The sequence below is a fragment of the Oreochromis niloticus genome, linkage group LG16 (assembly GCF_001858045.2).
Source record: "Oreochromis niloticus isolate F11D_XX linkage group LG16, O_niloticus_UMD_NMBU, whole genome shotgun sequence".
NCBI classification, from domain to species: Eukaryota; Metazoa; Chordata; class Actinopteri; order Cichliformes; family Cichlidae; genus Oreochromis; species Oreochromis niloticus.
The window spans coordinates 2,440,562-2,501,098 of NC_031987.2; the positions used below are offsets into that span (position 1 = coordinate 2,440,562).

The 60,537-nt window shown below is 41.6% G+C and overlaps 1 protein-coding gene and 1 long non-coding RNA gene across 3 annotated transcripts; both read right to left on the minus strand.

The window, feature by feature from the left end:
- Positions 1 to 13,499: 13,499 nt before the first annotated feature.
- LOC102083304 (melanoregulin) lies at positions 13,500 to 48,292 on the minus strand. 2 transcript variants are annotated; one of them, XM_025904141.1, is made up of 6 exons: positions 48,274 to 48,292; positions 18,646 to 19,304; positions 18,298 to 18,541; positions 15,826 to 15,916; positions 15,574 to 15,740; positions 13,500 to 14,092 (listed from the first exon to the last, which is right to left on the minus strand). In XM_025904141.1, the coding sequence occupies exons 2-6, from the start codon at positions 18,717 to 18,719 to the stop codon at positions 14,015 to 14,017; spliced, it is 654 nt and encodes a 217-aa protein (XP_025759926.1). In that variant the 5' UTR covers positions 18,720 to 19,304; positions 48,274 to 48,292; the 3' UTR covers positions 13,500 to 14,014. The 2 variants fall into 2 exon arrangements, with proteins under 2 accessions (XP_025759926.1, XP_025759927.1); XM_025904142.1 differs by lacking the exon at positions 48,274 to 48,292 and having other exon boundaries at positions 18,646 to 18,908; positions 19,207 to 19,330.
- An 8,429-nt stretch (positions 48,293 to 56,721) lies between these two features.
- LOC112844240 (uncharacterized) lies at positions 56,722 to 57,400 on the minus strand. The gene is made up of 3 exons (XR_003216987.1): positions 57,114 to 57,400; positions 56,929 to 56,992; positions 56,722 to 56,854 (listed from the first exon to the last, which is right to left on the minus strand). It is a non-coding gene; the product is annotated as an uncharacterized LOC112844240 (long non-coding RNA).
- Positions 57,401 to 60,537: the final 3,137 nt, after the last annotated feature.

The following is a 60,537-nucleotide window of genomic DNA, read 5'->3' on the forward strand; positions in this document are numbered from 1 at the left end:
TGTTTCCGCACCCCAGACTTTATGCTATTTGAGTCTGAATCTGTAAATCATATCCACTGTAATCCGTTCTGTAAATACGCCAGAGTAACTGCATTAAATTCAAGGATTTGCTGAACATTTGACAGAGTGACACAGTGACATCTCCTCAGGGCTCCAACTGAACTGAAAATGTTACCTCTTAGCAGAAAAGACTCATTTAATACAGTCGTCTGAAAACTTTCTTCTTTACATGACTGCATATAGATTTATTATATTTCCCAATGGCCATTTATGGCTGGATTTATGTATCCTCACAGTCCCAGGGGGCCTGTGACCATGTTTTGTGTTTGGGAGCCAGAAGTTACCTTATTTGGACAAAAGGCTGGAGCACCAAATTATCAGCTAGCTACCGAGCTAGCTGCCCAGGCTATGGGTGCAAAGTGCACCCATAGCCTGGGCATTACTCCAGCACACACAAAATGAGTGAAAATTGACATAAAACATCAGTTTTTCATCAAAAACCTGAAGTGAAAACTTTTGGACAATCGCTAAAATAAACTGCAGAGCAAGCCATATAATTTCCCGTATAATATCATCGAAAAATATTAATTACCAAACAATGAAAGCACGGTTAAGAGGTCAAGTTAAGTTTCTCAGTTAGCTGGAGAAACAGGTAGAAGCATAATCATTGCAACAGTTGCCACCAACAACACTGTTAAGAACTGCAATCGTTTTTTGTCCCGTGCTGTAAACATGTTTCTTTCTTCTGGAACACTTGAACCTTTTGCCATGGGAGCCAACAAGAGCTGACTCACTTCTGAAGCCGGCCTCGGCCATTTAAGGAACTGTTGTCTTTGGCACAATCTTTCACCATGGAGGTTGCTGTTTGGGTGCAATTTAAGAATCAACAACATAAATTACTGAACTCTCACTAAGGCAGTTTGATTTTACTTACTGATACAGAAGTATTAAAGCTACTTTCAGCCGCTCACTTATTCGCCAGGGGCTGCTCCACATGTTTGATTTGGCACGTTTTTAATGCCAGATGCTTTTCCTGAGAGAACCCAAAGGGATTAGTGCTTCATCCTGGGATCAAACCAGGACTCTTCCACATGTTATGTACACGAGGGAGTGTAATCCACAACACTTGGTGTAAGAATACAGACCTTTCACATTTCCAAAAAGGATGCATGAAATACATTTTGATTTTGCAGCACATCGCCGAAATCCACAAAAACCTCCCGAAAGCAATTTTTTCTCATTTTCTGTACTGAGCCACATTGTAAAGAAAGACTAAACTAGGCTTTTACCCAGGAGCATACATATGTACGCCCATGCACAAAGGGGGATGTTAATTGCACTGACCTAAAAACAAAGCCCCCCTCCCCACAGGACTTGTTTTCTGATGATGCCTGTACAAAAGATAATAAGGAGGCCCAGTGTGAGTAAAGACTCAAAGGTGTAGCATGGCTCAGTTTGGCAGCGTCTCTGAGCAAACAGAGGCTTTACGAAAAGAGAAGAAAATGACCCCAAGCCTGGTTTTCCCCCTTTGTCACAGGGTTGGAAGTTTTCCAGACTAAACTTGAGTCCACAATCAGTATATCAGACTCCCTCCTCCTCCTCCTCCACTCTGTTTCTCTTTTTCAGACATCTCTCTTATCCACACTCACTTCCTCTAGTCTCACCTCCTCCCCCTCCTCCAGCCCTTCCCTAATCTCTGTCTTTTGCCTGCCCCCATCTCATCGTGTTTCTCCTTCACATCAGCGATTTAGACAAAGATGAGTCAGTAAAGTGAGGCCTGTAAGTGTTCCTTAAATTCAGGAATATTCCATTTCACATTCAAGGCTGTGTGTACAAAGGGTAACACCGACATCACTGATGAGCAGTATTATTTTCTTCATAAACCAGCATCCTGCTTTCCAAATCTGTTGGTAAATGGAGGGTTCAAACTGTAGGAGAAGCTTTTATCAGCCTCTCCCGGCACGTCGTCATGATAATCACGGTCAAACAAGGTGCAGGCAACAGACAAAAACACACAAAGTAGCATCACCTGCCAAACTGGCAGTAAAGCTTAAATGATTTGTTGAGGATCAAACTGATTCAGCGCAGAGCTGTGATATCTCAGTGATGCCATGAATGTGACAGAGTTATAACTTCCAGTTACACATGTAAACTTAATCTCACCGAACTCTCAGCCCAACATGATGTCAGTGAGAATGTGAGATCCTTTCGAGGGACCTGGAGTCAGTCACGGTTCATTTATGCTAAAGGGTTTATGAATCATAGCCAGAAATAACAAACCAAAGATCCTCGCTGTGTTGTCTTAAACACTGCGATCCCCACTGTGGGTCATTAGAGGAGGGGGGGTTCATATATGTAGGTCTTGTATCAACACTAGGCAGAGTTCAAACATAGAGGAGAGAAGGAGGTGAGTATAGGGAGGGGAGGATGAGGAGGAACAGAGTGTGCTCACACAGAAAATATCATATAAAGAAGAAAGAAAAGCAGCTATTTATGAACATTTCGTCAGTGGTGTCAAAATCTTTCTACTTCCTGTCAATAGCATAACACACACATGCAAGCACTTCCTCTGCTGGATGAAAACTTTAGCGGTAATCATGCAAATGGCCTCAAAACGTCAGTCTACACAAAATCCACAATATGAGCTTTCAGCTGTGGATTTGGAGCTCTTGAACTGAAGTCTAACCCTCAGTCATGAGGTTGTGGCATGATAGAAACACGTGTGCGGATAAAATAAACTAAAATCTGAACTGCATGGCAGTGCCTTCTTTCTTCTCTGCATCTATCCATCCCTTGTGCTCCTCATGGCTTTCTCTGTGTAGATTTATCACTCCCTGTTTGCCTTCATATCCAAGCAGCTGACTGTTTTTCCTCTGTGCCCTCCAGTCCTCTGCCTAACCGCCGCTGAGCTCATGCTCTATCATTTAACCATACCACACTGGGAAAAGCCTGCCTTTTGATGGGCCCACCTCTGCTTGTGTGTGTGTGTGTGTGTGTGTGTGTGTGATGTGTTTCTCCCAGAGGGAAGGGAGGAGCAAAGTTTTGGAGTTAGATAGGATGCTGAGCCAAATGAAATGCATGCAAAGAAACATGCAGAAACACACACATTAACAGGAGCCCGTGCAAACATGCACATGTTTTTTTTGTGATTAAATTCATTTACATAATGCATTCCCAACCTCTTAAGGCCAATTTAAAGTCCCCTGTTGATAGATTATAGGTTTTTGCATCAAGTGTGTGCACGCCAACATTACTGTAGAGCTGACAGAAAGAGTTAAATAACCGCACAGGTTTTAAACACCATGCAGCCTCTGCCTTACCAACATCCAAACCAGCTTACAAACTAGAGTCCTGGTTCAGTTTTCATCCACCATGTGCTCACAAGTTTCCAAATTCAGTGAGTAAATATTATCAACATTTCAAAACTGCTTGGTTTGATTACAGTTAGCTTGCTGCTCCACTGGTTTTGTCGTTAACACACAGCTACTAAACGAAGATGTAGGTTCAGCTAAACCAGACTCGTTCTTTGACTTACAGAAAGAAAGAGGGAATGCAGCTGGGAGGACAAAGCAGAATACTGATGCACATTTAGGAATAGATTCCGATAAGGAGACAGACAGGCAGTACGGTTTTCTCCCTAATTTGACCTCAGTGAGCAAATGGCAGCTGTTTTTCAGTGAGCTCATGACGGTGGAAGCCCAGGATTTGTCATGTCTGTATATGTGTGCGAATGTGTGCGCGAAGACCTACCAGAGTGGATTTCTGGGCGGTGAGTCACAGAAAGCGGAGAATGCAGAGTCAGGCAGATGCATATCCCCAATGTCCCAGAGCAAGAATACACCTCCTACCTACAGACACACTGAGGGACACGGGGAGCAAATCTCCCCAGAGGTAGAAATCTGACATGATGTGTAAACGAGAGCGTTGGTCTGTGTGGAAATGTGCCGACTCTGTTAGAGCCAGAAATGAGTCTTTCAGCCCCCTGGAAGCACCTCTCAGCCACAGAAGGTTTGACACTTTTTTCAGTCACTGATGAAACTTTTATGTTACTTCCTGCAAAAATATACATTCTTAAGATGCTGAAATGCACTTTAATTGTCTAGAGAAACTATAAACCTTTTATTTAATTTCTTCTGTCCCATTCACTAAAGCTGAGTCTCAGCATTTTGAGAAATGATCATGACATAATCATAGCGACCAATGACAAAGAAGCCTGAAGGGGTTTTCTAGCTGTAGCATGCTGAGTGGAGCTGAGTGAAAGACAGTAGAAAGGTTGAAGTTTGATCAGCTATCACAATAGATGAATCGTTCTGATGCTTGGCAGCTCTGAGCAGACATTAATGAGCATCATGGTTCACCAAAGATGACATACCGTGATTGAGCGTCGACAGTCTAACAGTCTAATCTAACACCAGCAGCCAGGTATGAACATGACGAACGTTACATGATTTTATTCTTACTACACTGCGTCTACTACAGTTTCAGTTAAAGATGGCAATGTTTGTCATGAGAATCGGTGTCTTAGCAAAAACAAAAGAACAGTGACAGAACAGTAACTGTACAGAGACGCTAACAGCGACTCTTCATTTGACACGAGCAAATCTGTTGCCTGGCGTTGTAATTTTGACATTAACACTCTGCATCTGAATTTCTGAGCTAACAAGCCTTCAAGCTCATGCTAGGTAAGCTAGCTGTTTCTTGCTAGGTTTTTTTCAGACACCACCACAATCCCACCTGTTTAAGTAAAGATGCTGCAAAGCTTCCTTCATGTGAGTATATCCTTTTGCTTCTTTAGCTCGCTTGTTTTACTCAGTTTAAAACAGTGGGGAAAAAAGTTTCTTCGGGGGACTGATGGTGGCTACTTGGAAATGTAAATATTGCCCATCACTAGCAGATAGTCGCAAAGGCTAAAATGCTAAGAGACTTGAACCACCCTTTAGTTCTGCGTTGAAGCCTGGAGTTGAGCAACTTGGCTCTTGTCAGTGTTGCCAACTTAGCAACTTTGTCGCTATATTTAGCGAGTTTTCAGACCCCATTAGTGACTTTTTTTCTAAAAAGCGACTAGCGATAAATCTGGCGACTTTTGCTGGTGTTGTTAGGGAGACATATGACCACTTTTTGACCTGAAAGCACGGATTGCTCTTACTCTCAACAAGCAGCGGGAGCTGCCGTGGGCACCTCGCCCGTGCCAAAGCGCTGACAGGCGGCGGACCATCCTCACGCAGCAGTCGCCCCCAGCTGCTGTCAGAGCAGGAGATGCTGACCCCTACGCATCCAAACTGCAAATGAGCGAAGCTGCTGCTCCCGCCCTCACTGTTACACCGTCAGTTCTTCTTTTACTCTTACTTTTTGTGAATCACAAGGTTTAAAACTACTTAAACACGCACAGACACAAAAAGTAACTCCACCAGAGTGCCAATTTCAGGTCACTTTTGCTGGTACCAAGCCCGGATAAAGGAGGTGGGTTGGAATTGTGACATAAAAAAAACGATAATTGCTAAAAGAAATTAAATTTTTTAGTTCTAAATATATTCTTTATATTCTTAAATATATTCTGCATTTAGGGTGTTTTTTTTCTCACTTTATGTCTCTTCTACGATGTTATTTCTCTCTCCTACAACTTAGGTTACAATTACATAAACATGACCAATTATGCAAATTAGGTGATGACGCCATTTAGCAACTTCTAATGACTTTTAGGACAGCCGATAGTGATTTTCCTTACTGAGGAGTTGGCAACACTGGCTCTTGTTAAGAAACTGCTGACTAATAAGAAGGATGGAGGTTTAAAACACATCTGCATTAGCTTCAACTTTTAGGCCCAAAAACTGCCTCCGCACCTTTCACAGTCTATGGTAGTGTAATCATTAGCTGAAGCTGATTTTGCACATTTGTGTGTACTAATTCCATCCATCCATTTTCTGCCGCTTATCCAGGTTCAGGTCACAGGGGCAGCAGTTTAAGCAGATAAGCCCAGACTTCCCCTCCCTGCCCAGCTCTTCCAGCTCATCCGAAGGGACACTGATTGATTCCCAAATCAGCCAAGACGTAATCTCTCTAGCAAGTCCTGGGTTTAACCCTGGGCCTCCTTCCTGTAGGACATGGGGGAAACACCTTGCCTAGGAGATATCCAGGAGGCATCCTAATCAGATGCCTTAACTTCCTCATCTGCCTCCTTATGATGTGGAGGAGCAGGGGCTCTAATCCGAGTCCCTCTTCAATGACCAAGCTCCTCACCCTTGGAAAAGCCCAGCCACCCTTAGAAGGAGACACATTTCTACCTCATTGTTTCTGTTACTACCCAGATCTCGCGACTGTAGGTGAGGGTGGGAAGACAGGTTGAATGGTAAATCAGCACCTTTACGTTTGTGCTCAGCTCTCTCTTTACCTCAAGAGATCAGTACAGCATCTGCATCACTGTGGATGTTGTACTGGTCCATCTCTCACACGTATGCTCTGCTCTCCCCTCACTCGTTAACAAGACTTTAACTTGGGGTAGTCCAACACCCTCCAAATAACAAAAACACAAACCAAGGTCTCTCTGCAGTTGTACAAGGACTAAATGGTCAGTAACAACAGGCCAGAGATTCCTGACAATTTCCAGAATGGAAAAAAATAGTGAAGCTTTCTGCAGCATGCCATTATGGGGAAGTTTGTTTTGAATCCATGTGCTGTCAATACACACTGGAGGAGTAAATCTGTACGTCTGCTGAGAGCTGGCCCAAAGAAAAGCACATTTTACAGGCGAACGCAGAACTTTTTGTTTATACTCTGCTGTACTTTACTCCTTCTTTCAGCTTCACTCAACTATTCTAAGTCACTGCATCATAATTATGAAACAGTGCTTGGGTGGAAACTCAGCTAAAGGTACAGACATAGAATATGAAGTCACTGCGGTAGACAGGACCATGGAAGCTGAATTAGTACTCTATTAGTATTCCAGAAATGTTCCTGTAACCTCCCAGCTGTGGTGCATGCATGAAACACACACACATACGAACTTGACGTCTTAAACGCTTGGCTGTACGGTTTATTTTAAGACATGAAAACCTTTTTTATGCTTTTCAGTAAGTATACCTTTAGTGTATTCTCTGTGTTCTGCCTCTTGTATTTAAGTATTTCTGAAGGCAGAGCTTCTCTTCCATCCACACAGTGATTACATGACATCATTCACAGTCAAGATGTCTTTTATGTCATACAGAGGCTCTTCTCTGTTAGCCAGTCTGGATGCAGTCGATATACCATCAGTACAACCTCTGATCCAGCCTCTGATTCATGTCAGAGAAATGGTGAACGTGAGTGTGTGCTTTTTGGTTGCGTCTGCAGGTCAGGTAGTTTGGGTGAACATCAAATGAGTGATGACAGAAAACCCAGCCAGGTGATCATGAAGGGGAATGAATCACTGTCTGACTTTACACTGGAAAGATGACAAAGGGGGAGATGAAGACGACGACAAGAATCTGCGTAAGAGCTTCTTAGACACTGTTATCTTTCTGTGTGTGTGTCTGTGTGTGTGCGTGTGTGTGTGTGTCTGTGTGTGTGTGTATGTGTGTATCATTAACAGCCTGACTCTGACATTGTACCGAGCCCATATATAAGCTTCAGTGTTTGCCATACGCAATTGGTTTTGTGTAGGATAGATCTAAGGGAGTGATATCATTTAATAAAAGCACTCGCCTGAGCAAGGGAAAACATATCAAAAGGATGAACATGACTCCACATGTTGAAGACAGCGGTCGGCAGGTTTGGGAGGGAATTGCTTGCCAGCTGTGTGAGATTATCTAAAACACCAAAGCCACTTCAGTGCATGCTCTAATACACATATACACTCCATATACACAGCTGTATTTGGCTGTATCCTTTCCTTTTTAATGGTGCCCACCGAGCACCAGTTATTCATGGATGTTAGTTTTGGTCTAAATCTGGACGTCCAGTCATGATGGCCTTTAAAAAGATGCCCCCTGTACAAATATGGTTAAAAGTAAAATGTGGAAAAATTGTCTTTTTTTGTTCAACCTAATTTTAACTGCTCTCAAACATGAAACTGAACAAATGCTGTTGATTAGAGATCTGAAAGCTGTGAAGGCTCATGTTAAGTCGAAGTGATTCCACACATTTATTTATATTTTGCTTTCAAGGAGTTTCTTGTCATATTTAAAGTATTTTTGAGCAATACTTCCCAAGAACTATTGCTCAATAATAGCCAGCTAGTTTATATCTGACCATTTTCAGAGGGATGTTGTATTTTCTTTCTTTTATTAAACTACTTAACACTGACCTAGTGGGGATGGGCCACTCTTGTGTCTAGAACAAACAACTTAGCAAAGAATAGTGTATTTAGACAGCTTTTCACAAAATAACTTTACTTGTTCCCATTTCTTTGGCAAAATGAATAAAAATTCATTGCACCAAAAAGGAGATTTCCAGAGAGCTATTAGCTGGAAACTCAGTAAGTGGAGGACAAAAGAAGAAGTGTCAGGCTTAAAAAAAATATCTGTCCTGCTCTCGAGAAATAGGAAAAAATACAACACGGACCTGATCAGAAGTGGTCTCAGTGGAAATGTGGCTGCTAAGGATCCAGGAGAGGTCAGGAGAGAGGTACAACACAGCTGTACAGGGGCTGCAGTACAGTCAGTGTGATGGTGACATTTAAAAATCGATTCAATTATGAACACAGAAAGGTGCCTTTAGATCTCGATCCACCATGCAACGGCATCTGTAAAGCCTCTAATTGATAATGGCTTCACTTTTCAGCATGACAATGGTCCCAGACACAGTGTGAGTGCAGTAAAAGCATAGCTGGATAGAAAAACACACAGTGGAGCACAATCAGCGTCGCCAGAGGCCGAACCTCAGCATTACAGAGACACTTTGGGCTTTGAAGAAGCCGGGAGAGAGTTCCTCCTTCACTTTTTAATCAAATTTGGATTTAAAGGAACATTTTTTCTGAACAATTTTGCAATGAGATGAAGGGTTTTCACCTTTCTCCCCTTCAGGCAGGAGAGATGAAATTCTTTTCAGTGCCTTTTCAACATGTTTCTGCAGGGTTATTGGTCCGAACAAGGACACGCCGAGCACATGAATATGATTGGTCCTGGAAAGCAAGCGTTTAACAACGAGTTGATGTAGTCTTAGATTCAGGAGACACCATTTATCTTCTTTAATCATGTTCAATTTAAGGAACACAAATCAGGATATTTCAAGAGCACCAGCGGACTTGTGTAATTACCGATCCACCAGTGATGACCACAGACATGCTGTACACACCCTGCCCTGCCCAAAGACTTGCTCAACTCGTGCGGCATGTCTGTGTTTTGCATTATTTTCTGCCTGAACTAAGAAACTAAGAATGAGAGTAATATCCATAACATCAGGCTGCGATTGCACAAACACTGCTAACTCTGTTTTATGATTTATTTGGCCTCCTGGTAATGCCAGAACGCAAAATAATTAACGTTGTCTTACAGACGATATTAAAATTGGAGTTGATGGATGAGACTTTAAAGCGGCGTAATAACGCTGCCTTTCCTGCAAAGACTCGACTTCTGACCTTCTGCCTGGAGTCAGCGAGGTCAGCGCGTATTGGTCTGGTTAGTTTACGCTCTTCTTCAAACATCCGTTACAAATTACTGCGAGTGTGTGCGCGTGTATGTGTATGTCTGTTGATGCTTGCATGAATGGGTGTAACGCTGCTGTCAGCACTGTCTTATCATAAATTACTGTCAGAAATAAACAATGGAAGTTTGGAGAAGGTTTCAAATGGGGCATCAGGAAATGCACGCTGCCTGGTCCCGTAAATACGAGTCTAAACAAACTGAGCCCGTTTTATCTATTTAATAAATCAATAATATGTAGTTTGATGCGTTGAAATCAATGTGTCATGATGCTTAAAAAGAAGAAATGAAAGACAAGTTTTGACATTCAAAGCTTAGTCATACTGACAGTCGTGAATATTCTTATCTGAAGCCAAACGTTCTGTCCCCGAAGCTGAGAATTTACAGCTTCTGTCCAAACACCGTAAAACATCATATTTAGGCTTGTAAGCATTTTTTCAACAGCACTAAAATCTAAGTGCAGCTGAGTAAAACCTTTGACCACAACAGCAACAGAGGCCTAAGAAATGTTTGCATTACTTCAGTTAGCTGTGGTTCAGTGAATCAGATGATGATGTGAACATGAGCGCATCACCCGTAAAACGTTTGTATGCCCTTCTGTACAGCTGTAAACATCACTGATCTTAAACGTGTTTAGTCTCCAGTAACACACATGTAAATAAATACGTAATAATTATTCACTCTAATGATCCGTGTATATTTGGTTTTAGTAAACGCTTGGTGGAGTCGTGCTTTTGCGTCAGCTGCATAACCTCCAAACAGATATCACAGTTTATTACTACACCCTTAGTCAGCGCAGCACACTGCTCTTTATCTGCACATCAACATGAAGGTCCTGACCCTGTGAGGGTCAGCAAAGCAAGCTTTGTTCAATGTCACATCTTAATGAAGCAAAGCGTGCACTCAGAAAAGCAGGATTAGGGGTTTAGTGAGATAACATCAGGTTTAACCTCGGGTTTTGAGGGTTATGAAGGGTTACTCCTCGCTCAGCTCACCGTGATAACTTGTGCTCTAATCTTCTGAAGACCAGGCATGCAAAACTATATACTAATACTGACCAGAAAATCTCTGGAAAATAGCGTAACTAGTCCCAGAAAATCTCGAGGACCTGGAAGGATGAATAGCGAAAGGCCTTTAGGAGACCATATGAAGTTTCTCTTGTTCCCTGACAAACATCAGTAGCACTTCGTTTTAAAAAAGCTACAAAGGTTAATATATGAATGTAATCCTTAAACAGGGAACCTAAAAATGTATCCTGCGTTATGTGTTTAACCTCTTTGGACTATCTTCATACTGTAGGTTGTAAAATATGTAATTTTTCAGATTCCCTCTCACTGTTAGCTTGATCGGAAACATATCGAGCTGATTAGCAAGACTGTCAACATTTGCATAAGTGAAGTCATCGACGACAAAGACATCCTGTTAAAGTTGAGCTTATTTCATCGTGCAGACTCTAGGTCTGTGTTTATTGGTCCTCTGCTTTGAGGCAAAAACAGGAGAGTCATCAGATAACGTAGCTAACTGTAACCCTTCCAGCCTTTAAAGGCTGGCACATGGGCAGTGTGCTATGTGCACTACATATTTCATGCAAAGTGCATGAATTTTGAACAGGTACATGACAGAATTCATGCAAAATGCTGCATTTTGTAAATATGACTTACAGAGCCTCTCATCACAGCTTAAACCAAAGACTTTTAGCCTGAAGACAAGACGTATGACCACAAAACTAAAATCCAGCGTCTGATAAAAGTCTGCTTCTGTTAGCTGGGTCTGCTTACCTCACATGCTGACAGTGGCTCTCCTTTTAAACTACCGCGAGCAGTTGTCGTGTCTCTTTGTGTTTATTCTTGTGCACATCTCTCCTACGTGTTGGTTTGTTCATATGAACTTTCTGTTGTAACTTTGTTTTACATTTTTTGTTGTCTTTTGTAATTGTCTGTTCCGCCCTCATTGGTTTCACCTGCACCCAATCAGCTTGTCTGTCGTCCTGTTTACCCTCCAGTTCTCTGTGTGTCCCTCATATTTACCTTCCTGGATTCCCGTTTCATTTGTACCAGATTTTTGTTCTTTCCGGGACTTTTTGTAAGTTTTGTTTTTTTTAAACAGCCTAGTATTAAAGCTTACTGTGTCTGCATGTGGGTCCTCATTTTATTATCTCATAACAAATGCAGCTACTGAAAGACATGAAACACACCATCTGTCGCTCTGCTTCACCTAACAGGTACCGACCTTTGTGTTGGTTTATCTTTAATAAACAGGAACAGTTTGAGCGATTAAGGGGAAAATGCAAAGACAGAAGACAAAAAGAGAAACACAATGGTGTTTTTCTCTTATTTGCTTTCGCAGTAATTTAACAGTTTAACAGTTGTTGCAGGAAGGAGAAGATAAAATCTGTTAATAAGATTCAAAAACTGGGACAAAGGAATCAGGGCACGCCCGTCAGACGGTTCAGGCGTGACTTTGTGATGAATACCCCGAGAAACCAAACCGTTTAACATTACGCATCTGTGTTTGTGCGTCTGGGGACAACAATCCACTTCAGCATCTCGTAAAATGACCATCAGCTGGAGTCACCGTCTGAATGACCGCTGTGTCTATGAGCGTGACCGACCACAGCGAGCTGTTCGCTGACTGGCCTTTGGTAGCTTTTGTCTTACTCACACACACACCCAGCAGATGAGAAGTGTGTTTTCCAAACTTTATATAGTGAGCTTTTAACCCTGTAATCAGAACACGTCTTTTTCTCTAAATATTCTAGTCTGACATCATACAAAAGCACCCTCTCAATCAATGACTCTCTTTCTTCTGTCATACTTCACTCCAATAAATACAAACTGATCACTGTGTGTGTGTGTGTGTGTGTGTGTGTGTGTGTGTGTGTGTGTGAGGAATCTTTCTGGAGAATGATGCAAGCAGTACTCGATGTAAAAATGCACACACACACACACACACACACACACACACACACACAGAGCGGTTTAATGAGAAAAAGGTGCAAGCAGCACAATGCTGTTCAATGCTGCCAGACCACTGGTCCGTATCTCATACTCTCCCCTCCCCCAGCGACCCCCCTCTTTTAGTTCCACATCTGTTTCCCAAACTTTGGAAGGGGCCTTGAAGAGCACAATATCTGGGTCAGAGTAAACTGCTTCTTTGTGCATATGCATGTGTGCAATAAGGAGTGCACCGCACACAAAACGTTGTCACACACCCTTTGAACCTGAACATGTGGACAGTCTCAGGTGTGTGTGTGTGTGTGTGTGTGTGTGTGTGTGTACAGGTTAACAGTTATTCTAAAATGGCTTGGATAAAAAGCAAAGATGGGACGTTATCATCGGCATCCTGTACAAATCTTAGAGAAAGGGGGGTTAAAAGCGGGAAGAAAAGGAAGTTTAATTTCCGATAGACAGCCTGCATAACTCAACGTGTGCATAGTTTCCAATTTTCTCCATTTTATTCTTATAGAAGAATAAAGAATAAGTGTTTCGAACGCTTCTCCTTTGAGCTGAAAGCTAAATGCAGATTTGGGCCATCTTAAATTTAACCTGATAACTTAATCCTCATTCTCCATAATCACAGTTTCAGCAGCAAATCATCAGGATTCCTTCTTTTCTCACTTCTGTGAAGCAATAACTTTAAGGCGTGAGCAGAGTCTCAGTGTGGGATGGTCAGCACTGTCACGTCACATCAACAGGGTTTCCAGTTCAGACCTGCTGGTTGGCGAGGGCTTTTCTGACAGCAGTTTGTAGGTCAGAAGCCATGTTTATTAGGTTAACTGGTGATTGTGGTGATTATGGTTAAAGTGTGTGGTTGTCTCTATCACAATGTGTATATATGCTGCCACCTTTTGGACAAAACTACTATTACACTGAAAAAAAGACTGAATTCGTGATGAGTGAATATATTTTAATGGTCACAACGTGGACGGGAAACAACCCAATATGACAGAAAATAGAGTTAAAACACAGTTTACTCCGACAAGTGTTAGCAAAAGAGCGTTAAAGATGATTTTCAAATACATTTAAATGGTTTATGTGTTATATACTGTACATATAGATACCAATAATATAGTTTCAAAGGTTATTTTAGTTTTTACTGAATAATTTTTATTGTCTTTGAAAATTATGGATTCAGTTAAAAACAACTGTTGATGTAGACATAAAAAATAAATATTAAAAATAGTATTTACTTTTGTGTTTTACAAGCTGTGTACGCCAAACAACCCAAGCACAAGTTAACAGACTGAGCTGCAACAAAAAGAGTTTTTCTGTTAGAAGTAAACTTCAGAATTTAAATTAAAGCTGAAATGTGGTCAAATGTGTTAAAACAGTCTCCAGCATGAGTCCACATTCTTTACAGGACACCTTCGGTCTTTGGCACATTTTCTCTGTTACTGCCTCTCAGCCTTCTTTCTTGGGATATTTTTCCTTGGCCAGTCTGACAAAGTCCTCAGCGCTGTCCAGTAACACCAGCCGGTCCTGACAGAAACATCGAAGTAGTTAAAGACTGTTTAGCAGACAGATGTAGTTGGAGGAAGAGGCACAACAACAAAACAGCAGAGATATGAGAGAAGAGGTGAAAGACGAGTAAAGAACAGGGAGAGCAGAAAGTGAGAGGAACTGTAGTTTCATCTGATAAACAGGAGCATCTTTGTAAGAATCTCTGAACATAACAGCAAAAATGCAGCCTAACAAGATTAATCCTTATCAAGACAACATTCTGGGCCACTGGGCTGGATGACGGTGTAACGACTGCTATTTCTGTGCACAAATTATACAGCAAGCTTAAAAACAACTAGAGCTTAGCGAAAGCACTCCACACATTATAGGAAACAACAAAATAAAAAGCAAGACAGGCAAGTAGATAAAAAACCAGTAAAATTAAGACGTAATCAAAATGTAATAAAAATGTTTAAAAAAAAGAACAGGATGAAAACTATATGATCATAATGTAAATAAGGATGCTGCAAACATGCAGGTCAATAAAGGCCAAACATAGAGTCCCACCCACAGCTTTGCTACTGTGAAAGCATCCTTTCCTTCTATTCTTAAACAAGGAGGAGTTAAAAGCAGACGGTCTGAGTATCTAAGAGTGAGAGTGGAATAAAGCAACTCCAAAGTAGATGCAGTTCATTTCCCAGCCGCCAACCCACACTTGGTTTTGAAAAAGCAATAAAAGGGCCTTAAAATCAGTTCTGCATTCGACAGGAAGCCAGTGCGGAAAGCTAGCACCAGTGAAATGTTTACTGAGTCCTGCAGCAGCTGCAAACAACACAGTGTGAACTGAGCAATATTCTGGAGTTGAGAAAAATGATGGACTTCAATTTAACAATGTTCAGAAAAAAGCTGAAAAAGTAGCAGAGTTTAATCCTGAATCAATGTCACTCCACGATTCCTGAAATGAGCATCAAGGTTGGATGAACATGATCTTAAATGGCTACATTATGGTTCTCAGAGGACCAGACAGGATCACCTCTGTCTTATAATCCTGCAACTGAAGAAAGAGGATGGACCCATTACCAGCAGTCACTGAGATTCAAAAGCAGATATATTTATATTTAGAGTATAGAAGTGTAAGGAGGTGTGTACAGTAAATAGGTACTCGAGGGGGTTTATATTAGTAAATGAAATCAGGCCCTAAATGGAACCTTGAGGTACTCCTGGGATGAAGAAGACAAGCTAACTTGGTCTAAATTCCAGCCATATGAAACTTAAAGAAGAGCAGACTCTGTGTTATGACAATCGATGAAGGCTGAAAATCCATACACCCATTTTCTGGGTACACTGTGAACAGGTTTCCAGTCCATTTTTACACGAATGGGAGCTTAGATCCATACACCAGACTTTATAATTTTAAAACAGATAAAAGATAGTGCAGTGTCCAATATTCCCTTTGAAAATGTAGGAATAATGTCCAGGGGCCCGTGGTGACAATGTTATGTATGTGTGTTTGCGTGTACCATGATACAGAGGTATCGGTTCTGGTGTCCTGTTCCAGGAGGGAACAGAGAGGTGTGGTCCAGCAGCTGCGTCAACAGTTCAGTCGCTTTGTTAAGATGTTCTTCATCTCGACTGAATCGGCTCTGTTTGTTCACACACAGCAAGGCGTCCACCTCACACTGGTAACCTGCAGGGATCCAAAGAGATGAGCAGCGGAAAGAACATGGAATTATACAGGCAGGAGAAAAGAATGGAAACGACCGAAAACTCACCGAGCTGAAGCAGGATTTTCTTCCACCGAGCTCTGACCTCTCGTTTGGCATAGCGCAAGGTATGTATGTCATAATTCAACTTCTCCCATTCCTGTAGACAAACACAAAAACTTCCACATTAAAATATACTAATGATGATGCAGCTTACAACTGAGGGAAATTATATTTCTGCAGTGTGTTCAATTTAAACAAAGCACAAATGTCAGCCTCATGAATCAGCCTCAAATCAGCAGAAAGTTATTTACCAGTCCAGGAAACCAGTCCACCCACACCTTCCACTTAAGAGCCCTCAGTTTTCCTCAGGCTTTATGAATAGCACATGTATGAATAACAAAATGAATGATGGCTGAATCCTGTTTAGCATTTTCATGACCACAGAGCCATTTTTACTTTTTGTTTCGTCAGACGTTTACTTATTATTTTCAGGGACTCAATTTCCTTGTTGAAAGGTATATTTTATTTTATGGGTTTAATATTTAGTAGTTTGATTTTTGGATGTTTTATTAGGAGCTTCTTGTGTTAAAGAGTTGTCTGGGTAAATTCTTTAAAATCGTGTGTGATTTTAACCTGCAGGCAAGTGTGTTTAATGTTAGAGTTGCTATCAGAGGACTGGAAACTATAGAATCATTATGGTATCTACTTTGCATCAAACCCAAGAGCCCACGTAGTTTGGTCAAAACGGGGGTCCCAGGTTTTAAACACAGTGTGGAGTGGTGGGGTGCTACACCCTCACTGTTCATTCATCTTTCATTCCTGGTTTACTTCGGAGGTTAGTTGTGTCTTATTTCAAATCCCCCCTCTGTCTCTTTGTCTTGATTGTCTTCACCTGTTCCCCATTATCTAGTGTGCCGATCCCAAATTTGTAGATTGGGCAGGACTATTTCTACACGTGTAGAAATAGTCCTGCCTTCTCGTTGTAACATCGTCTGTGCTCTATCAGTGTTGGTTTCTGCCTTATGGGACTTTTTGTGAAACACTTTTGTTGCTGTATGTTGGATTACGTGTGTTTTTTTCCTTTGTGACTGAGTTAAAGAATACAAAGGAGTTTAGCTATTAAAGCTGACTTCTGTTATTAACTCTGCCTCCCATGTTCTGCACTTTGGCTCCTCACATGATCCACACAGCCACTGTGTTTGTCTGGAAATGAGTTAAAATACTGTTAAAAGTCCACTCTTAAAAATTGAAAGTTGTCTTTAAACTATACAGAAAAAACAAATTTTAACTGTAAAGTATACAAAACACAAAGTTGACAGAGTGGTATGTCCTACTTCATCTTCTAGATAACCCCCCACCCCCACCCCGTCAGCCCCCACCACTGTGAGGGCTCTTTAATGTTTCAGGCCTGCTGAGTTTTTTGTTTTTGCCCTAATATTAAAAGCAGTCCTGCAGCATGCTGAGACTGGCGCAGTGAATATTGTCTTTGACCGACCCGCCAAGCTAATGACCTACATCTCCATCAAGGAGTTCATTTATTTACACAATGTGCCCACTGTGTCCTGCACTAAACTCAAACTCTCACTGAGCTGCGGTCCTGAAATTCTGAGAAAACAGCCTCTGACCTGATGTGTTCCCTCTGCGCAGAAATGAAGCACGACTCAAAAGGTTAGAAAACACAAACAAATAAACTTTCCTTGGTAATGTCACCAAAAAAACCCTGAAAAAATAAGGATACAAAAATCAGAAGTAGAGACGTGCTGGAGTTTGTACATCCACCACCTCCAAACAGAAGCACACTGACAAAGTCATTTTGATGGATTCTAACTTACAAACTAACTTACGCTGAGTGACTGAGTGAGTGAATAAAAGGAGCATGTGGTCTCTCTGTGTGTCGTTTGTGTGTGTCGGTGCTCAATCACTAATTGACCCGTGGTCACATTTGCTGAATAGCTGTTTTTAGTCAGCTGCATTCTTTCTCATTTTCTGAGTGACAGCAACAGCTTTTCCTCTGGCCTCGCACTTTCTCAGCTAATCTAATCTAACCAAAGGCATATTCATAATTATTATGGCTTTTTTTGTTACTGAAACACTATGCTGTATCTGTGGCACTATTTCACTTTATTTATTGACATAAATCAGGCTTCTATGAAAGTCACCTGTGTGTCTGTCCTTTTTAGATTATTACATTAGAGATGAGAGAGCAGATGGAGATTTTCTGACAGCATCCAGTCATGAGGAACTCCAGTTTGTCCAGTAAATGTTGGGTTTTTGGGGGGGGGTTGAAAGATTCCTTAAATTATTAATTAAAGCTGCATTCACTGAAATTTAGACATACCTCGACGTCTTTTAAACTCCTGGAGAACACACTAATATTAATAAATAATACTCTATTATATAGTTTTAGTTTAATCAACCAAATGTTTACATAAGTTATATAAGTTTAGAAGCTTAAGTGACATATCCTGTGAGCAGATTGACTCCTGCATGTTTCTTCCCTCTAACAGCGTCTGTAGTGTACAGCATGTTTTCTGTCACCTCCGTAGCCTCGTCAGTCTGGTCTCTCATGCTGATGAAAGCCTGTAACTCTCGATCCAGTCCCTGACTGACGGGAGTGTTTTCGGCTCTGTCTGCCCGCTGATCAGCGGTGCTCCTCTGGCTTTGCCGGTTGTTCCACTGACTCGTTTTTGAAGGCGGTGGTCCAAATATGTTCTTCTCTTCTGTCTCACTGTCACTAGACCCACTGGATAGCTCATCAGGTGGTCTGGGAGTGCTCTGCATTCTACAGAGAAAGAAATGAAAGTAGAATGAATGTTTACTTTAGTATATTAAAATTAGAAGAGGAATAAAGGGTGAATAGTTGGATTGTAACCGAGTTTCTCTAACCGCAAAATAGCATTCCTCTCTTCTTGGTTGTGTTTCAGATAGTGACAGCAGCAGATGGTAAACTTAGCTCCCATTGGCTCTTTCCAAAAGTTGTTTTTTTAATAATGGATATCAATCCTTCACAATAAAATCCCAAAACAGCCTTCAGTCAAAGATTTCTTCAAAAATCTCCAAAAAACAAAACAAAAAGGGCACAAACTCCAAGCAAGAGCCGATCCTGTTACGTGCTTCCTTCTGTCCTGGCCTGAATTCCCTCTCCCAGCCTGTCCGTCAATTACATTATCCACGTGAAAAAGAAACAGGGGAAAACAACAACACACACACACACACACACACACACACACACACACAGGATAGTCCAGGGATGAATGGCACACTCAGTAAGTCCTGATGGTGCAGATTGCAGTGGCAAAGGCAGCAACACTTCAAAACTCAAACACTTCTTGAGTTTATATGCACTGCTCTGAAACTAGCAGTATGATTTTTGTTATACATAAATGTGTGTCTCATTACATGAAGATAAGCAGAACGAGGCCTTCTATACCGATGCTTTATTAATACCTGCTCTCACATCCCTCTAATACTCGAGTCTTCTGTTTGAAAGTCCTGTGAGATCATTCTGGAGCACAGCGCTGCAGTCTGGAAGATTAAAGCTGTCCCTGGGACATTAAAACACAGTGAGAAGGATTCCTGACCAAGTCTGGAGTGAGCGTGATCCACAGTTAGGAGCAGTGTGTTTCTCACCACAGGAGTAAGGCAATGTAGTAGACTTTGGACTAGTTTATGGATGATTTCAAAAGATCGCATAAGAAGTCAGATGTTACATTTTCAGATAAATATTTAATGAGCATCTTTACAGGCTTTTTTGTGTCAGGCTTATTTTTCCTGTTTGTTGGGGACATGACTTTCAGATGCTGTTCATGTGTTGGAGATGTTTTGGACAGATTAAGATAAAGTTACTAAGATATCTGCTCTGTGAAGACACAACACTGGTCCATCCCTTCTTTTAATGCTTCAGTGAGTCATGAGTCAGAGTTAACAAAGATCTGGGCAGGTACAAAAAGGAAGGAAATTATATAATTTTCAAAATGAGTAGTTGGTAATGCTGTTCCTGTCTTCCACAGTAGATGGCAGCATCACCCCATTTTACTCTTTCTGGCCCATGTCGGCCCCTCTCACTCAGACACGCTGGACTTGTTTATTTTTATTATGAGCTGTCGATGAAGCTTGAGGATTTGTCATACAGCATAGTTACCTCCTCAACCATGAAAATCTTCCTATCACATCTGTTTCTCTTCACTTCCACCATCAGGTTTGATTAGTCATGAAGAAGAAAGTGGAAAACATGTTCCGGCTGTGTTTGCGTTTGTGCATAGTTCCTGCACATTATCACAGCGACTAAATTATTTATTTTCTTCATAAACTTCTGGCACATTTACATGAAAATTTACATTTCAAACATCAAAGCGATCTAAGACTCTCTTGTGGGTTGCTGTAGTATTTAAAGTAGGCTATAGAAAATAGGGCAATAATGGAATTATTTATAAAACTGCAGACACGATGGAAAATATCTGCAGGAGCCAGTGAGCGTGAGGATCTGAGGGGTTTATGTATTTCCTTTTCAAACAGTCCAAACGTTACTCTGACAGTCAGCAGTTCACGGCCTCTAGTGTTGGGAAGATCACACTGCGCCTTGGCTGCGGTGACTCTCACTGAACTCCTTCCATGGTCGATTGTTTACATGGGATATGATTTCATACAGTGTGCTGTTTGCATGCTGTACTGCGCCCACACTTTTAATTAGACTAGTGTGACATGTAAAAGTGATGAATAGGTCTCGCATTTGTCTTCTTCAAGTTGCTGTCTTATCCGTCGGGTTTGAGCAGCTCTCTGAAGATGGATATCTACCATCTGCCGCAGTTGCTGTTGTTATGTTGCTCTTAGTTCTGAAAGAGTTTGCATTAAAAAGAAAAGTCTCCTGGGAGGAGCATTTCAGCTTGGAAGCGGACGTCTTTGGAGAGGACACAAGTTTACATCTCTACGCATTTACATCACAGAGGCCGGAGGGTGCAGGAAGAACTCAGACACATGCGGTTACACGGTTTATGAATTTGGGCCCGTTTTGCTCTGATCAGAGTGTTTATGTGGCGCATGTGGAGCCCTCCTCATGTAGCCGAACCTTTTCTACCATGCAAACTCATTTTGGCATCGACTCGAAGAAGACTGAAGTGAAAAAAACTAAACGATTTGTTTATTGTAAAATTTACTCTCTCACATCTGTGCAGGTTACCGCTGGCGAGTTCAGGTAAATGGATTTTCCCTCAAACATCACCTCGCTCTCCTCTCCTCTCTCTGTCTGAGATTTATATTTCCAGTGTGCATTCTCCCCTCCTACCTCACTGACTGCTGGACCACCAGCTTTCTTTCTTTCTTTTTTGCACACACAGACACACAGACACACACTGGGCCAATGGCAATGTGACATTGACATAGTGCAGTTGAATACCTTATGTGAGGGTGAGTGATGGACCCTGATGGCTGTTGCCTCAAGGTATGTGTGTCTGAGTGTGTGCACTGTATGTGAGCAGCAGTGGAAACAGCATTATATTCCAACTCGACACAACAGAAAGACGGGTCAAACACCAGGTTACGCAGAGAATAATAAGTAGGAGCAACGACATATACACACAGTCGTACGCAACCCTTCAGGGAACAAACTCCTCGCTGCTCCATCACTTACATTCATGAAAGAGGCGCTCACACATGACTTGGTGAGGAGAGTAGAGCTTCCCGACACACACACATACACCCACCCATGAACATAAGAACTGGGCAGGGATTCAGAGACACAGATTGAAGGTGATTATAATTCACAGTGAAGTCTGGCTGCTTTAGTTATCTCCAGCTCATCCATCTACTTGTGTGTGTGTATGCATGTGTGGTTGAAAGACAGGAGTGCGGGAAGTAAAGGAGACGATAAGAAGGAGAGTGCAAAATAATAAAGGACAGCTCAGCACCAAAAGTGATTCGGTGATATTTAGCAGCAGTAACTTACACTCACAAACAAATATCACAGCTATCACAGCTCATGGAAATACTAACTCATGTCTTAGATTACCTGTTTGAAAGTTGGGATAAATCTGAGGTAAGTGCTCACACTAAACCTGCACCACACAGGCTCTTCTTATAAAGAGGAGATTAATAGATGCGTAGTTACACACAGTGACTGTCAAGTGGAACTTTTCTGTAGTGTGCTTAAGTTTATTAATGTGCCCCCAATGAGCCACAACATCTAAGCCACCTGCCTCTGAAACAGCTTAAACCTGCCGTGCCACAGAAAATCTCCTCTTGGGGTAACAGCGATGCTCGGTGCTCGCTCGGTGCCTCGGGGTTTAGCCGTTCCTCTGCAGCTTGTCCTGCTAATGAAATGACCACTGCCATCGGGGCGTGCCGTGGCTATAGAGGTGTTAAAGATCTGCAGCAAAGTTTATTATCCTCTTTTCAGTCTATTTCCTGTTGCTTTTCATCTTCTTCCTAACACACGTGTACCACACACGCTCACATGATGAATACAAGTGCGTGTAAAAGGGCTCCACTCAGTGGGGACCGATGGGGCATCTTTGCCGCACATTTTCACTGCTAATCGATGGAGATGACACCATTTTTTTACACGCCGTCACCGCTGATCAATGAGAATTATGCCATGCTTTTTAGCTGTCACCGGTAATCAATGAGGGTGGTGCCATCATCTGCATCTTCTGATCATTACAGCCGGTGATCAATAATAAAGCTGGCTCAGGATGGCACACAATTATCATAGACCAGCAGTCCATGATGATAGGTTGATAATGTGTATGTGTGCGAGAGAGCTGTGCCACAGACTGACAGCCACAGAGGGAAAAACACAGACGAAGGCGAATGGAAGGAATCTGACACGGAGATCAGGAAGCGGTCATATTTCAAACCATCGTTCTGGCACGGCTAATAAAACAGTGCAGCAGACACAACACAGCCACCCTTCCTTCCTTTTCTTAATGAGGTGTTCATGACTGTCAGAAGGTGAAGTTATTTATTGCTGTGCTCTGGTAGGAATAATCAGAGTCAGGTGTGAGGAAACTTGGACGATCTTATCTATTTAAATCTATCTGAATTTATGTTTTTCTATCAACAGACCGTCTGTTTGCATGCACAAATACGACCTATAGGTACTCAGCCTCTGATGTTCTCCTTCTCAGGATGTCAAATATGGCTGTTTTGGCATGTCAGGGGTGTTGTTCGTCACATATGTGGCTCAGGAACCATTGTTCTCACATTTAAACACACTGGGAACCACTGAGGACAACTTCTGAGATAGAGACAATGCTGTGGAAGTAAAGCATGAGCAGAGAAGCTTTCACTCTGAGTCGTCTTTCTCACTTCATAAATGTAGAGAGCTCTTAATGTAATTGTGGTAAACATTCAAACTCATGTAAAAATCAGGTACCTTGAGGAGACTTTATTTTTTCTGTCTTTGCATTCATGCCACTGCGTCTCCCATGGCTTGACTTTAAGGACGGCGGGACTTCCATCAGTGGAAGTGATAGCGTTTCCTTTGCAGCTACATGGTATTATTTTAGAGGAAGACATGTAGTGGGTGTGGTGCTGGTTAAACATGAAATATGTGCAGCCTACTTGCTTCTTACAGCTGTTATTTTAACCTTTCTAACTGACAGCTATTATTCATCCGTGAACAATTACGTCTGCTTGAGCCTCGAAACAAAGAAAGACTTATTGCCTCAACTTCCCGCTTGTTACACCCACTCTAACAGTTGACCCTGCCGTCTCCACATGAGATAACTATGAAAATAACTCACTTTAGTGTTCATGCACCAGCAGATAAAGCAACAAAGAGACAAGAAAACAAGAGTCGGGAAGCAGGCTGATAGAGAGCGAATGAGGGACGTCGCAGTGGAATAGAAAGAGGCAGACAGACAAACAGAGACCGCACAGCAATCATGCCAGTCACAGACCATCACCGAGAGGTGACTAGGCCATCTGCGTCTCTGCCTGACTGTAAAGTAACTCGCCTTCAAAACAGGAAATAGCCAATATCACACTAATACCCTGAGGGGAACACACAGAAAGCTGTGGGAGGCATTTCCATTCAGACTTGATTTTGTGCTCGCCTGAACAACCAGGATGTTTCCACACGAGGATGCTTGAAAGGTGGCGTGATGCCATGTTTGTGTGCGATCGGTTGATTGCTGTGTCTTTAAATAATTCGTACAGGTGGTTCTTTATGTAACCCAGACACACTCTGTGCCATTTTGGCCACATTCATGAAGCAAACCGATGCCTTTATAGATTCACACGATGATGCAGCTCATAACACACGTGTGTCTGTGAATGTGCTGCTCTGCATCTTTGTCCAACTCATGTATGGATGTAAACGTCATGACTTGACAGCTGACCATGAATAATTATAGCTGTAGAGATCACACCGGAGGTGACTGACAAGATGTGCACACACACACACACACACACACACACACACACACACACACACACTGAGTCATGTAGAAGTAGAAGACAGATGATGACAGTATGTTGATGAGCAGATCTGCACCCACTCATAATTCACTGCTGCTGTGCTTTCCTTGAGCTCTAGGTGGCACTGTTGAATTGCACAGATACACTGATGTGGGGTAGCATGTTGTGAATAGTTTGAGGCATATGTGGAAATCTTTAGTTCACGTTCACTGCTTGCACCTAAAGGAAACGATTAATAGAAGCAGAGGAGAAAGTGTTAAATGTTCCTGTTATATTAGAGCAAGACTCGCACATACATTAACTTTCAGAGTTTGCACAGATGAACTGACCTTCTGTTTTAGGTCTAAATTAATCCAAGCGTGACCTCAGTACAGCCAATGTAACATAACGCGAACTCGCAGCATCACAAAGATTAAAACAGAGTTTCTGGCTGAAACTCTGCGTTTCTGCAGATTTTGATGCGTGCAGAAGATGTTGCCCAAATAATGAAAGCTGAATATCAAAGGTCTTTTCTTAGTCTGACTCTTTCTCACCCACTCTTTGCAACTGTTTGCACACACGTGCGTAGGCGTGTGTGGGCGGCAGTGCACGCAAATGAGCATACCACTATGAACTCGAGCTAGCGAGCTTTATTTGCTGTTTTGTTTTGGTTGTTGTTTCCAGCAGTTTCATTCAAAGACAGCTTCTTCTCACTTTTTAATGTAAAACGGGGTTGAAAGTCAGTCCCTTTATGTGTCTTATGTTTTTCTGTCATTTGGTGGTCTTCAGTGTCAAAATGTGTGACTCACTAGTAAACAAACACAGCTTAGAAGTGATAGCCTGCATGCTGCAGGCCCCTTCCTCAGGAGAATGTGTCCTTTAGCCTATAATACCCCACCTTCTGTCTGGGTGTCATCATTTCTTATGCTGCTAAGCTGTTATGTGCCAGACTTTTGACAAGTAATAACTTTAGTGTCTGCTCAAGAAACACAACGTGGAATCTGAGTACTTCCCACCCCTGCTGCAGATCTCACATATACGGTTATTTCTGGGAATATTTGGACAAGGATTAAACTTTTATCATGTTGCCTCTCTACGTCACCTTAATGGATTTTAGCACATCCAATCAAGACTAAAGTGTCATCTTTTAACTTTAATTCATGGCATTTAAAGAAGAATTGCACTGTTTAGTTGTTATAGACATGCTCCCCCATGTTCAGAGGCTCAAAAAGCCCGTTGACTGTGAAGTGTTGCAGTCCTGGGTCTGTTCTCCAGTGATAAAATAGTGTGTATGTGTTTTAGCAAATCAGGTCGCTCTGTTGTAGAGCCTAAAGTTTAATATCTGTACTGTCATAATTTTTATTGACTTCAAACTCTTAAATGAATCCTGTAAGCTTGAAATAATTACAAAATAATATGTCTGTGCAGCTAAAACGTGCGTTATTCCATGATTTTTCTCCCCTATTAATCATTGTATTAAAACATGGTCACAGTCTTATTTTAAACCATTGGTCTTTATGTGATAACAATATGGCTTTATAAAAAACATACTGTTATCAACACTGTTTTCTTGTTTTTTTACAAAAGCTTAGAGAATCCTGTTAAACAGATAAATATTTGTTTTATATATAACATTTCACACAATATGGCTCCCAGCTTTACATGCCCATACCATAATACCACCTCCACTATGTTTAGTCAGTTTTATTTCTGTAGCACATTTTAAAGCAGCGCATGTTAAAAAACAACATTAAACCATAGATCAATAATTCAATTCAATAAAAGGACTAACTGTTACAATGTTACAATCCCTGATAATGCATTGCTTCAAATGGAGAAAGTCTTGATGGATGGCTACTATGAGGAAAGTCAGCCCAGAAACTTTAAATAACTTTAAATAAAATAAATTGAGTGACCTGACCTGTTAAAAAAATGTGCAGCAGTATTTTGGACAAACTGTAAGTGATGGAAATCTGAGTGTTCTCCACCCAAAAACAGAGAACTGCAGTAATCCAATCAAGAGGTGATGAAGGCAAGAATGTGTTTTTGGGAGAAAGAAAAGATTTTACTTTGGCAGTTTCACATAACTGATAAAAACTGGAGACGTGGGTGTTGTGGTGTGCTTCAGATCATGAGCTTTTTTTGCTCCTTCATACTTTTCCCTCATTCTGGTACAAATAAACTTGGTTTGTCTGTGAGAAAAGTGCCGGCTCTTTTAGATGTTTTCTGGTAAAGTCCGATCTGCCCTCCCTGATGATGAGTGTAACCAGTGGTTTGCACCTTGGTGTAAACCTTCAGTCGAGTGTCCTTGACTTGGTTAAATGTTATTAAGCTGTTTTTCTTAACCACAGAAATCATTTTTTTTTATTCTTTAACATCTTTAGTCTTTGACTTAAATGCACCATGCTGGTGTACTGAGACAAAAATGGAAAAAATGATGAAGCTGTCCAACAAATTATGGACCTGAAATTTGTCTCTTATCTCTTTATAGCTGACAGCTGGTCTCTGGTGGACATTCCAGGACCTGATTGAGCAGGTCGCCACGTCTGGATGTTATCAGTCTACTGAATGGCAAAAGTCTGCTGTTATCAGTCCCATACATATCATCTGTAGGCCTCCTCATCTCCTCACCAGCACATCCTTTCTAATCAAGAGTAACACTGTAACAGCTCTGGCAGAGTGTGATGCTGTGCAGCAGAAAACACAGGTTTGTAACATGTCTTTTAGTTTGTGAAAGGGTGAATTTTAACCCAGAAGAACAAACAGCATTTGAAAACAAGAGTAAAAATGTATGCTGCATCTCAGATTTGGAGTTGGATGGTTTATGGTTCTGCCTCCAGAACCTGGACTCATAAACCCTCAGTAAATATGAAGCAATAATTTTGTAAAATGCAAAAGAAATATGTGAAATCTAAGGATTATTTATCCAAATATTTAATAATTTTGCACTCGGCATAAACTGAATTTAATAAAATTTAGCATTTTATGCTGCAATTATATAACAAAACTACATGGAAATGAACATTTAATCAAACTAATTAAAGTCAGCATTTTGGACAAAAACTTTTTTTAAATAAAAACACACCCACTCATTAACAACCAAGCTGTTACTAGCAGGAAGTCGTACTCATCCACTGCTGCACCAACGTGAGCAAGTAATTTATGCAGAAGGAAATCCTTTCAGCACATTTGTGTACAGCCTCATGAAAAACTAATGCGTGTTTTCACGATAAACGCAGGATGCAAACGTTAACACGAAAACTCTGCGGTGACCTCGTCCTGCAGTTTGTGACTGAACTGATAGTTATTACATAAAGTAATTATATGAATTCTTGTCTGCACGTGCTTATCGCACCCGGGCTTGATAATGTTAGAGGGCATTAAGTCTCATGCAATATACAGGAAAGCACACACAAACACACACATACACACACCATTAATATCGTTTAGCGAGCCTCCATGCATACAGACTACCTGTTTAAACCAATCATTACCTTGCCACCGGCTCATGTGTAACACTAAAGAGAAGAAGAGCGTGATGGATGGATGGACTGAGGCAGATAGGGAGGGGTCAGTGGAGAAAGGCAAAGAGGAGAAGATGGATGTAGCCAGAGTCCTGTGTTATTGCTAAATCTGGCCTGAACCCGTGTTTAATAGATACCCGCTATCAAAAAGAGCCCATGTACTTTGTATGACTGGAAGGACAGTTTGGGGAGATCAGGGATGAGACAAAGGGGAAGTGAGGGGGACAGTAGAAGAAGGATGGATTTACCTTCCATAACAGGAGGACAGTTTTCATGGGAAAAGAAAGGGATGAGTAAATAAACAGTGAGAGTGGGATGTAAAGGGGGACAGGTGAAGGGATGAATGTTTTCATTTAAAGGAGGAGAAATGACAAATGCGAAGAATATGTGACACAGAGACAACAATGGCGGGGTGTGGTGCTGCAGAGAGAGGGAGAGAGAGAGATAAGGCTGAGATAAAGAGTGATGAAAAAGTGCAAGAATGGGAGGGCTCACACTGGCACGAAGGATTAATATGTTGTACGGGAGGAGAAAGAGAGGGAAGGTACACAGTAAGGATGAAGCGATGTTGGATTCAGGGTGATAAATGATGGACGCTGGAGGCGGGAGCGTGGCAGGGAAGGCTCGATGAAAGGAAGGAGGAGTGAGACAAGGAAAGCAATGAAGGAAGGAATGGCGATGCCTTCACACTTAAATTAAATCACTCTAAAATGCTGCATTTTTCACATTTTTTCAGTCGCATTTGCATCCGTCAGTCTAATATTGAACTGTATAATCAATGAGATCCAGCTTCTAGGTTGCTCTGTCCATGTTCCGCTCTTCTTTTGCTCACTCTGTTAGTGAGCATGTGACATCGTTTGATTGGCGGGTGTGTATGGCTTCATGACACATGTTACCATGGGTGACGTATTTTATTTTACTCTCATTTCAGGCTGCTTTTTCAGCAGCTGGCCAGAAATGATAAATAAATGTAAATGTAAAATACAAATAAAGGTCACAGGAAACATTATCACCTCCACCAAGGAGGTTATGTTTTTGGTAGCGTTTGCACGTCATTTTGTCTGCAAACATGAAAAGTTTTGAATGAATTCTGGTAAAATGTTGTAGAGCGTAGAGTGAGGTCATGTTAACGATCCATTAAAATCTGGCTTTCATCCACTCTTCATGGTCATTGTTATGATTTATTGGTCAAAAATTGACAGAGCGCCTTATAACTTTGAAACTATGACTCTTACAACTGTGGTGTTTACTGTCAACATATAGAAAGTGCTACATACAGATGTAAAATGTGTCACATTTGACCTCTGACCTTTTCTTCAAGGTCAAAAAAGGTCAAACTTTCACAAAATGTCTCGTCTTTAAAACTATGCCTAAAATTCTGCTGCCTTTGTTTGTATCAGTAATATTTAGGAATGATGCTGGTGCATGGGGATTCTTAATATCACATTACAGTTTGTATCCAAATATCATTTCACATTTGACCTCTGACCTCACTCTTACGTTTCACATCTACCCTGTTGTTCAAAGTGACCCTAAAATGTGTGACATCTTTAAAGAGAGTGAGCTGCTGAGTTAGGCAGAAATATACTGTAGGATACTATTATTATACGCTGACGTTCTTCATGTTATAATTATAAATCAAACCTACTATTCATTACATACACCTACATAATGTTTGTGTAATCAAAGTAAACATCTGTCATCTCTCATCTAATTTATTTACTGCTCCACAAACTTCTTAAAGAACCAGAGAGCGAGCTGTGCTGCTGGAGGTTTGCACTCATGGACTGCTTCTTGTTGCTGACTGTGGTTAGGAGGTGTGCAGCCTGCAGCTTTTACTATCACAGCTCACGATGGATGGATGGATGGATGGATGGATGGATGGATGGATGGATGGAGCTCACAATGGATGGATGGATGGATGGATGGATGGATGGATGGATGGATGGAGCTCACAATGGATGGATGGATGGATGGATGGATGGATGGATGGATGGAGCTCACAATGGATGGATGGATGGATGGATGGATGGATGGAGCTCACGATGGATGGATGGATGGATGGATGGATGGATGGATGGATGGAGCTCACAATGGATGGATGGATGGATGGATGGATGGATGGATGGATGGATGGAGCTCACGATGGATGGATGGATGGATGGATGGATGGATGGATGGATGGATGGATGGATGGATGGATGGATGGATGGATGGATGGAGCTCACGATGGATGGATGGATGGATGGATGGATGGATGGCTGGATGGATGGATGGCTGGATGGATGGATGGATGGATGGATGGATGGATGGATGGATGGATGGTTGGAGGCATGGATCTTAATGACAGACACCACCAATGATCAGTATCTATTTTAATGTAACTACAATGAACAAAGAGCGTCAGTGTTAACCATGGAGACAGAAAAATGTTTCCTGTGACTCTTTCACAATAAAAGCAGCAGATGTGTGAAATGTTCATTAACACTAAATTAATAGAGCCTTAGAATAATCACTTTGATTTATTTGTTTCTTAAACTACACCCCAAGTACTCTGCGACTGCATACACACTGCCCGAGGTGCACCTCCCCACAAATAACAAATGTAGTTTGCGGCGATAAAGACCGCAGCAGCTGTGATTGGATTGCTTCATACTAATATGCCATGTAAACAGAGTGCATTGATTAATGCAAATCTGATGTTTATGTAAAGCAAAGTGTAATATGTGAAGGAGCACCACTGCATGTTGCTGGCTCACAACACTAAACCAAAAGCCAGTAATCTGCTAATGTCCCACGTCTCGTCTTCATAGTCCTACCGACCTATAAAGTCTGAGCACTTCTCTCTTCTCTGCATCACAGTAAAGGTGGCCTTTACCCATCAGCACAGTTTCATGAGCACAGTGTTTGGGATGAGTTGTGGAAAGTTTTAAATGAAGAAGATGAAGAAGGGTGAACCTGAGCAGAAGAAAGAAGACTTTTTAAAATGTGCGCTGGGGTGTAAAGAGAGGTGAATGGAAGGAAAGAAAGGGGAAACAATGGATTGATAGATGGCCCAGCCGTGACGTGTGCCTGAGTAATGGTAAACCAAGCTGGCAGAATGGACAGAAAGAGCTGAAAGGGAGGAGGCTGAGGCACAGATGGATGGGAAGGGTGCCATGTTGCTTAACTAATGTCTCCCAGGCCTGTAGTTCAATTCCTTCTCAGAATTAAAGCTCCATCTATCACCCCGGCGTGCCTCGTTAGCAGTGAAGCCTTAACCAATCCCAACACAACCATTTACATTTTAAGTAAGATGGAAGACGGCGCTCGTGTCTGTCTGTCTGCGTCTTTCTCAGTCCGTCTTTTAGCACTGCACAGTCTCCTGAAATATAAAACGCATATATCCAAAGACTGTCTGCGGTGCTGTCAGCAGCGACAAACTGCAGCAGAGAAACTTTCAGAGAAACGCTCATAAAGACAGAAAATTATTTTCCCACTGGATTCTTGGTCGGTCAAACAGAATTGCTTGAAATCAGTTTAATTAAGGTAATAACAGACATACCATTCATTACACACTTTATCCCTGCTTGGCCGTGCATATTCATTATTATTATGGCACACATGATAACACAGTACACAGCTCTCACCTAATTAAAATTGCGCTATTCATTTTTCAGCTGCTTTCCTCCATTATTTGTAATATATATGTATATATCTGAGCGCCAGGCAGTGGCCTAGCAGCTACAGCTAATAATGCTGGGTTGTATTTCACACGATTCAATTTCAGTGATGAACGGCAAAAGGTCTTAATTGCTTTTGCTTTTGTTTTCTATGAAGCTGAGTCATGTTCTAAAGACTATGAGGGAGATAGAAGCACTTTCCCTCCTTTCAAATGTGCAGCGTAATTATCAATCTGCTGGTTGGTTTTTTAATAGATCGTTTCATTTCTCTGAATATGATTACATGCTCTGGTATGCTTCGCAATGTTTTTGACCACGCATTCAAGAAAACAGAAAAGAGAGAACTTAGCTTATTGAACTGAGCCTAAGTACTTCTGCTGTGGCTTTTTGTGCTTTCTGTGTTATTTATTGTGGTTTTAGTCGATGGTTTTGTTTTCTATATTTTGGCATTGTGTGTGTTTATTGTGGAAAAATGCTGTTTTGAATGCTTTGCGGTTAGTTTTACTTCCTAACTTTGCCCACAATTAGCTTAATGAGCTACATTGACAGAGTCCAGCCCCTTTAAGAGGAGGAAAAATGGCAGAAGAACAGGATGACACTGCAGCAAAGTGCATCCATTGCAGTGAAGAACAGTCACTGGGAAGATATGATTGGTGATTGGGAAGCCCTGGAGAAGAAGGCGTTTCAGCAAGCATCCAGCTGTGGTGGGCGCCAGCGGCAGCAGGCCCAGCGTGGGTCAACGGGGACACAAAGACATTCCTGGCAGCTGTTATGGCAAGACGGACCGTGGATCTGCACAGCGGTCAGTGACCCCGTTTCAAGCGTGAAGACCCCACCAATGGCAGGCCAGTCGTGCTCTAATAATGCTAATAATGCTGCAGCCAAGTCTTTCCTAAATTCATATTGTCCATCTTAATGGAATCCCCGGAGTTTGAGTCAGTTTCAGTGGTTTTCTATCAATTGTGCATTTCCATCCATCCATTTTCTTCTGCTTTTCCAATTCAGGGTTGCAGGGAGGGGGCTGGAGCCTATCCCAGCTGTCAGAGGGTAAAAGGCATGGTGCACCATTGCAGGGATAATGCAAAGATAAAAACACACCTACAGCCAGGTGTGGTGTACGCAGGAGTAGCATGGTGATGGGGTTATCTGAACCTGTTCATCTGCTGATGTGTTCATGGTGTAAAATGTAAAATACTTCTTGCCCAACAGCAAACGGTGATATGCTTCAGTCCTCCAGGACCCTGTTAGGGATAAGTGGGTATGGCAATAACTGTGTGGATGAATCCTTTATTCCTCCATGCCTCTATCACTCCATCTCTCTTTGGCATCTACCTCTCTGTCTCTCTTTCCTTTCCCTGCTCTTCCATCCATCTCCATCATCACTCCTCTCCACTCTGCTCACTTTCTCTCCCCCTCCATCTGTCTGTGTGTCTGTGCTGACGGTGGCCATTATTAAAAGCTGCCCCGTCAGATATGTCGCTCATAGCCCTTATTGATGTCCCTTCATTACTCATTATCCTTGAGTGCCCGTATTAATGCTGACTGCCTATAAACTGGCTGGCACATGTACAGTGTGCATGTGCAGTAAACACTGTTGCACACAAAAACTCGGGCCGCTGCTGCAGCCGTGGAGGTTCTGGGAGATGTGCCGCTCTCCTCGGTTTTTGGTTAACGCGATATTAACCTAAAGGAATTTCATGGATGAAAGGGAGGCTTGCAGGGGGATATTTTCTTCTTTTTTTACAGTGTTTAATCTTAATGACCCTTCACACACACTCTTCACTCAGCCGTTACTGTTAACACAGGACAGGCTCTGATTTATAGGTGGTGCTGTTTATCCTGCAGAAACGTCCATTTGCCTCATGTGAGAAAGTCATGCACAGTGTGTAAAGTTATATGACAGATGCCTTTTATGACTCCAACACTCATCCTCCTGTTTGCAGATGCATTAGTTTTATGCAGACCTCACACACACACGCACAGAGGCGACTGCTTGTCCGTGTTGTCTTATTGTTTGGTTACATGCCAAAGAAAACTAATGCTGGCATGAATTTAACAAACTAAAGCAAACTAAAAGCTCAGCAAACGAGCACTTCTCCCAAAAGTTCAGGAAAGAATGATCCAAACTGAAATATTCAGTCTGCATGGAAGCTTGTTTTCTCCACTGAGAAAATAAGCAGTTTTTGCCGTTTATAAGTCAAAATTTTAACTTATTATGTCAAAATATTAACAGAGAAAATATTGAGAAAATAACATTCGAGTTATTAAGTCAAAAATTTGTGATAATGGCCTGAAAGTTTGACTTATAGATGGAAAATACTGCTTCTTCAAGCTTTCATAATTCTTTAATCTGACAAGATGACTAAAAAAACTTCCTGATGTACCTTTAATGGGACGGAGGGCGTGCTCGCAAACATTACTACTATAGTTATTCTGAGGTTGTACGAGTAAAATAATAAAGAGACTGTGGGTCTGAAGTCTCACAAACTAATTACACTGTGATGAATTTGTCTTGGAACAACAAGCAGCATCTGAATGCTGCCTTGTCTCCTTGACTGATTATCCTGAACAACCTTCCCTTTCATCCATCATACATCTTTATGGCTTCTTTGGGGAATCGTTTATGTGTGCGCGACGTGCTTGTGCGTATCTGTGAGTCTCTCTGTGCGTACACATGTGCGGGGCAGTGGGCCGGTGAGTGCACGCGTTTGTGTGTCAGAAGAGGTGTGGTCAGGCAATTAACCAGCTGTGCTAACGATCATCTCGCTGCAGAATCACACAATGTTTTACAGCGCCATACAACGCTTTACTGCCTTTGTTGTCAGGGTGATATAGTATTCTCAACCATAAAGTGCTGATACTGGGTGATTGTTTTGGCCTCTCCAGGCTAGCTCTTTTTTATACACGCACACACACACAATGCAAATTCCCTCTCTCTATCCTTTACCCTCACACACACATACACACATCACCATTCGTTTATGGCTTCTGTATTTTTTATGGCCAGTGTCTACTGGTCTGCCCCGGGACCAATCTCAAGCCGTAGATCTCCCTTATCATAAAATGAGTGTGGTGTGGAGTAAGACTGCGTTAGCCTTGCTGGAAATCCTCAATCTCCTCTGCAGATACAGCAAACCTCTACAACTCACTCATTCAAGGCAGGAACAACATAACAGGGACCAAAGTTTGGCCGTGTCAAGGATGTTCTCTGAGTCATTGTCTTTTTTGTTTCCTTTAGTTTTACTGAAAATGAACAGGAACGTGCTGAAGCTGTGGCAGTGGTTTAGGAGGCATAGCAGCAGCCAGACTAACAAGAACCCAAAGTGCACAAATGCCATGCACATTATGTTATTTAAGCAATCTTGCACAGAAAACCAGACAGATAAGTGCTCGTGGCTTGGATTTGGCACAAGGCTTATCTGCGGAAACCCGATGCTTCTGACAGGACTCTGCATGAACTCAGACAATGTCTCCGATTCTTCACATAAAAGCACAAAGATTAAACTTTAGCAAAGACCACAAAAAGCCTGATAAACACATTCTTCTGTCAGACTCAACTAAAATGAATCAGTTTGGATCAAAGGGCTTACACTGCGTTTGTTGTGGGTTTGGCGAGGACCACCAGAGCAAGGTGCCGACCATGAGACATGGAGCACGGTGATGTGGGTCTGCATGAGTGCAGAAACATGCAGGTTAGTATTGATCATGATAATAACTTATTTACCTGATGTATTGTTTACAATATACTGCAAGTATTGAAAACTGCAGCATGATCATAGAGAGGAGTATCATAACCCCAGGGGAGGAAAAAAGCTTTCTGTTGTCAACAAGTTTAATAGCCAAAAACATCTCTTATAATGTCACTACAATTACAGGTTACAATTTTATATTTATAACTGAAATAAATAAATTGTGCATCATTTTTAGCCGACACTGTTAAGACTGTACGAGCATGTTTGCACAAGGAAGCCAGAACCCAGCAACAAAAAATAAAAACTGCTTCGCTCTCATGGGCTAAAGAACAAAATGTGAAATCTCTGACCCGGCCAAGTATGTGCTCTGACTTGAATCCAATTCAACACCTTTGGAGAATTGTAAAGTGGTGCGCAAGGTGCACAAAAACCCTCCCTCCAGCAAAGAGGAACTGAATAATCTGCCAAGAAAGGCAAAACATCTGCATCCAGCGACTTCAAAAAACATTCAAATGAAAAGGAAGTGAGGATCTGCTGCTTAAATATGAATATTTTGCTCTTGTGTTTTTTTTATCAATTGTCTCATTTGGTGGTTTGTTAACACAACCGAAACACAAAGGATAGCTGTCTCCTTGGTAACAGCATACAGGGCGTCTAACTGGTAGAATAATAAACTTCCAGAACAGTTTGACAAACAGATGCATAATGAGATCAAGTAAAAATATTTAATGACAGTGTTATTTCTGTATGTGATTTTTATTTATTTATTATTGCATTAATACTCAGTTATAACTGCTGCTGCAATAAGTGTGAAGAACTGGTGCTATAATGGACTTTGCCATTATAAAGAGACATTATAAGAGAAATCTTTAAATAGAGGTTTACAGCAGTTTCAACTGTGAGGTGGCAGAAATATCTACATCCTGCAGGTAAATGTATTTATCACGCTGACCTCTGAGATTAAAGGTTGTTCATTTTTGTGAGCATTTAAAGGCAAATGAAACGACAATAACTGAAAAATAACATTTAAAAAAACATAAAATCACTCCAAGCATCATGAATGATCTTTTATTTGCATGACTTTAAACTTGAATCAGTAAGAATAAACAAAAGCTGCCATGTTGACTGTGAAATAATGCGTTGTAAGAACTCGTTACAATCTCACACAAAACCCTCTTCTTCACACGTAAGCACGCACACACTCGCAACGCACAGCGGGCCTCCCAACAGCAACAAATGCTCCCCCTAACAAACCATTAGAGCAGCATAAGCACCGCCATAAACGAACCCTGGTGGTAACATCAAGAAAAGTTTGCTGACAAGGAGCTCGTTAATGTTGTTTGTTGACTTCGTGTTGATGTTGTTTACTGTCCACTGTATCTGCTGCGCACATTAAAAAAAGTTATACGTCAAATTATTCCCTTCCCCACTCCCTCATTCCACAAGCAGCCGTGGACATTAATGTGTATTTGTGCAGGCGATCGTGTGCTTGAAACGTGTGAAATGGAGTAATGGCGTTTTTGTCTATGCGTGTGTGTGCATTAGTGCGTGCGCGCTCCTGCCTGGGCATTCTGGTGCATGGATTTTTGCGTGCACGACTTTCCGCCTGCTTTACAACGTGTGTTTTTTCAGGCCGTGTTTGTGTGCGTGTGCACGTGTGCTGCACGGGGTCTTAATTAATCTCTGTCATTAATAATTTAATCATGGCTTTTTGTTTAATAAACAGTTTGGCAGTGATGTATTGCGGCTGGGTCAGGTAATTTGATTGGCGGTGGAAATGAGCTGGGTATGCATATGTCTCTCTCTCTCCCTCTCTCTCCTCTCTCTGAGATATTACTGCTGGCATTCAGGACCGGCGAGTGTGCACACACACACAACAGGGGGAGGGCAATTACGCTAAGATGCCATAATGATCAGTGATGGATGTAGAGAGAGCACATTTCAGCTAATGGAATAACACTGTAGGAGAAAAAAACAGCAAAGAAAATTTTCAGAATTACTTTATATTACAAAGTACATTTCCATCAATGTCTCCTCAACTATTATTAAGGTGCCCAAAATGGGGTTATGTGCTTTTCCTCCTGTGTGCTCCCAGTTCTGCCCCAGTACATTTAATGAAGCCGGGTTCGAGGCCATGAATACGTGTGCTATACCCAGCTGTAACACGAGATGGCACTGTTGAATAGTCTGCGTCAATCTGCAGCAAGTTTCATTTCTTCGTCTCTGATTTAATCTACTTTCTGTTCTTCCATCATTCCTGTCTTCTCGTTTAGTTTCACAAACCTGCATTTAATGTGTTTATTCACGAGTAGCATGAATAGGACAGGAAAACACTGCTGGTCAGTGTAACTAATCTTACACTTCTGTTTTAAGTAAGCACAGTAGTGTAACATCTAACCAGCCTGTTTAGAAGAATCCCAGAGTCTAACAGTTACAATTTGAAGTGTTTCATCAAAGAATTATGAGGTGTGTTTTTGCAGAATCTGTGCAGTTTAGCAGGATTTCTGACATCAGTCGGGTTTCTTTTTCTGTGACTTTTGCTGTCTAACCACTCTATTACAGCTTACAGCTCAGACGGGCGTGCTGTGGCATTGTCCGTCTGGTCTGTGGGGATCCAGAACTGTATTATATATAAGCCACTGTGCAGATTTTGTGTACATTCTTTTGCGAGTTGTGCACAGACCATACTGTAAGTGTGTAACCACTGTGAGTATAAGGATTAGGATTTATTGTACTGGTAGCAGCCGTCTGTGTGTATTTTGTGGGATCTGTTTTTGTGGCACAACAAGCACTACCACATGTTAGCGTTTGTCTAATTTTGTTCTCTTAGGGCCAAAAGAAGCACAAAGGATTTGAGGAAACATGCAACAAGTTCCCTGCAAACCTTTTAGCTGAGCATTGCACATCTTTTCAAGCCCCTAAAAGTGTCAAGATGTTTTAAATGTCCAAAAATATTTAAAAACCCATAATTTAATACGAACAGCATGGGGATGAAAAATCTGCTTCAGTAGATCCTGCTATTATATAGGAGCAGACATGCATTCAGCTTTTCATTTAAACTGCATCAAAGGTACTCGATGGAGTTGAAGGCTGATCTTCCCAAATAATCTTACACACAGCCTCAAATGTTTGTATGTAGGTAGACAGACAGCTGTGCTAATGTATGCAGTCCACACTTGTATGTTTCTCTGTATCATCCTCTGTTTTATTTTCCTGTTCTTCTCTGTTTGTCCAGAGAGTTTAAGACCCCGGCGAGGGGAGGTCCAGCACCAGAGCGCTGTTACCTCCTGCTGTGTGGAGATGAATCCTCTGTGATTTCAAACACTGTAAATGCATTTTTAAAATTTTTGTCTGTTGTTATTGTTTTGTTAAAGATGACCTTAAGTGTTTTGAAAACACTAAAATAAAATTTATTATTATTATTATTATCATCATACAAGCTTGCTGTGTCCTTCATTTGGGTCGTCTTTTTGGACGACACATAGCTGTTAAACACTATTTCAGCTGGAAATGAAATATGAATACTAAATTAAAGTGCGCAGCTTTAACTTGAATAGATTTATATCAATATTAATATAAATGTGTGGGTGATGTAACCCTTTAGTTCCCAGATTTCGTGGGTTTGCCGATAGCTCAGAGCTGATGAGAGTTAAAAGTTGGCATTTCGATTTAACCCTTCATGGCTGCACAGCAGCTTTAGATGCCTCTGCAGTGTGGAGGCGTGCATGTTTACTTGTCTGTGATTAACACAGCATAAGGCTGGAGGATTTACTACAACAGGTTGGAACTTAAAAGAAGCAAACTGCAGTTCTTAAAACATAAAAGAAAACTGTTAAAGTTCTATGGACTAATCAGAGTGATGACAATTAATTAGACCAATTCATTCAGCTTGCATGTGTAGTTATTGTTTGACAGACGAGATAGAAGAACAAAAATCAGGTCACAAACAAATCCAACGTGTGATAAAGATGAAAGCAATGATTTAAGGAGATAAAAGCCAAAAGTATCTTTATACTGTAAGGTCGACCCTACAATAATACATACAGAGAAAAAACGAACAATCATATGACCCCCTATGAGCAAGCACTTTGGCAACAGTGGGAAGCAAAAACTCCCTTTTAACAGGAAGAAACGTCCGGCAGAACCAGGCTCAGGGAGGGGCGGGGCCATCTGCTGTGATTGGTTGGGGTGAGAGAAGGAAGACAGTCTACCTGGACCCTATAGAGGTTGCACAAGTAGTTCAGCTCCTCCAGGGTGGCACATCAATGTGTCCACAGCCAGAAGGTTTGCTGTGTGTCCAGAGACAGGCAGTTACTCCTTAACCCATCAGCAGCACCGCTCTCTGCTCCTTTGTTCAAGGAGGAACAGGATAAGCAGTGCCAGAGCTACCAAATGACCACCAGCAGGACACTACCATGACTGACCCTGGCCAAACAATAAGACACAGACTTCATGATGGTGGTCCTATCACAGCGCTCCTGAGAACTGCTGCTGACCATGTTCATCCCTTTACAACCATGGTGCGCCCATCTTCTGATGGCAGGATAACTTTACTGCTACACCAGCAATTTCAACATTGGCATCAGTGACCTCGCCGTGTACCTCGCAGTGTACCGTTTAGGATAAATGTATTTCACCATGTTGCACAGTGGCACTGTCATCACCACTGTGCTGTCACTGCAATGTTCGGGGTTTGAGCCTAATGCTCGCCTTTGTGTCTGGAAATAGAGTGGCTGATTATTCTTAATTAGCTGTAGGTTTTATGTCATTGTAGCCTTGTGATCAACAGGTGGGACGTACCCATTCTCCATGTTCAAACTCCTGGCATGCGATAACAGGAAATACAATCAGCTTCAGTAGAAGTTACACTGGTAACTCTGTGTTTACCTCCTGTTATGAGTCTGAAGCCATTTAATTCATTTAACACACTTCCGAGTAGGAAAGAGTGAGCGTTGACCGCTTCCTGCTGTCTCAAATTGGACATGGACATCAAACTATGATTGTAGCACTATCTGGTGCACTCAGCACATACTCTCCTCCTGCTGGCTGAAAACGCTTGGAGGCCTTTGAGAAGTGTATAGTGTTCTCAGTGCCCTCCATATAGCCGTACTTGACAATGTGCCAGCAGGTGTACACTCAAAACGGCGAGTATAAGTATGGAAGCACTTCTCACTTTAAGGCCGGATTGATTTGATTCCTTATCTGTAGTTGTGAAAACAGCTGTGTTAGTTTTTCTTCCTCCATCAAACAAAGAAACCAAACTTTTATTTTCCCACTTTTTTCTCTACATTTAAGGTCAGCGAGATTAATTTTGAGTGCACAGACTTGCAGCAGTATATGTCTTAGTAGGATATCTTGCTATTTCTGAGTCCCGTGATATTTAAGGAGGACAGAGCGCGCTGATTTCCAGATTGCACTCTGAAACATTTGCTTCCCTTTGCACAAAGACACAGGAAAGATAAATGTTTTAAAAGCAGAAAGCAAAGCATCACAGGGTCAGTGCTTTTTCTCCACAGAACTCCCCCATTCTTCAATTTAGATAAAGATTTCATGACTGCATATAGAAGTGCATTACAATAGCCCGAGTGCCCTATATTTTCAGTCTGAGCGGTTCTACTGTAATTGACCCATGCCCTACTACACTGGACCACTGCTCTTAGTCTTAATGGTGCAGTATACAGTACTCAGCACTCATGTACGCTTTGAGTTGTGCGACAATTCAAAGTGTTTTTTTACAGTAAATTGTTAACTATAAATCCACCAAGTGAAGAATTAGAGTGGGTTGTCCACTAATATGAAGGTCGATGATTCAATTTCCAACTCCTCACATGAAGAAGAGTCCTTGGGCAAGACACTGAAAAGGTTTTTAAAAACTACCTGATGTGTACGTGTAGACAGCGAGAGTGCTTTATCTATACAATCAAAGTGCCCTGTGTGTATGTGTGTGTATGCGGCTGGTAGTGTAAAGTGCTTTGAGTGGTCAATAAGATTTGAAAAATGCTCTACAAATGCAGTCCATTTGCCTTTTTCTGCTATTTGTGTCCAAATGCGAATGTTTTCCATCCTTGATATTGAGTCAACATTTACTTTCCGCTTGAAAAGCATCAGTAAAATGTTGCTGTGTTCATCATTTACAGATCCCACCAGCTATTGTCAGCTCGATTTTACATCTTGTCCGCATTAATTCAAAGAATGCATCAGTATTATGCACGCGTCTCAGTCCTCTTTATCTTATCAGTCCATTTTTCCTCAGGACGGGCTCTTAATTGCAGCAAGTGCAGTAGATTTGCTATCCACTGCATCTGTGTGGAGAAATTTAAAGGCCAAGTGGGACATCAAATCCCCCGAGTGTGTTCTGGGTCTGTTCTGGGAACTCTTCCCAGTTAGACATCCCCTGAAAAGCTCCATGGGGAGGTGCCTGCGAGGCATTCAAACCCAGTGCCCAGACTCTTTACCAGCTTGTTTTAACCAAGACGTGACTTTTAGTCTGCTGTTACCACATCTTTGATTGCTGAGTGTGATAGGCAGCAAGAAAACAGTAAACAAAGTCTTTCTCACAGTCAAATCAGCACTAATTTTGATGTTAAATAGCACTGCTTAAAAGCTTCCATCGTTAAGGCCAATAGCTGTTTTTCTTTCTGTACTCGTCAGAGCTGAACAGATTAAGTGACACATTCTTCCCTCGAGAGCGTCGACTGCTTTGTTAAACACGTGATTAATAAGACACACAGTGTGCTGGAGTTTTGGTTTGACGGTGCTGATGATGCAGAACTTACACAAACTGATACACATATATTTTTCTTCCACATAAAATGTTTGTTTTTTTTCCTGAATCTTCAAGAGGATTAGACACAATTATTTTAAAATGCGTGCCTCTGTGTGAAACATGCTGTTTGAGTCGATGTTTTTGTGTGTAAACGCTCATTTATGTGTGCACAGCACTGTGAGACTGTACTCGAGTTTGTGTGTGTCTGTCAGAAAGGCTCATTAGCCGGTGGATTCACAGTTGTAGGTATACAGAGAGGGTCCACTGTCCCTCTGGAGAGAACGACTGAACAGATGTTTACTGTGAAGAAACTGTGCAATAAAACAGGACAGGACAAACAGCTGAAAAGACACACACACAGACACACACACACACACACACAGCAGAAAAACATTTACACAGAAACAGAAATGTGTAATGACAAGAAAAGCAGAGAGGAAACCATCACAAACACACAAACATGATGTAGCCTGCGATCGTTACCATCCACATTTTAACATTTTGCTAAAGCATCATGTCACGAGTGAGAAGTGAAAAGCTGTAGAGTGAATGGATGAATGACTTCTCACATATAGCAGGTTACCGTCATGGTCGTGTATCAACACATTTGTGAAGACAAACTAAAGACTGAGAGACACATTAACCCTTTAAAGCCCTTTAAAGAACCAAGAATGCCAGAGCTTATCTTCATATTTTCATATGCTGTAGTCCCATTTTTGGGAGCATTTGAAGTTGCTAAACAACAATACAACTGTTATATCTCAAATTTTAATAACATGCATGCATTAAGCCCATAGTATGTACATAAATTGCAAAAAGTGCAATAAACTACACAAAAAATGAAAATTGCTTTTGTTTTGTTTTTTTAAACAAAACAAATTGCACAAAATAAATTTCCAACAGTGTCTTCATAGTTACATTTTTGAGATAGACCAATTTTTATAAACTGCAGGAAAAACAGAAATAAATATTTTTGTGAGAAAAAGAGAAAAAACAGCACGTGCATCAAAATAAACTGTTTCCAACAGTTCAGTGTGAGTTCTAAGCATTCTGGAAACTATACAGAAATGAATAACTTCAAACAGGTCTTTTAAAAACACCAGTAAACCTTTGAAAAGTCCTGTAGAGGGGGGAAAAACTACGTTCCCCACGAAAATGACGTCACTTCCGGTTTTCGCAGGTAATGGCGGACACGTGAGTTTGCACGTTTATTTGTAGGAACATAAGAAGCGCTAACAGCTGATTGGATCGGCAGAGTGTGTCTGTGGATTATAATGTTTTTGCTGTTGCCACCGCTTCTTATGCAATTTTTGCAAAGCCATGTGGAAGGAAACCGCGACGACAAGTTGAATGCGACCTGGGACAAGTTGATTGCATCTTATGTAAGTTCAACTCCTCTGGTTTCACGTGCAAAAGATTTATTGCGCTAGCTTATGTGGTTGCACTTCTACTGGGATTTAAAAATAAAAATAAAAACTAAAAACAGAGCATGCCCGCTCCAATAGAATGCGCTGTACAAAACTGAACTGAACTGCCGGAGGTTTCTTCCTGTTAAAAGGGAGGTTTTCCTTCCCACTGTCGTCAAAGTGCTTGCTCATATGATTGTTGGGTTTGTCTCTGTATCTACTGTACAATATAAAGCACCTTGAGGCGACTGCTGTTGTAATTTGGCACTATATAAATAAAATTGAATTGAATTGAACTGAACTGTCAAGAAATTTAGAATATGCACAAACAAGGGAAAAGTTTGGGTAAAGATGGAAATATAATTTGGTACAGTCTAGATTAGTTACTGTTTAAAAATTCCTTGGAAAGCAGAAGGAGAATAGTAGTAAAAATACAATTTTCTGGGAAACTATCAGAATATGTCAGTAAATGAGATCAGTCGTCTTTTTGGCTGTTGGCTTGTGTCAGCGTCACTACTAATAGCATGAGTGACACCTGGACTTTACAAGTGGGGTAGTGCCATCCTGGTGGAGGGTTTGCCAGAAGGTTTGCTCTGTCTCCCAGCACAGTCTCAGGAGACAGGTGGTTACTCTGGGAGAGCTGGACAGGACCATAGAAGACCCTAAACCTGTCAGCAGGACCAGTGTCTCCTCCTTTGTTCAAGGGGGAACAGGATGGGCACTGCCAGAGATACAAAAAGACCTCCAGCAAGCCACAGGTGAGGTACTGTGCTCACTGCCTGGCACCACTCAGCTCGACTGGCATTTGCCATAGAATACCAGAATTAGCAGGTCCACCATTGGCACCCTGTGCTTTTCACAGATGAGAGCAGATTCACCTGAGCATGTGTGAAAGACGTGAAGGGGTCTGGAGAAGCTGTTAAGTGTAATATGTTAAGGACAAAATGACGTAACTGTGGTCAGTGGAAACAAAACTCGGTTCAAAATCAGACCAAAGATCAAAGTGAAAAATTGTTTTCACACAGATTTTTAGGTGTTACCTTAATTTTTTTCCTACTCTTTCTTCTTGTTTCCTTTCATATATAAAAATCAAATATTGGAGAATCGAGCTTTATTTAGCTTTTGCTAAAATGGACCCAAGCCTTAATTAATTCTTTTAGCTACAGCAGTTTAAAAAAGGAGGAAAACAACAGCAGAGGAAGAAAGAAGAGAACCTGAGACCAGAGCAAAAGGATGGAAATATAAAAAGTGTAACAGGGGCGATATGGTTGGGAAGTCATGGGCAAGAAGGTGTTTCAGCAAGCATCCGGCTGTGGTGAGCGCCAGCATGGATCGAGTGGGACACAAAGCAATTCCCAGCAGGTGGAGCTGGTTATGGAAAGAGGAGCCTGGGCTCTGTGCGGTGGTCGGTGATCCCTGTTTTATGGAGTTTCCCCCAGTGTGAACGCCACACAAAGGGACGGGACGGTTGTGTTCTACATGACAAATAAAAAATAATACTGCTGTCAAGGGTTTACGTTCATCTCACTTGTTTTTATCTTTTATTATGAAAATTTTTATTGTATATATCCAGCCAGCCATTTTCTTACACTTGCAAGGTTGCAGGAGGCTGGAGCCTGTCCCAGCTGGAGTGAGGACACACTGTGGACCGGTCACCAATCTGTCTCAGCGCTAACACAGGGAGACACACAACCCCTCACTCTCACACAGTCACCAGTTAACCTGACCTAATTAACCTCATGCATGTCTCTGGACTGCGAGAGGAAGCCGATGTCCCTGGAGCTGACAGCCTGAATTCAAACCCAGGACCTGTGTCTTGTGAGGCAACAGTGCAAATCACCGCAAGATGAACCCAAAGAGGAAAAAGAAATGTCCAGATATTTTTATTGTCCCTCCTTTTTAAAAAAATGGGAACTTTATAGACATAAATGACAGGTTGACACCAAGGGGGTGGAGTCGAATGTTACTGTGAAATAGAAAAACCTTCTCATTTTACTTATTTTTGGTTTTTCTATTGTTCTTTTTGATTCCTTTATTTATTCTATAGCTGACTTCATCTTTTACAGTGATGTGCAATAGAAAATATCAGTGAACTGTAATTAGGGTTTCAAGGCTTGCTAAAAAGCTCATTCCGGACTTCATTAAATGTTATCAGGCCACGTAACTCTGAAGCACATCACAAAGAGAAGACAAGAAAATTAAAACTTTGTTAGCAATTTTAGATAATTAAACATCACGCATGCTGGGTCATGACAAGAGCTGGTCCTTTGTGCTCTGATTGGCTTAATCAGCTTTTGAAGTAGGAAATTACTCCTTCAGCGAGATTGTGTAATTTCTTAGAGTGTGAGGAGAATGGCTTAATCAAATATAATCAGAATAGAATAATTAGGACTTATCTACAGCATAACGATACAATGGAATACTCTTTACAATGAGAAATAGCAGCTTATGGTTGTGCTTGTGGATCCGATGCATTAAAGGATTCTCCTCGGTTGATGTGATGTAACCTCTCTCGTACCTGTTTTGCTCTCATGCTGAGCACAGTTGTGGCAGTTTTTTTGCAGCGAGATTTTTTTGATATTAAAAATCTACATGCAAAAAATAAGAAAAGGCGCAACAGAACAAACAGTCCACACACGCAGGCTGCAGGAGCGACACGCAAAATACAGGCAAGTCTCTACACGCTGGTTCGCATCCTCCCAGCTAGTAATGGAGGCGAACACACACACACTCACACACTCACACACACGTCTCAGTCCCTCAGTTGTCATGGGTACCCAGCTGACTAAAATAACCACAGTTCTTTGTTCAACCACCTGTACCACTCTTACCACACTCCTTTCATTCCTTTTGTTTTTCTTTTCATATAATTGCCATCTCCTTGCGCTTATTTACCGTTCCCTCTGCCTCCCGTCTTATCCGTCCATCTATCATTAGGTAAACTCGCAAACACACACCTATTCTTACCGCTCCTCTCCTCCGTCTTTGTTCTTTTCCCTTTCTAATCTTCCCAGCTTCCCCTGACTTCTGCGCACACCCACACACATACAGGCACACGGACTCACACATATAAACACAGGAATAGGCATCAAACCCTAAGCAGAGCACAAAGAGCGCACACACAATCACAAAGAGCACACACAGAGCACACACAGTGCCAATCCACTTAACCAAACCACTCTCTTCCTGAAAACGGCTGATTTGAGCCCCCGCAGCCCCTAATCATCCAATCAGGGGCAGAGCAATCTCCTCCCCACTGGGCCTATCAGAGCCCTTCGTACGGGTTCCACTGTTCCCGCCGCAGCGGTGAAGACGGAGTCGTGTTCAGAGTGTCCTGCCACTCATTCTGGGCATGTTCAAAGGGGCTTTCCCTGGCCGGTTCATTTATGGAGTTCTCTGCAGTGCATCACGCTGCTGTGAGAAGTGCACGATGCTGGTGTCCAGTCAAGATCGCACATCTCAATTTTGACTTACCTTTTCTTTTTTTTGTTGCTACTGACGCCACCTTATACCTCATACGCTTCATGTTTCCAGTAGACCAAGCCTCATTAGATGGACAGATATTTACAGAAACACTAAATATTGTAAAATGCAAAGCTTGCCCTGAATGTGCAGTTACTGAGAGCAAAGCACGAATCACCTTGCAGAAAAGAGAATGACAAACTTTGTTAGCAATTTTGGGTTGTTAAATGTAGTGCATGCTGGGTCACGGCTACAGCCAGTCCTTTGTGCTCTGATTGGCTTAATTAGCTTTTGAAGTAGGAAATTACCCCTTCAATGAGATCGTGTGATTTCTGAGGGTGTGAAGAGAAAGACTTAATCAAATATAATCAGAAGAGAGTAATTAGGCCTGTTATCTTTAGCATGAAGTCACATTATTAAATGCTTTTGAATAAGAAATGCTGACGTATGGTGACAAGATTGTTCTTTACACTTTTTTCAAGATAATAAATCGAATGCGATGGCTATCTCACATTTATCCGACTTTAATCACCTTTTTACGTGGGCAGTATTTCGAGTCCAGGATGTTTTTGACCAGCTAAAGGCTGCAGGCCCGAGATGATGGACTTCAAGTCGTGGAAGAAGGAGGTCCATTAACAGCTTTTACTCAAGTGACACTAGAAGCAGCACACTAGTAAATGCCTCTCTTACACTCTCTTAATCAACAGTCAGCAATACTAGCTAACAGACCCAAAGCTCACTCCCCACTGTTATCCAGTCTCAACCGATTCCCACACAAACTCTGTGTAAGGATAAAAAAATTAAGACAGTATTCCTGGGAATGGGGAGGTTATGTCATATTCAAGTTGATGTAAGGAGTGATTTCACTTCCTGTTAATCCAGATGTACAGAAATAAGCTGCAGTTAAGCAGAGGTTGGTGCCCGCATGAAATAAACAGGAGTGGACACAGCTGTTTGTTTTACTTCTATTTTTTGTTTTGTTTCAAAAATGTTATCAGTGATACACCTGAACTGCAATAAAACAATGATTTACACTTAAGCCAAACTCCTAATAAAACATTAGCATTCTGCTAACACATCCTGATTTCCTGCATGTTTAAAAAGCAGCTTTGGTGGTCAGCAGTGACTGTTGCTCATTTCAAACCTAGTTTGTCTTATTGTAACATCCCTGACACTTAGAGAAATTAGCAATTGAAACCTATAAAAAATCATTTATAAAAGTTAGTATATATAGTGGCTCCTCCCCAGGATTATAATGAACACTTCAAGAAGAAAAAATGCTTACTCTGTGAAATGTATATTTTTTTGCAGCTGTTTAGCCAAAAGTCCGGAGAGCAGAAATTGTCTGTGTTATTAGAAGAAGAAATAAGAAAACACATTTCTTTAGTTATTTCTTCACGTACAACATCAGCAGAATGATGGTGGTGGCCGCAGGCATCATTACTATAGCATTAAAATTTATGCAAACCCAAAAGATCCTATTAATACTCCTATTAGTTGAAGTACAATATCAGAAATGTACTTAAGTATAGTAAGCAAATGTGGAGTTCTGAGCACAGGGATAAAAACACAGAGGTAGACCGAGGCAGGCAGGAAATGGAGCCTCACCTTTAACGGCACAGAAGCAAAGTTGTGCAGGTGGGTAGAGGGTTGTTGTCACGGTGATAGGAACCACAAAATGTCTCTTTTGTTTGGACCGATGTTGCCATCTGTTCATTTCAGTGTCATGAGTAGCCTCTAATACGCCTCATCTGAAAGTGGGTAAAGAAAAAAAGAGTACATGAGCTTTTAGGGAAAAAAGGGCTGAGGAAGGAGGGCAGGTGGAATTAGCTTCATATCCACCTCTGCGACAGCGAAAAGACACATAATTAGAGGAAAGCAATCTCCCGTCTTTTTCTACCTTTGCTCACACTCAGCCCACATCTCTCAATCTCTCTCTCTCTCTCTGCCCATCTCTGAAATGTTTTGTCTATTTGATTTTCTCCTTTCGTGCTCCATAATGGCACATTGAGAAACCTCTATCCACCCTCATCCCCGTCCCACTATACTCTTCCATTATCCCCCTTTTTGTCCTCTACTTTTTCCTCCTCCACCGCCTCCTTCCCGCATGCCCCGTCTCTCACTTCCCACCTCTCTCTATCTCATTACTCCAAGGGGGCCACCATGCTGCGATCCTGGCCATCAGTAATGGCTCATGGCCTCAGTGGATGGGAGATTGCAAATGTAGCACAGATGAAATATTAGGTGGTGACTGGGATTGTGTAAATCAATGGCTTATGAAGGCTGACTGGGCTCGTTCATCCCCTTCGCACACACACACATCTGAGGCTCGGCCTGTTCTTTCTATTATCTCTCGCTCCGTGGGTCAGCATCGCTTTTCTTTTGTTGGTAAATCATTGGTTCTCTGTTTTTTTTAGTTTGTCATTAACGTCCCACTATTTTCTCTCATTCGGTTTATAAATATACCCTCTTCTGCCCCCCGCTCTGTCTCTTCCCCCATTGATGGGATTTGATAATGAGGGCCACGACTTGGTTGTCATTTTTAGCCTCTTTCCTCTCTTCCTCCTCCTCCTCCTCCTCCTCTTATCTGCCTCTCTTTGCAGCAGAAGGTAGATAATGGGGATCAGAGAGTGTGTGTCTCTTCCATTAAAGCCCCTGCAGGTTCATAAACCAAATCACAAATCAAACAAAAGTGCAGAGCTGGAGCAGGAAGGACTCCAGATTATAGTAGTCAAGTCTCCAAACAAGGTTTAGTAATGTCTCGATGAAATCGGTGAGGGAACATTTAAAAAGTAACTATACCGGCCTCAGAAATGGCTTTAATGTGGATGGAGATCCAACGGTAATTTTCATAGGCTGTACATTTGCAGACCTGATAATCACACATGTTAGCAAAAGTGAGCAAACAGGAATACAGACAGACAGAGTGCACGCAAACTAACCAGGAGAAACCCTACCTCGCACCAGAAATGCACATTTATTTCACTGTTGGAAACTCTGTGTTTAAAAAATAGTAACAATAGTAACAATAGTAACAATCGTATAAACAACAGGAAACAGCTGAGTGTGTAGGTAGATATACTGTCTACAGCTCAGTGAAAGCTGTGTTTAAGTTTACCTTCTTACTAAATGATTAGAAAAAGATAACGAGCAGCAAACTGTTTTTTCATCCATAAACTTTAAAGATCATCCTGTAAATAAAATATTAAAATTCACTTAAATTTCAAACAAACCAAAAGCTGCATGCTTTGAACAATAAATCTGATTTTGTTTGTTTTGTTGTTTTCATCATGTTTCTGTTACTGATGATGTTAAAAAAAGAGAATATTTTGGATTTTCTCTCATCGACACAGAGTCTCGGGTATATACATACATTCCCACTAATAACTGGCTAATATTGTCCCTTAGCCGATTCCACCTCAACCAGACTCTATTGGCAGTCATCAGAAAGCTTCTGGAATAAATCTGGCTGAATTCATTTATATTGGTTGGTTTTCTGGCTTGTACCTGGCTTTTAGGCACAGGCCACAATCTTTTAATAGGGTTGAGCTTTGCAAAGTCCATTCCAGACTGTTTCTAAACAACTGCAGATTCCACCACTTCATCCAAAAGAAGATCCAAACTGTCCCTTTCAGATGAGAGGAAATTGATTAGGATGTTCAGGAGCAACCCAGGAACCACCGAGGCTCAAGCCGGCCATGAATAGTCCACAGCGTTGTAAAACTTGCTTTACATCGCCATGGACTGAGAGGCTGGCATCCAAGAAAGAAGCTCACGCTTCAAAATCAGCATCTTCAAGCGCAACTGAAATTTGGCTACATGGACAAGCCAAACGCCTTACTACAGGTTCAATCATCCAGGTAAGGAAATCCCAGTAATTTGATTGTGTTCGTTACTCATCTAACCGACGTTTCTGTCTCAACACAGAAACTGAAGAAGTCGTTTAGATGAGTGTCAACATATTTCACCCACTGAAAATGAGACATCCAGATGAACCAAATCAACTTTTTAAGGCTTCTGGAGAAAAGTTTGCTGGCAGATGAGACAAAGATAAAGCTATTTGGTCATGATGAAAACAGGTGTGCTTGCGGGAGTAAAGGTGAAGCTTTCAGACCTCAGAACACTGTACTAGTTCTCAAGCATGGTGGTGGTAGTATCATGTTGGGGCTGTTTAGCTGCCAGTAGTACTGGTACATCACACAAGGTGGATAAAATAATAGAGGAGGGGGACGACTACTTTTAATTCATCAATTCTTCCTCAAATTAACAGCCAGACAGTTTAAACTTGGGCGTAATTGGGTTTTCTACGAGGAGAATGATCCAAACTCACACCAAAACTGGTTTTGGAAGAGATGAAGCCTTGGCCTTCCAAAAGACCTGACCTCCACCTACTGAAAACATGTGGACTATGCTTTAAAGCCGGACCCATGCCATGAAACCAACCAGTTTAAATGAACTCTACCAATCCCACCAAGAAGAAAAGTGGAATTCTGTCAGAAGCTTGTTGATGCCAACCAAAAGCACCTGGTCCAGGTACAACTCGCTGAGGGACACTTAACCAAATATGTGTTGAGACTGTATGTGCACTTTGTGGGTTATAGAGAATCCAAAATAAATTCAAACTTGTGCACACAGTTCTTGGTTTTAGCATCAGTAATGACATCAACTGTAAGTTCTTATTTCTAGTTTCGATGTCATTTGTTGTATCTTATTTATTTCATCACAGTGTTAGTTTGCCGTCTAGGACACTCCATGATCCCTCTTTCTTATTCCTCACTATCTAATCTGTTTGTATCTTGCTCTCTCCTCTGTCTCCCAAAATGTCACTTTTTGTTTTCCCTTTGTCCCCTTTATTACTCAGCCATCAGCCCTATATCAAAGTTTTAATATTCAGTGCAAATCTGTAATTTCTTCACATTCAAAGAAGAAAAAATCATGAGAGCGATCCCTAAATTAAGGAGAAAAAAAGACCAATAATTTGAAAATTACTTTGGATGCTAAAGGGCATTTAAAAGTCATGTTGGATGTAAATTGCTGGTTAATTATAATGAAAAAAGTTATTAATTGTGAATTTCTCCTGGCCTTTGTTGTGTGCTTGTCTTTGAAAACCAACCTCAGTGGTTAATTGCACAGTGGACTGGCCTTTGTACAATAAGGAACATGTACATGAAATGCTTTCATCATCAGTTACTGACTTTCTATTCTTAATTACAGATGCACATTCAAACGTATACAGCAGGCAGCGTAGTGTCCGTTCACAGCACGAACTCTGTGCGAAACACCTCCGTTCTGCTTTAGCCCGACACTGTGTGTGTCTGTGAGAGAGATGCTTTTTGTTGTTGTTGTTGTGTTTACAGTCACACAAAAGATAAGTGCTAATGTACTGTTAAATCAACCTCAACACCTTTTGCAGCTGGTTCATGTTTAAAGCTCAGCATCGGTAAACACTTCCACTTTTTAAAGGAGCGATTGCGTTGAAATTATCTGGGGGGGAAAAGAAGACGGAGCATAAAAAGCATTCACTAGGAAATGGTTGTAATTGTAGTTTGTGTGAATAACATTATGTTACCTGTTGTATCAGTGTGAGTCTGTGTGTGTGTGTGTTTTACCTGTAGTTGTCACCTAATCTAAATATAGAGTGACATTTTCTATTACTGTGAATCTCTTCTTATTTCCCAGCAGTTAGAACATAACTCTGTGTGCAGATGTATGTAATTGTGTAAAATACCTTTGACTGCACTCTTAAATGTCACCATATAGTTGTAATGTTAGTGTCCTGTCTTTGTATCGAGGTAAACACCCCGAGTGCTTCCTGCAGCTGATCAGCGGGCAGCTCACAAAATTCCAAGCACACATAATTATCGATTGCCTGGAAATGCCAAGAAAAGGCTGTTACAATTACATCCGATGCCTCGCCAAAATGCAAAGTGCTCATGGCCCAGGAGAACATTTTAAAAAGGCTTTATTGCTCTTTCTCTGCACTTTTAGGTGAAATCGTTTAAGGGGAAGTTCTGAAGTCTTCATTGCTGTCATAATGAGGATCAACAGTGCTGAGGTCCATAACATAACAAATGTTATCATTTCTAAAGACTGTGACTCCAAACACAGCAGAGCCGCACAGGACTGTCTGCTGTTCTTTAAAAACTGTTCTTTAAAAGCTCGGCTGGCTCATGCTTCTTACATAAATGAAAAGTTAGCATATGTCTAAAACCAGCCACGGTACAAAAGCACTAAAAGTTTCAATTATTCCATAAATCTGTGGTAGATCTTTATTCTGTATTCACTGAGATATTTGAATGCTAATCAATAAATCAATATTCAATAAAAAAAAATCTATGTCTCTGCAAGCTAGTGAATGAGTAACTTCTTCGTAATGCGATGCTTCTTCGTGTATCATGCTACACAGAGTAAACTCTGTCACATAACCACAATAGCCCAGTACAACCTGTAAGACCACCCAGAGTGCCCTTACTGAACCCTGACCTGCAAAAACAACTACAGTGTTTAGCATCAGAATTATAACACGGAGCAAAGGCAGTGCTGCAGGTGTGGAGTGCTGAGAGAAGGACCCAAGTGCAGGCACAGATCAATGACTTGTTGCAAGTGAATGTTATTTACAGTGAGAAAACGAGATATAAACAAAAGCAGAACAGGGCAGTGATTAGACTGAAGCAAATGAGACAAAGGAAGCAAAGCAGATTACAAAGGACAAGACTGTCAAAGTAAAACAGGAAGCATAACACAGAGACACAGACTTGACACTTAGACATAGAGACATGAATCGTGTTACATGAAAAAAGCAGAGAGTAGACATAACACAGAACACAGGGAAGGCACATAAACAAAACCTAAAGACTAGAAATCAGGAGATACTAAAGAACTTGGGGAACTAGAAATACAGAAACAAAAACCAAGAGAGTAGCAATGACAAATCATAATGAAATCAAAGATTAATAATAATACAAAACACTTGGTCACCCACCCAGGACCGTGACAGGCTGATCTCATCAGTCTCATTTCTGTTACATCCAGGACATTCTCACCCCAAAGTCATCGCATGCAGTATTTCTTATGACTGCCTGTCATCACATTTTAACCCTGCATCCATTTAGCATGTTTCAGCACACAGGGTAGTTAGAAAGCCTTCAACATGTGAAGTGGATGTCATGAACCTGCAGTCTGGTCCTTCCCAGGCCTTGTCAGGGATGCCCCCCTTTAGATGCTGAGAACCCCGACATCTTTTATCCATCGATAACAGTAAAGCTGAAGTTTTGAGTACTTGGTTCGTGAAGACATTTTGCCTCTCATCCATGAGGCTTTTCACTTCAGAGGGCCCTAGGTATGTAACCTAGTAAGGGCCGTCCAACTGAAGCCCGTCCTGAAAACCCCAAAATAATAATGTGAGTTATGAAATGAGCCAGGATGTGAAAAAAGCATTGGGTGCGACCATCACCAGAGCCACACTATGAAACCTCTGTATGATGTTGCCCCAGCTGACCATCATGTGAGGTCACCTGAGGCAAGGTGTGAGTGGGGGTTTAGATCCATTCACAGGTGTTTAAGGACTGCCGTTGTAACCTCTGGTCATAGATGGCCTCCTTTACTCCTCTCTCAAACGTCAGTCCAAAATGTGAACGTCGGCATCCTCAGAAGACTGACCTTTGACCTTTTACGTGCATGCGTACAGCTGACTCCTGTCCCGTTGAGGTGTTTGGCAAATCTTATGTTGTTTAGCTTGTGTGTTGGGTGATCTGTCCTTGATTTGAACTAGTTTTTCTCTTTTTTTTAATATTCATAATACATTCCTATTTTTCTCTCGTCGTCTGCTTCCAGCCTCACAGTCTGCGAACCGCCGCTGTAGGCACATGTTGTCTTCTAGTGTCCTGGGACTCGTCACTGCAGAGGAGAAGCTTGTTGCATGTGGCAAAATATGTTTTATATGCGGTTACTGTAATGAAAGAGTGTAACAACACAGTAGTTTTGTTGCAACTAAGGAAATGAAAAGGCTAAAAATATGAGTTCCACACAGGGCATGAACTCGTGCGCTCTGGGTGAAAGCCAGAGTTCTGCCACTGGCATCCCTTATAGAGCTATAGAGTGCTCTCCTGGAGCACTACCCAGCATGTAAGAAAAGAACACTGAAGGTGGTACCTCCTGCATTAAACTGTGATGACAAGGGTTCCTAAAAAGGCATTAGCATGACTGATGTATCCCTGGCAACTATTAGAGCATACATATGCTAACAGTCATGGTGCGCTCTCGGAGCATCATCACAGATATCACCATTTCATGTGACGTGGTTTTGCACGGTCGTAATGAGATGAAAAGTATGAAATATAGTTTTAAAGCAATATTCTCATGCAGGCTAAACACCATGTTGAACGCAGCATCCCTGGCTGTCTCCATCATCATCCTCTTCTTCCTCTCTCTCTCTTCCAGTTTGTCTGTCATTCTTTAGCTTTCTCTCTCTCCCTCCTCTCCTCCTCTTCCTGTCCCCAGTGTTCATTGCCACATTGAGTTTTCACAGGAATTTGAGCATGAATCTTTAATTAGCAACAGCTGCTGTTCTTGTGTGTTCATGAGTGTGCTTATGTGAGCAAGTCTGTGTGTGTCTGGTGGATGCTAACTATTCTCACAGGCTCACTGTCACCTCAATCACAGTTTCACACACCGAGCAGCATGCCAAACAGCATAAACACACACACACACACACACACACACACACACGTATACGTATATGCACGCACGTAAACACTGTGCCTGTTGGTGCACAGGCAAAGTTTAGCATCCAAATTCACATATATATGCACATCCACACATGAATGCACATGACACCCACATCCATCACATCCAACACACACACACACACACACACACTCACACACACACACACACACACTTAGTTTGTCTGTGTACATTTTGCATTCTCCTTGGCCCTCTTCCGCTGTCTTTTTCATCTCTTCTCCTTGTTCTCTCTTTCTCTCTCTTTGTCCTCATTTGCTCAGCTGTTAGCTATGAATTATGTATTATATCCTTATGGAGTGAGAAAAGTTAGCTCGGGGCTATCATTCCCCACTTAACGATCATTAGTTGTGTCTTTGCACCAATTAGAGCTTGGTGGCAAATCAGGTTCTTTTCGAATCCATCTAACTCCTGCATAATGCAGCTAATTGCACCTGTTACTGCTGCAGAGTCTGTCATGCCTCCACCGCAAAGAGTATGTGAAAATGAACAATAGCTTCTGATTTCAAGCTAAATTGCCCCAGTTCACATAGTGGTGCCTTTTTAAATGCATTCCTATTTCATGTTTGGTCCAGCGTGGAAATAAAAATACCCTCAAATAAACCTCAGAGTGCGAGCACACTGTAGAAGATTACTGTGATGAAGAAAGAGTCACTATTAAGGTTCACACTGACCTCTGAACACAACCACAGGCAGACAGAGCCAGATCTGTGATTTTGTCTCCTCTCATCAGCATAAAAACATTTTTTCTGGTGCACCAACAGGATGCCATGCCTCCTTTTTTTGGTTTGTTTGTTTTTGTCTTTTGACATTTGCACACAAAAATCAGTAGGGATCACAACTCAACTTAATCAGAATAAATAAATGATAATCAGCACAATACTCTGATAAATTTGATTAGTTTTGCACAGTTTTAGCCAAATTAGCAACCACTTCAATCCAGGCTGAACTACAGGCTTAAATTGATTGCCATCAATTTAAAAAATTATCATGTTCACCTTAAAAAAGGGTGAAAATCATAATTTTTAAATTCATTTTTAGATTTATGGCATTTCCCTTAGCCTTAACTATATGAGGTTTACATGCTAAGCTAAGATGTTAGCATGTTAGCCCTGCCGTTGTCTGCATGTTTTCTGATTTGACTCATTTAATTCAATCCACAGCGTGTCCTGCTTTAGTGCTGACTCAGATACCATGCTTTTGGACTTGTTACCATAGCCTGTGGATGTAGCATAGGGGTCTGGTTTCACATTAAGACCCACCTTTCTTGCCTCATCTAGTTTTTGTGCAACCAAGATGTCGACGGGGGAAACAGCCATCTTCAGTCTTCAAAGCGGGACTCAGCAGTCGACATTACAGCAGCTACGGTGACATCACATCTTCTTCGTGGTCGTCGCAGGTGCGTGTCTTCCTGTGGCTCTTCTGTTTTTCTTGAGTTGGAAACAAGCTGAGAGCACGCACATCATAATCTTTTAGAAAAGCACTGGTGGTTCAAACAAAGGCGTAAATCTTGGGTCATACCTGGACAGATGCAGCCAGGCGTGGGTGTCACTGAGCCGGGCCTCACAGGGACTGCTGTCTGCATCTATAACACACAGCATATGTTTGCAGCTCTCCCTTTACAGGCGGGTGGATACAAAACAAAGCCAACAAGACTAAAACAAAAATATTTCTTCTTTATTTATTGTGTTATAGTCTGCGATCACCTCTGCCCTCAGCTTTGCCCAGAATCAAATTATATTACATTATGTTGGTTTCAGTTGTTTTCCTAATGACTTGCTCTTCCCTTTGCAGCACTGTGCGTGCTTCCTCTCCTTCCCCAGGATCCTTTTCTCTTTCACCAGACAGCCATCTTGCCAAGACTGGATTTTATTTTGCTGACGTCAAGGCAATTTGTGGGATAAATGTCATCCTTTCCATTATGCTAACATTGCTGCCCTTCGTGTTTTACTGCACACACACACAGACACTGACTTTGTGCGGGTCTGTTCCCTGTTAGCACCTCAGCCACATGTACAGTAGATGTCATTGCATCGCCATGGTAACAAACCATAAACTGAGCTGACATGGTAGGAGTCCCTTTGTTCTCTAATGGTCACACAGCAACAGTTGCAGCCGATCCTTTTTAAATATGAATGGCAGGAGAACACGATCAGCACTTCCAATACTGCTTGACATACTTACGACATTGCACTTCTCAATTTTTGTACGCAGTAAAGCATCCACATGTACATTATAGCCTCTCTGCACACGTATTTCTGCCCCGACAGGCACAGTCGACATAAATGCGCCCCCCAAGGCTAAATACTGGATCTTAAGGGAACTGTGTATTTTTCCAAAACCCAAAAAGGTACATATAAACTGCAAAGCAGTAAAAGCTGCATATTTGCACCATTTCTTCAGATTTTTAAGCATCTTTAACAGGAGACTTATCCCAATGCAAATAATTATCTCTTATATTTTAATGTGTTATTGCTCCCAATATGTTGCATGTAAAGCATTAATGTGGAAAAACACCACAGTGTTAACACAGTTACCCCTCAGCACCTGCCTTTGTTCTCAATTTCCAACCCTGTGAATGAAAAATAGAAGTTGATAAGTAGCCCATACCTTAGGTGGTACCACCTCAGTTACAATCCATTGTACTGCTAAAGATGCAAATATATTTCTTATTCTTTATTTTGCAAGCATACATGAAGGGAATACTGTCATGGCTTTATGGGGTGAAAACAGCACTGAATCATCATACAGTGCTTTGCTGAGTGTGTGCACACAGCAGTGCAGGGTGTAGCTTTCACTGGGAGAATTTATTGCAGACATTTAAAACTTGAGGGATAAGAAAGCAACAAAGGACGAGGTCCTATTATTAAAAGAAGACACGCTCAAAGTGACAGGATACGACGAGGAGGAAGAGAGGGATGGATGAGTGCGACAGATACTGATCGGGTGAAAAAAAGAAGTAGGAGGTGAAAAAGAAGATGAAAACCGTTTAAAGGTCATAGTGAGGCCTGGTCTCTCCAAAGACAAATGGGAACAAAACCTCTTCAAAGACAGAGATCTGATAGAAGAATAACAGTCGTTTTTTCTTCTTCAAAGCTCGGGTCTCCATCAGGTGTTAGGCGAGCTATCAGTTTTCTTTTCAAGGAAGCTAACGAACATGCTGTTTCTATCTTATCTCTGCTTCTCTTATTTATTTATTTTCTAATATCCCACTTTGCACCGAGAGTAAAGATTTATTTTAGCAGGGATGAACCGATTGTTATATATAAGCATGACACAGAGAGAGGAAATCCACCTCAGAAAGGATGATATTTAAAAAGTAATGAACTCAGATTAACTGGGCAGACAGAGTTTAGCATGAAGATAAAAGGTAAAAAGCTATAAGGTGAGGGAGCAGCGGGGCGGGAGTGACGGAGATTTCAAAGCAAAAAGCTCCTTTTTTTCTCTGTAGTAACAAACATGCATCCGTCATGTGATCATGCTTATGTATACATGTGCATAACCTAAAACACACCAAGCTAAGAGTGAAACTAGGCGTTAAACCTCGGGTTTCCTGCTTCAAAACACAGAATACTTACATAGGATTTGAGTTTTTCTGAACACAAGCTTAAAGTAATTGGTTAAAAGTTAGTTTAGAAATTTAGGAAACTTTGCTTTTCTGGGTTCTTACTGAGTCAGATGACAAGATACCGACAGCTGTCAAGTCTGCAGGGGAAAGCATGAAGCTACCAGCAGCAGCTGCTGCTCCCTTTAGAGGCCACCACAGCTGATTATCTCCTCCATCTCCTCCTATCCCAGCATCCTCCTCTGTCACGCCAACCCTCTGCATGTCCTCCTTCATCCATGAACTCATCTGAGATCTTCCTCCTTTTCTCCTGCTTGGCAGCTCCATCTTCATCGTCCTTTGTCCCGTATATCCACTCTCCCTCCTCTGCACACCTCCAAACCATCTCAGCCTCGCCATCTCGCCTCGACCTTCTTGTCAGCGCCACCGTCTCCAAACCACACATCACAGCAGGTCTCACTATCATCTTATGAACCTTCCTTTTAACTCTTGCTGATATCTTTCAGCCACAAATCACCCCTGACACTCATCTCCACCCACTCCACCCTGCCTGCACTCTCTTCTTCACTCCTCTTGTGCACTTTCTGTTGGTTTGGATGGTATTTAAGCTCAGCTACCTCCACTACCTCAACTCCTGGCACGTTCACCTTCCCATCTGTCTCCCTCTCATTCACTCACATGTATTCTGTCTTTCTTCTCCCAACTTTCATCCTCTTCTCTCCAGAGCATACCTCCACCTCTCCAGCTTCTCTTCCACATGCTCCCTACTCTCATGCTATATATTTCTTGTACCCCTGGATAAAAATTCATCTAATTTGTCCTGATTATCAAAAAGACAATTAGACATCTTTTTTGAAACCTTTTGTAGAGTTATTGTGGTCATCTAAAGGTCCATAATTTTGTCCTTGACCTTTTCTGAAGAATTTTTGCACTTCAAAATAATCTCTAACTTGACCTCGGTGCAACTCTTCACTTCAAATGAGCTCTCTTAGCCCCCGTCTCTCTGAGACCAGCCTTCCTTTACTTCTGATCAGCTGCAGCTTGCAAACCCATGCTTTGAACAGCAGGTAGGTGGTGCTGTTGTGCTCAAAGCCAGAGCTCTTCCCTCTCTATGAAATCATACAGATCCAAAAGAGAGCTCTGATGGGACATACACACCGTATATACTGCTGAATCTACCGCTATAACAACGTAAATGTGACTGAGAGTAAGGCAGAGCACAACTGTTCAGCTTTGAAACCCATCAAACTTGAACTAAACATGTGCAGATCTACGGGTTATGGACCAGTGTGCGGTAAAAGTTGAGGGGAAAATGCCAATTTGATTAGCTTTACAAAAAACACAGTAGCTCTAGTCCTTCTTGAAGGTTAAAGGGTCAGATTCCCAGAAACGCTATTGATCCAAAGCAGCATTAACATTCATGCTGGCATCTTTAAAATGCACCGCCTGTCAGTGAAGCATAGCATAGACCACAAGGCCGGACCAGAACACAGGTACGGGCGCAGAATTACCAAAGATAAATAGAACATTTTCCACAGTAAATATCATAACTTTCTGTACTTCTG

Excerpts from the sequence above, each read along its gene's own strand:
- LOC102083304 (XM_025904141.1), bottom strand. The coding sequence starts at position 18,719 with ATGGGAGCTAAGTTTACCATCTGCTGCTGTCACTATCTGAAACACAAC. Across the intron at positions 18,542-18,645 it reads GAGAGGAATGCTATTTTGCG|AATGCAGAGCACTCCCAGAC; the intron begins GTTAGAGAAACT and ends CTTTCTCTGTAG. Across the intron at positions 15,741-15,825 it reads GAAAATCCTGCTTCAGCTCG|GTTACCAGTGTGAGGTGGAC; the intron begins GTGAGTTTTCGG and ends GGATCCCTGCAG.